The sequence below is a fragment of the Castanea sativa genome, chromosome 1, assembly GCF_040712315.1.
Source record: "Castanea sativa cultivar Marrone di Chiusa Pesio chromosome 1, ASM4071231v1".
Lineage (NCBI taxonomy): Eukaryota > Viridiplantae > Streptophyta > Magnoliopsida > Fagales > Fagaceae > Castanea > Castanea sativa.
Window position 1 is genome coordinate 80,269,877 of NC_134013.1, and position 71,322 is coordinate 80,341,198.

At 34.0% G+C, this 71,322-nt stretch overlaps 6 protein-coding genes and 1 non-coding gene across 14 annotated transcripts in view; 4 read left to right on the forward strand and 3 right to left on the reverse strand.

The window, feature by feature from the left end:
* The window catches only part of LOC142639999 (DNA replication licensing factor MCM5), a 5,655-nt gene extending 3,104 nt beyond the window's left edge, over window positions 1–2,551 (forward strand). Inside the window, exons 11-18 of the mRNA XM_075814116.1 lie at window positions 2–134; window positions 228–323; window positions 635–726; window positions 821–911; window positions 1,115–1,224; window positions 1,731–1,860; window positions 1,947–2,048; window positions 2,284–2,551. Of these exons, the coding sequence (XP_075670231.1) occupies window positions 2–134; window positions 228–323; window positions 635–726; window positions 821–911; window positions 1,115–1,224; window positions 1,731–1,860; window positions 1,947–2,048; window positions 2,284–2,367 (838 nt within the window). The 3' untranslated portion in view covers window positions 2,368–2,551. The remainder of the gene's footprint in view (window position 1; window positions 135–227; window positions 324–634; window positions 727–820; window positions 912–1,114; window positions 1,225–1,730; window positions 1,861–1,946; window positions 2,049–2,283) is intronic.
* A 974-nt stretch (window positions 2,552–3,525) lies between these two features.
* On the forward strand, window positions 3,526–9,139 carry LOC142643147 (uncharacterized). Of its 3 annotated transcripts, XM_075818042.1 has the most exons (9): window positions 3,527–3,847; window positions 3,927–3,984; window positions 4,089–4,197; window positions 4,854–4,962; window positions 5,390–5,441; window positions 5,537–5,683; window positions 5,771–5,882; window positions 7,275–7,401; window positions 8,652–9,138. In XM_075818042.1, the coding sequence occupies exons 1-9, from the start codon at window positions 3,594–3,596 to the stop codon at window positions 9,106–9,108; spliced, it is 1,425 nt and encodes a 474-aa protein (XP_075674157.1). In that variant the 5' UTR covers window positions 3,527–3,593; the 3' UTR covers window positions 9,109–9,138. The 3 variants fall into 3 exon arrangements, with proteins under 3 accessions (XP_075674792.1, XP_075675203.1, XP_075674157.1); XM_075818677.1 differs by lacking the exon at window positions 5,390–5,441 and having other exon boundaries at window positions 3,526–3,847; window positions 5,560–5,683; window positions 8,652–9,139; XM_075819088.1 differs by lacking the exon at window positions 5,390–5,441 and having other exon boundaries at window positions 3,526–3,847; window positions 5,566–5,683; window positions 8,652–9,139.
* A 350-nt stretch (window positions 9,140–9,489) lies between these two features.
* LOC142642346 (uncharacterized) lies at window positions 9,490–14,090 on the reverse strand. The gene is made up of 5 exons (XM_075817038.1): window positions 13,858–14,090; window positions 13,107–13,689; window positions 11,738–12,144; window positions 11,159–11,257; window positions 9,490–9,921 (listed from the first exon to the last, which is right to left on the reverse strand). The coding sequence occupies exons 1-5, from the start codon at window positions 13,995–13,997 to the stop codon at window positions 9,708–9,710; spliced, it is 1,443 nt and encodes a 480-aa protein (XP_075673153.1). The 5' UTR covers window positions 13,998–14,090; the 3' UTR covers window positions 9,490–9,707.
* An 11,911-nt stretch (window positions 14,091–26,001) lies between these two features.
* On the reverse strand, window positions 26,002–31,566 carry LOC142639504 (ATPase 8, plasma membrane-type). The gene is made up of 14 exons (XM_075813669.1): window positions 31,075–31,566; window positions 30,482–30,700; window positions 30,235–30,372; window positions 29,801–30,115; window positions 29,356–29,682; window positions 29,135–29,254; window positions 28,924–29,046; window positions 28,697–28,801; window positions 28,290–28,599; window positions 27,678–28,192; window positions 27,307–27,480; window positions 27,025–27,207; window positions 26,726–26,901; window positions 26,002–26,389 (listed from the first exon to the last, which is right to left on the reverse strand). The coding sequence occupies exons 1-14, from the start codon at window positions 31,126–31,128 to the stop codon at window positions 26,293–26,295; spliced, it is 2,856 nt and encodes a 951-aa protein (XP_075669784.1). The 5' UTR covers window positions 31,129–31,566; the 3' UTR covers window positions 26,002–26,292.
* A 7,696-nt stretch (window positions 31,567–39,262) lies between these two features.
* On the reverse strand, window positions 39,263–46,201 carry LOC142641746 (pentatricopeptide repeat-containing protein At3g05340). 4 transcript variants are annotated; one of them, XR_012845457.1, is made up of 4 exons: window positions 44,049–46,201; window positions 43,242–43,437; window positions 43,022–43,080; window positions 39,263–41,555 (listed from the first exon to the last, which is right to left on the reverse strand). XR_012845457.1 is itself a non-coding variant. In XM_075816247.1 (2 exons), the coding sequence occupies exons 1-2, from the start codon at window positions 45,977–45,979 to the stop codon at window positions 43,413–43,415; spliced, it is 1,956 nt and encodes a 651-aa protein (XP_075672362.1). In that variant the 5' UTR covers window positions 45,980–46,201; the 3' UTR covers window positions 42,025–43,412. The 4 variants fall into 4 exon arrangements, 2 of the variants coding, with proteins under 2 accessions (XP_075672362.1, XP_075672349.1); XR_012845455.1 differs by having other exon boundaries at window positions 43,022–43,437; XM_075816247.1 differs by lacking the exon at window positions 39,263–41,555 and having other exon boundaries at window positions 42,025–43,437.
* On the forward strand, window positions 46,113–46,194 carry TRNAS-GCU (transfer RNA serine (anticodon GCU)). Its single transcript has one exon. It is a non-coding gene; the product is annotated as a tRNA-Ser (tRNA).
* Window positions 46,202–66,402: 20,201 nt separating the features above from the next.
* LOC142633172 (uncharacterized) overlaps window positions 66,403–71,322 on the forward strand; it is a 7,226-nt gene continuing 2,306 nt past the window's right edge. Inside the window, exons 1-5 of one of the 3 annotated variants that reach the window (XM_075807455.1) lie at window positions 66,540–66,816; window positions 67,257–67,337; window positions 69,280–69,373; window positions 70,595–70,669; window positions 70,765–70,801. In XM_075807455.1, coding sequence (XP_075663570.1) covers window positions 66,735–66,816; window positions 67,257–67,337; window positions 69,280–69,373; window positions 70,595–70,669; window positions 70,765–70,801 — 369 coding nt within the window. In that variant the 5' untranslated portion in view covers window positions 66,540–66,734. Of the gene's footprint in view, window positions 66,817–67,256; window positions 67,338–69,279; window positions 69,374–70,594; window positions 70,670–70,764; window positions 70,802–71,322 lie in introns of all 3 variants that reach the window. The other 2 variants (XM_075807508.1, XM_075807566.1) reach the window with 2 other exon arrangements.

Below are 71,322 nucleotides of genomic sequence, written 5' to 3' on the forward strand. Positions count from 1 at the left end.
GGGTTGCTATTCATGAAGCCATGGAACAGCAAACCATATCCATTGCTAAAGCAGGAATAACAACGGTTCTTAATTCTAGAACCTCGGTGCTTGCAGCTGCTAACCCTCCATCAGGACGTTATGACGATCTTAAGGTCCAAACCCTGCTTTCCTCTTTCATGTTAGTTTTTCAAAGGCAAACATAATTTCTCATGGAGAAGCTAATAACAATGTTCATGTTCTTCCAGACTGCACAGGATAATATTGATTTGCAGACAACAATTCTTTCTAGATTTGATTTAATATTCATTGTGAAAGATGTCAGGATGTACAGTCAAGACAAGGTAATTTCCTATTATCTTGCTTAAATGAAGTGTTTCACTTTAAGATGCACTTTTGTCTCTGCAAAAAGATCAATTATCCCGGTCCTTCATTGCATTTTCAGTAGCAACCTGAAGTATGCAGAAAAAATTATAAATATTTGAAATGCTTGATCTGTTGAAATCCTTAGAATGATCCTTCTGTGTGTTGTATCAAAAGGCTCATTTGAAACACCATAAAACTTGATATAGAAAAAAAAAATGTATCTATTGATGTGGCTTCCAAATGCCCCAGTAGTCAAAGTAGTGGCCTGACACGAATTATTCCATGACAGATTATTGCTAGTCATATCATAAAACTTCATGCATCTGCTGGTTTGGCCTCAAGTGACAATAAAGTTTCTAAAGAAGAGAACTGGCTGAAGAGGTATACAGTGAAGCAACTAGCTCATGAATTTCATTGATGTTGCTTTGTCAAATATTGATGAGATGCTGAAGCATTTAGGTTGCAATATTTGCAGGTATTTACAATACTGTCGAACTGAATGCCACCCACGCTTATCAGAATCTGCATCCACATTGCTCCAGAATAATTATGTCAAAATCAGACAGGTATTCATGCAGTTCTAGCTCATCTTAGAAAGAGCATTCAGTTCATATTAGTTCCAAGTTGGTGTTAGAAGAAATATTTTATGCAAGAAGTTACTTGGGAATAGCCATTTGATTGCTCTGTTGCTGAATTCCTCTTTCAAAATGAGCTTCATTGAGTGGGCCCTGTATCCAAATTGACTTTATTATTGTGATATTTTCTGTAGGACATGAGGCAGCAGGCAAATGAAACCGGTGAGGCTGCTGCAATACCGATTACTGTAAGGCAGCTGGAAGCTATTGTAAGATTGAGCGAGGCTCTTGCAAAAATGAAATTGTAAGTGTTGGTGGTTAAACATGATAATTTTAATACTATATGTTATTTGCTCCTGAAGTTGATGATCATTGAGCTGTGACACGTTGCACTAAATTGGGCATCAGAACTGTAGTTGCATGAACTCTAATGTGTTAAATTTAAATGTTAGACATGGTTCAGACAACATTTGGGAAGTGTGCAATGTTTGAATGACTTCTAATGGTTACTAGGAAGGAATAATTTAGACCTTTTTTAAAAAGAAATTCCTTACTCAATTACAGCATGGCAGTTGCTTGCTAGACTCCAATGAATGATGAGCCAATTGCTAGGACTCTTAAATGACCATACCCTCCCAATAACAAGAGTCAAAACGTCACTCATGTTACTATGTTAAATTTGTCTTGCATGCCGCCCCCCCCCCCCCCCCCCCCCAAAAAAAGGCCCTTTTCTTACTCTTTTTAGTTCCCCATTTTTAGTAGCTTTGCATTTATGCATAACTAGTCTTTTTTCCTACGCTACAATATCAGGTCCTATGTTGCCACTGAGGAGAATGTGCAGGAAGCAATTAGACTTTTTACTGTTTCCACGATGGATGCAGCAAGGTCTGGTATAAGTCAACAAGTGAATCTTACGGCAGAGATGGCTAATGAGATAAAGGTCTGTCAGAGACTATGACCTTAATGCTCTCCATTGTCTTTTTCTATCTCGTTAAATTTGTAATTTTTTTTTTTTTGGGACAACAGCAAGCTGAAACCCAGATAAAGAGAAGAATAGGGATTGGAAACCACATATCAGAAAGAAGACTGATCGATGATCTTACCAGAATGGGGATGAATGATTCTATTGTAAGTGTTTAACTTATGCCATGCCAATTTATCCTTTTAAAAAAAGAATTGTCTTGTATGTTTCTACCTTTAACCTCAGTATTTCTCGAATAATTTAAGTTGAATAATAAATCTTGAAGCAACTATGCTAACTTTGGTCATCCTCTACTTTAGCGTGGATGAATCTCTTACATAAGTACTTTTCCAAATAATCTCTTAAAGCACTGCTTTTATTGATGTTTATTTTCATTTGCAGGTGAGAAGAGCTCTTATTATTATGCACCAGAGAGATGAAGTTGACTATAAGCGAGAGAGGCGTCTAATTTTTCGTAAAGCATAATCCATATTTCTATATTTCTAGCCATTTGTAAGCAAATTATTAGCACATATACATTGATTAGGAAACCTATCTATTCTTCTCTTTTGTATTTTTTTATTTGTATGACAATTGTGTTCCAGATGCCAAGCTCCATAACTTATATTAGATCTTACAAATCAAAGTGCATTTCAAATTCAACGTCAAATTTATGTACACACAAGTAGTTACCTTTAAAGGGCAAGAGATGCAATTTCGTAGATAAATTTATGAAAATAATTTTGAAGGTGCCATAAAAATTAAAATGCTGAGCAGGATGGGCAACGGGGATGCAAATAAAAATTGTGACTGCTTATTGAATTGTCATGTTATCTGATGTAATACGTAACTAAGGCTTAATTATCTTTTTCCTGTTTCATTATAATGAAGAGATAAAGGAAAATCATGGCCTGTCAATTTTTAAGAGACTAAGTGAGGGGCTTGAATGTTTCAGGCTGTGAGGGGAAGTCCATATTTCCTTGCAGTGAAAAATCAAATTGGGTATCATTCATTTGTTTTGTAACTAGGCCCTTTTATTTCCTTCTGTTTTTGGAGTTGCCTAGGACTTTCATTGTGGACGTTTAACTTTCCCGCTGCGTTTGTAACTGTTAATTCATTAGTCATTGGAGAAACTACAGAAAATGATTCAAAGAAAGTTTAGAATGGGTTGAAAAAAATAAAAAATAAATTTTGGATGTCAACTAATTTAGTTAAAAGTTTTAGGTCATTGTATTATAGACATGGAATCGATTTGTATACCCATAAGAGAAACCAGTGAAGGAATGAGTAGGGTTGCACTCACACCATTTGTATGGTCCTGTGTGTAATAAGGAATGTGAAACAAGATTAGCCCTTTTGTTAAGAGAGGATATTTATATTTGAGAACATGTACACACAATTCTAAATTAAAAATTATTATATATATTTAATTAGATTTTTGGGTAAAAACTAAAAATACAAAAACATGAGATTTGGGTTAATGTGAGGGTGAGGCACTACCCAAACAATTCAAAGATATCAAATTTACCCCATAAACAGAAATCGCAATTAGCTTTGATTGTGCTGCTTTTATGTCAAGCTAATTTGTGATTTAACTTTAAATTGACACAATACAATGACAGAGCCCAAAAAAGAAGAAAAAAGAAGAAGACACCTGGGAGGAGAGGGTAAAGTAAAAACACTAATAAACTAAACTCTCAAAACGGTGTCAAATGCGGTTTGTACTTAAGGCCAAACCTCGTGGTGGGTATTTTGTATTTGACTCTAGAAGGAGAGAGAGAGAGAGAGAGTTGGGTAAAGAACAGAACAGAGCACATATCATAAGAAGAAGATCAGACCAGAGAATGGCTATCTCCCATTGGAAGTCACCTCCGGTAGCTCACAATCTCTGCTGCTACCGTGCTCTACACACCACAACAACAAGAACCACTTCTTCAACACTCTCCCTTTCACAACGTCCTCTCAGGTACTCTCTCTCTCTCTCTCTCTCTCTGAAGAAGCAAAAGAAGAAAAAATGATAATAAAAAGTCGTTTGGTTGATGTAGATATGCAGTGGTGGGCGCTGGTTTTGCTGGGCTCTCCGTTGCTTGGCACTTATTAAACGTAACGTATTATCTATTCTGTTTTTTTACACTCTCCTTCTTTCTTTACAAAACAAAAACAGCAGCTTTTTATTGATTGATATTAACATTAACAATGGGGAGCAGAGTAGTGGTAAGGATTTGGGTTTACACATAGACATATATGATGAAGTAGGCATTGGCGGCGGAGCTTCCGGTGTCTCTGGCGGTCTTCTCCACCCTTATTCCCCTAAAGGTACCATACCATACCAACCTTCTTCGTTCCACTACACTCTCTGCTCTTTTTTCTTCACTTTTTTTTTTTATACTATATATTGTTCTTTTTGTTGTTCACTAGTTGCAACTTACAATTTGCTCCCTGATTTTCATAATTTCCATAACATTTTCAATTTTCAACTATGTTAATGTGATTTTCATAATTTCCACAACATTTTCAATTTTCAACTATGTTAATGTAGTCTTTTCCTCAACCAAATGCCTCGTCATCAACAATTTCAGCACAAAGCCTATATTCTTCCCAAAATTAAAAATTTTGAATGAAATTGGAACCCTTTAAACATATGAGAATAGAATGGGACCTTCAAATGCCACACCATCATCAATTTTCAACAATATAAAAAAAATGTAGTCTTTTTCTCCTTCAAAACTTCAAATGCCACACCATCATCAATTTCCACACAAAGCCTATAATCTTCCAAATTAAACTTTTTTATGAAAATTGAAACCCTTTTCAATTTTGGGAATGGAATTCTATATTTCATGAACCAAAAATTATAGTTGTTGAGCTTCTTCTTTCTTTTCGCTATTCATAATACCCTTGTGTGTTGTTTTGTTTTTGCCAATTTTTGTAAAAATTTTAACGGACCGATCAGTTTGAATTTTCTTTTGTAGGTAAACTACTCTGGCGGGGTGCTGAGTGTTGGAATGAGTGTTTAAAGCTTTTGAGCATTGCAGAAGCAGCAGCTCCTCAAAACTTTAATGGGTCCATAGTTCGGAGAAGGTTCTTTTCTCGTTGCATAACCCCCTTGTTTTATTTCTTTGTAGATTTGGTTACCCTTTCAAGCGTGCATATATATAATTCAGATCTTTTGGTCATTGTGTATGATATTTACAAATTAGTTGACTGAAAGTAGTAATTTAGAAATCTAGCATTTTTTGTAAGGTCCATTTTGATGTGTTCTTAATCCCTTTGGGTCAGTTCGTTCATGAACAGTTTTAAACAAGGAAATATCATAAATTTATGAAAGTAAACGGTCATGTTTTCTTAATAATATATTGCACTAAGTTAGAGTCCTTTTCGGTATTCATTGTGCCTTACTTTAATGCTCATGCATTGCTTTACTTTTTTCCCCTTTATGTTTTATGTCCCTTAACCTATATGTGGTGGGTTATCCTTTTTGATCGAACTTTTTCAAATTTCAATTTAGGGGCATCTTGAGACCAGCGATGAACTTGAAGAATTTGCTTATATTGAATGATGTAATTCAGTCTGACCTTCATCAATGCCTAAATAGCTTAGTAGTTGATATTTCATTTGTAATAATATTGGCATTTCTTGCTTTTTATTTTATTAGAATGCTCAGAATTGCCTTGCCAGTTGCAGAATAGAGACCATTGATCAGGTTGCTGCTCAAAATCTAGCATCCAACTTATGTCTTCCTTTCAACTCTGCCTTCTATATGCCTGAAGCTGTAAATATCCATCCTCAACACTATCTTCAGGTCTGAAGAAATTAAGCCTCTTCTTGGAGTAACTATTATTTTATATATATATTGTCCTCTTTCTAACTGTTATTTAATTTTTTTTAGGCACTCTTCTTAGCGTGTGAAAATTTAGTGAAAGAACTACCATATTCTGGTCTTGGAGTAAAAGAGTTACATTTGCATAAGAAATCTATTCACAAACTCCTAGATTTTGAAGGTTATCTTTCAGACGACTATTTTGATCTTTTTTAATTGCATTTGTGTGTTAAGGTGGTCATCACATATCTGCTATAGAAGGCTCATGTTGTAGAATTTTTAGGCTCTTTCTATATAGGTTGCATGCATGTAATCGCCCCTTCACATACTTGACCGTCACATTTAATTTCCTGTATAATTAATAAAAAATGAAATGTATTGTGCAAATTTTATGACCCTTGAGTTGTTGATTGGCTTATAATAGTTTCTGATACAGAGCAGTGACACAGCTGGAAATATACAACTGAGTAACATGGACAATTCTGTAGAGTATCCATGTCCATGATAAGCACAAAAAGGTCTCCAATATACAACATTCGTTTTGTTTTTTTACAATTTCAATATTTGGTGCATGTATCAATTGTCATGTCCTTGACCCACGTCATTGTTAATGCAACATAGTTGAATTAAGAATAAAATAAAAATTGAAGCACCACCTGAAGATTCAAATATTTATTGAGCCTTCACCTACACTTGGCCCCCAAGTATAAAATGTAATGTCACTTTTCTATAGATTAGAGAGATGTCTTGCTGAATTTTACAGCAAATGATGGCTGATTATGAAGGTAGGGTTTGGAATGGAAGGAGACCCTAACTGCTTCCATTTTTGGGAGTCAGCAATTCAGAAATGTTCTCATTCACACTTCTCACACGTAATCATGTGATAATAGAACCACTACCTGAAATTTTGAGCCACTTTCTTTTTTACTCAAAACTGTGTCCCCAACAAGTTAGCTAACTTGAGAAAGTTCCCTTGTACCTGATTATTCCCTATAACATTCAATCCTGAACATGAGAACTTTGGTAGACAATCTGTTGGCTATAATAAAAATATGATTTGGCTTTGCATTGGCAAAAGAAAATTGTCAGTGGGAATTTAGACCATCAAACCTATATGATGCATGGAGCAGATTTTGTTTCTAAATTTGAATTTAGTTGTTAATGTTTAGGGTTTTAAGGGATTTGACTAGGCATTTTCCAGATCGGTGCACTCCCTAAACCCTATTAAAATAGTGTTATTGTAATCGCGAGAGGAGAGTTGAATTTGAATTAGAATTATTATTATTAGTAGAGAATATGTCTCCTCCCTTGTTTCCCTTTGTTTGGTGGTGATGCCTAAGGTTTGCGGGCAGATTCTAAGTGGTGAAGCCTAGGATTTTTGCTGTTCATCCTTTTTGTTACTCTTTTATCTCTATTTTCCTACATGTTCTGCATCACTATATTAAGCTTCAAATTGCTGTTTTGACTTTTGAGTGGCTAAGCTTCTTTAAATTTCATAATTTACAAACATACTTCATTTAGAGCATTTATCTCTTCCTTAATTAGTTAATGTGATTGAATTTTTTGTTATTAGGGGAATATGATGCGGTGGTAGTATGTCTAGGTGCCAAAGCAGATTTGCTTCCAGAGCTCTCAGGAAGGCTTCCATTGAGGACTTGTAGGGGTGTCATTGCTCACCTGCAGCTGCCTGATGATATGGGGTAAAAGCTATCTTATGTCTTCCATACACTTTGTGCCAGTGTTTAAAATTAAATTTGAATCTCATGGTATATTTCATAGTTGTTAGTATCATACGACATGCGATACATATTGTATAGTAGCCAAAAAGTTATGTTTTGTAAGTGCATATTAGTAGTTCTCTTGAATCGTACGACACGTAAGTGTATATCATATGAATCGTATCATAAGAATAGTATGCATCAGACAATACATAAACATATGGGTTTTCTTACTAAATTTTGGGCTTTGGCTTTAGCCCAAAAGTTTTAAACAAATTATTGGGATATTTAGGTTTAATATAGCAAAGTGACTTTTAAAAAATTAGTTTAATATAACTGCATCAATAAAAATACATATTGTTATTTTAAAATTTATATTGTGCATGCTAAGGAGATTTTTGTTATTTGTGTGGTTTGCAATAAGCTTTCCTAATTTTTTCAGTACATAAAAAAAAATATTTGATTGATGTCTTCTAAAAAAAGGGTACATAAAAAAGGGTGATAAAGAGGAAAAGAATTAGGGAAAAAGATTCCACTTGGGATCATTGAATCCATATAACTGATGATAAGATAAGTAGGCTAAGACTTAAATGCGACTATTTGTCAAATGGATATTAGGGTGAAGTTATACGGATGAAAAACCACCAAGCACGGACTCATAAGTTTTTTTTTTTTTTTTTTGGACAAAAACTCGTAAGGATGTTTAACCATGTTTGAAAATGCCAGATGATAAAAATTATTTTGCCAGACTTTTGGAAAAAAGAAAAAGAAATGAGCAACTTGATGATGATTTAGATGTTGAATGTCTTCAAGAAGAATATTCACAGAATATTGATGCCATGACGGTGATAATTAAATTAGCTGTATATGTTCCAAGTTTATAATAAAGATTAGGTGTTTGTGTCTTATAATAGACAATACATAAAAATGAAAAAATAATCCACGATATAATTCATGTTTTGACAACTATAGTCCATAATATATAACTCAATTTTGGACAACAAAACAAATTTAAATGTTTCGTAACTTTTACAGGGTCATATAAAGGATTTCTTGATATTTTGATCCTCTACCCCTTGTGTATCTGTGTGCCGGTGTGCATATTGTATTTCCCTTATGATGTCATCATCATGTAAAGGCTATAAGAAACAAACGGTGAATCGTGTTGTTTCCATTTCGTGTGTCCAATTTTTACTTCTATTGCAATACTCATTTTTGAAATACTCTTGCAGAGAAGATTATCCAGAGCATGGCCCCTCAATATTGTCAGATGCGTGGCTTGCCTTCCAGGGCCCCCGCAGTTTATATATGGGCTCAACATGGGAATGGAAATCAAGTAACTCCTCACCAAACGTATCAGCAGATGAATCTTATAGTGCTCTTCAAGAGCTATTGCCGAAGGCAAATGTGATATACCCAGCTATTAAGAATTGGACTTTTACTGGAGCAAAGGCTGGCCTAAGAGCAATGCCGCCTCTTACTCCACATGGATCACTTCCACTTTTGGGTTGTATCAATGATGTTATTGGTGGAAATTATGCTTGTAATTACTGGTTATTTGGAGGGCTTGGTTCAAGGGGATTGTTGTACCATGGTTGGCTCGGGAAACTGATTGCACAGGCCATGCTGTGCTCTAATGAAGAAATAATTCCGACTGAACTAACATCTTGGAAGAAAATGAAGCAATGATTCATGAAATTCTTCAAGAAAACCATCTATTGAATTCTTAATTTATTTAGTTCTCTTAGAAAAAAGGCATGCTCAACTTTCCTCTTGCAAACAGAAAGGGGCCAATAGACTTGTTTTTTGGGAGGCTTGGGGGGATGGGGATTCTGTAACAACAAAGTAAACTAATCTATTACAATTCAAGGTTTAAGATTTAGGAAAATGTCAAAACTAATCTTTTTTTTTTTTTTTTTTGAATCCGTCAAAACTAATCTTCAATCTTCATAAAAAGCTGTTTTTTCCCCCTGGTATTCCTTGTCATCTAACTAATCTAGATAGATAGTGAACATCTTTTGAGGTTATCTTGGATGAGAATTTAATTTGAAAGAGTACAGATGGCTAATATTGGACAATATAGCTCCACAAGCAGTCATTAGTTGTAACGGTTCTTACCCAGACAAAACAAAATTCAAGAAATAATTCTAGCCAACATTTCTAGTAACTGGGGCTAACAAAAGCAGTTTCTTGTCATTTTGCAACACATTAAACTGCGTAAGTTCAATATACAATCAGTCATGTTCACACTAACTGGTAACATCTAGTGCAGGAAGAAACTGAGGTTCCTAGCCCAATGTCCACATATAAACCTGGCCCCCACTTGTGGCTCCTGCAAGCATGCCAACATTGAAAGGGTGTGCATCAAACCTGCATGGAATTGCTGACATGTGTGGACTTTCTAGAGTGAATATTGTTCTTTTTTGAGCTGGGGAGATAACATCAACTCCTCTTTTCATATTGCCAATGAAGACGTATGAATCATCCCAACCCCATATTGCTCTGCTCCCATAAAAAAAGATGTTAAACACAATCTTATTTCCACAATAATTGTTCATCAGTACAAGGACATCAAACCACAGTTACCATCCAAATTATCCTAATCACAATTTTACCTTTTTTTGTGTTTTTGAAAGAGGGTTTTTTTTTTTGGGTGGGTGGGGCGATACAGTCTGTTGGGCATGAAAAAGAAGCATTTCTTTGGCTGGACAAACGTCACCTTGATGGAGGTTTACTTCCAAAGTATGGTTACAGGATTGTATGATGCTGGGAGCAGCAATAATGCTAGCGTTTCTAGCGTTATCTCTAATGGCCATTGATGCTGATTCAAGTTAAATTGCTTCAGGAAAACTGGGAAGAGAGGGATTTCGTAGAATGGACTGGACTATTGCTATATCTGGTATCTTCAATTGTGCAAAACCTGGGAAGCTATCAGATCAAAGCAGCCACTTGTTGATTGGTGGAGGATGGTCTGACATTCTCTACTATCCCAAGGCATGCATTCATCTGTTGCTTGGCTCTTAGAAATAGATTGACTACCCAAAGGCTCTTAAATTGGGGTATCAAGGTGATATTTTGTATGTATTTTAAAGACAGTATATAGGAAGCAGGGATCACTTGAATTTCGAGTGCTCATTTCCCATGAGAGTTTGGCATCAGATTGAGATGTTATGTCTGATTAGATTCAGGATGCAGTGCTGGTCTAAAATCCTACAATGGGGTGTCAAAGCTTTGAAGGGGAAGGGTCTCAAATATGTGATATGTAAGGTTTCTTGGGCATAATATATCACTGCAGAGATATGCTAAAGTATTTAATGGTGTCATCTAGCCTGAGGAGTGAGAGCATAATTCAAGCAGTCAAGTGGTATGTGAAATCTACAGTTGATTGTTGCAGGAAGTTTAAAAGACTCTGAAGGACAAAACCCACATCAGTCTCTTGGGCATCTCTTGCTCAGTGTTGATTGGTGGAAAGAACTAATTTTTCAGGGGGTCTGGGTTCTTGGTTACATCACTGTAATTTGTTTTGTTTGTTTTTTTAGTTGTCTTGCAGTCTTAGCTGCTGGTTTGGTTTGATTTTTTAGTGCTCAAGGAAATTTTAGAGACCAGCAAAAGGTTGTTATTAAGGAACAGTCACAAACTTTAATAGAGAATGATATTCAGATTTGCCATAGAACATCAAGCAGATAGTTCAACAAAAGAAAGACACATCAGCATTTGATAATCTGGTAAAATTTTGTACCTGAAAGAAGAAATCCATCTGCCTGTCTGATTGTTATGCTTAATCATTGAAGCGTGGTCAAAATCAACTCCAGTCACTATACCAACTGTGTCATCCGTGCTACATGAAGACGATTGAAAATTAATTAGTAGAAGTAAGATCACATACGATTCTGTTCAAACTACCCACACGTTATATACAATACTTTTGACTCTAAACAAGAAAAACTAATATTAGCAACATGTTGCATTTAGGGGAAAAAGACAAAAAATAAAATAATTTGCTTGTTTGCATACCTAAAAAGAGGAAGTTGATTAGTAGCTAAGAAATCCCTAATATCTCACAACTACAACTATAAAATAAAGGGATCAACCTGAAATTTAGCTTCTTCAGCAAGTTGTTTATAAGGTAATTCACTCAATCAGTATTTAACTAGTATTGGAAAATAGTATACACATTAAAAAAGAGCCAATTTTGTTTGCAAAGTTTAGTACTAATTATAAAATTACACCAACAAGTATAGATTATGATCACTGAAGGGAACTCAAATAGTTTGAAGCAAACTACCATCTAAGAGGTTGTAAGATATTCAATGCATACCTTGTTGTTGCGAGGGAGCTTCCAGAGGGTGAGAAGTAAGCAGACTGCACAGCCCTATTGTGCCTAACTTCCCTCAGAGGTTTAGGTTGATCTACATTAACACTTCTCAGATCCCATATGCAGGCAGTTCCATCTGAGGAACTAGTAGCCATGATGTTAGGGTTTTCTGAGTTAAAATCAATGGAATTAATTCTATCTTCATGCAAATTCCATTGCGTTGAGCATTTCCCAACCCTTTCATCCCAGATATTAAAACCTCCACGACCCTCGCTAAAATATAAGCACTTGATATTGTCTGGTTGTTGAGAAAGAGAATATATAGAATCATCACTAGAATATACCAGATCAAATACCTCCTTCTCAGCATCCATCAATCGGATAAATCCAAAATAACAACTGGTAAAGATCTGCACTTTAAATTCAACAATTATGAATCAGCTGACACCATATGAATTTATAAAACTCAACATGCGTCCAATATTTCTAGAGTGTAAGAGTGTGTAACCACGAAGTAACGGCTAAAGTCGAATGAGTAATTATTTTATAAGAGCCAGCCCAAGAAATTATATTGAACTATTCAAAGCAGATAACTCAATATGAAAATAGTCATACAAACGAAGCAAAGCCATCTGCATTCATTATTCAATCCAATAGCATCAAGGTATCCTAAAACATTTACAACCTCATTAATTCTTCTCAAGTATACAGAATCTTCATCAGAATTGTTAACTGAAGGCTATTATGTTCAAGAAAAAGAAATGCCAATGCATGGCAATTAAGGGAAGGGGTTTGGGGAAGCATATATCAGCTTCAAAAGTGTTGGTTATTAACTTATATAAGTGATATTCATTCTAATATTTACAGTGTCTACTGCTCAAAACAATGTGGTTTGGTCTATGAGGAAAAAACATATACATAGCAAGTAAAGCAACAACTTCAAAAATAACTTAGGTTCACATTAAAAAGATATACAATTCTGTACATATCATATAAAGAGATGATTCTGCAGCTCCAATTCACTTCCAACCAAAGTAATAGGTAACTGTACAGTGAAAAACACCACTGCTGTCTAGTAAATAAGAAGTTGCCTTCACATTTCAAAATTTCGTTACAGAAATTATTATGCTAGTGCTACTACTAAAAATTAAGCATCTTCCTCAGAATACTATGTGACAGTAAGTAAGATTGTGGAATGTCAAAGTAGTAATAAGATAATACAATCTCGAAATGTACATGTGGTGCACTATTTCTAAAACTATTTAACACACCAACACTAAATGCAGAGTACTTATTAACATTTCTAGGCAATCAATTACACACTATTGTAAACATTAAGTACAATACAAGCAATCTTTTCAAACCAAATTACCTTTGATAAGCGTTGTTGCTGGATGGAAATCCCGGAAATGGGACCAGGATGTGGATGATACAAATAAATCCCATCTTCTTCATCCATACTAGAATCGACATCCCAAAACCCAACATCCCCAAACTTGTTCCCAACCACAATCATTCTCGAATTGCTACAAGGCAAAAACCGCACATTCATTATCCTCCCCGGCACGACTCGCGCAATATTCTCTGGATTCAGACTCAAAGAACCCAATTCCAAACGATCACACACACCCTTTATCGAATCTCCGCCATTTTCATCACCAAATTCCTCATGGGGTTTCTTTGAAACGCCCAAAATCCTATCCATTAGTAGTTTATCGGAGCCGGTTCCACGATAAGCATCTCTGCTACTAAGAGGCCCCAAATCACGCGGCGAAGGGTTGGATTGGGTTGAAGATTTTGCAGCCATAGGAGTTGCTTCGACAGTATCTTCTAGAGCTTTGAAGTCGGAGTATTCTGGTGGCATTCCACGAGTGCGCAAAGACCTTCGGATTACGATTGGGGATTGGGTTTTGGGCTTCTTCTCCGGACTCACTTTGTACGATTTGGTTACAACTCTGCCAAGAGAAAACAAAAAACAAACAAAAAATAAGAAAAAATTTAAAGTTTTGAGAAATGGGTTTTCCATTTTGGATAAAAATATTGATGGGTTTTGGATTTGGAATGTGCTGTTACAAAGATGGGTTTTCATTGAAAGTGAAATTTAGAGAGAGAGAGAGAGAGACCTTTGGCGCTTAGCAGAGGAAGAGGCGGAGAGCTCAGTGGCTTTGGAGTGGATTTTAAGAGCAGCCATCATTTCGTCGTTTCGACGAATGTTCTCGAGGCGCTTCCGCTCGTATTCTGTGAGTTTCTGAGACGACGCCATGGGAGAGTCAAAAGACACAGCTTGAGAGGAGAGAGAGCGGTTCTTTTTTTTTTTTGAGAAGGAGAGAGCGGTTCTATTTGGAAATGGGAAATGTCAAATGTAGAAAACATACATACGGGGTGTTGTTGTGTAATTGTGTTGTGTACTGTAGATGTGAGTGTGGGTGTGGCGGGAAATGGCTTTGGCGGGAATTAAAAAATCATAATAGTGTAGGACAGGAGAGAGAGGCAGGGCATTTTGAACAAAATTGTCTTTTTCAATTGTCATTTGGATTTGGACAATGTGATTGGATTGGAACCGAATGATATTGGCACTGAACTTCTGATATCATATATCATATATTACGTTTTTGAAATTCACTATTTATACATAGGCAAAGCAAAAATGTAGAGTGCACCTTTTTATATTTGACCAAAATTTATTTTAGACTTTTATCTTTGTTTTTGTTCAATCGAGTCATTTATTCAATTAAGGCACCTTTGTTCCAATCCCCAAAAAAGAATTAAGGTATTTTTGTCAATTTCTATTAAAAGATTTCTTAATTTAAAATCTTTGAAAAATAAAATTTTGGACACTTAAATAACAACATTTAACAAAGATTGACGGATAGATCTTAGCAGTCCGTTTGGATTAAAGGGAAGATCAGAGAAGTGAAAGGGAGTTTAGTACAATTGAATAAACTTGAAACTTAGTGGTCTTAATTGAAAGGAAAGTAAAGTTGAAATGAATTTTAGTCAAACTTAGATAATGCACTTTGCATTTTTTTCTCATATTAATTTGTAATTTTTTATGAAGAGTTTAAAAATAATATTAATAGTAATCAAAGTGCATCCACCTCAACAGTTGCAGTAAAACAAGGAGGAATTTCCTCTGACCAAGAAGGAGGAATTTCCTCCTTATTTAGCTGAAATTGAAACCTCCTTATTTAGAGGAATTTCCTCTAACCAAGATTTGGAAATAACTTATTTAACTGAAATTGAAACATTTTTGCTAAAAGTATTGTAAATAAATCGAAAAAATAGCTGAAATAGTACAATGAAGACCCATGAATAATACTAAAAAAAACTGAGTTTTTAAGCCAAAGCTAAATGCAACCGACATATTCACTGCAAGAATTTCCTCCAAAAGCATCCATATGTTGCCATATCTAATTTGAGCGCTTTTACCAAATATGAACCAATTCTTGGTCATCCCATTCAACAACAAAATCAAAATTACCAATTTCCAAGCAAAACATGATAACAATGGATGGAATTAGAACTTGGAGTTAGAGGACAAAAGTATAAACAAAAAAAAAAAAGTCATTATGAACCTCCAAATAAGTATTCATTTAGTATTAAGTATTAACAGACCGTTAACAAAGATAAAGAACAAAAAAAAATCATTGTTTTTTAATAAGTTAATACATTACAATCCAATTATGTATGAAAATGGAACTAGTTGTGTTTTTAAATCTTTAAAATCATCTATGATTGAATCCGTACTAGTTGTCACAATGATGTCCCTTTCAATGAATAATATCCCTTTCAATGAATAATATCATAATATCTGTCAAAAACTCATATTCCATTTTGTTGCAAAAGTCAATTTTGATGACATTCTTAGCTGAAGATTCTCACTCTATAGTTGCAATAAAAATTAGAAGAATAAACAAAAGCATGACCACTCTACAAACAAGCGAGTAGTATTACGGTTTTTTTAGTTCTCACCATCCATTGACACAATTATTTAGTTTAAAATTATGTTGAATTATCCAAAGGTCTTGTAGCTGAATTGACGCCTCCTTATGTGCTAAGTACTTGGTGATCTAAGAGGAGAAGGGTTTGAGGCTTTGAGCTGCGGGCTTAGTAGTATATTGTAATTACCTTGAAAAAATTGTGTCGAATAAGGGAAAAACTATTTTGTTTAAATTTGTTTAAAGAGCCAAGTTGTTTGTTTTGAGTAAAATTAGTTCATTCTACTTAAATTTTTTTAGCTTTATTATTGGAAAATTTTGTTGTTGGCCTAATTTTTTGAGCTTGTTAATTTTGTTTTAAATTCTAGATCTATACAATTTTTTAATAACTTATAAATTGTCAATGTATTTTTGAGGATGGTTAAATGTCATTTTATTAAATCAAATTGCAAAAATTAATACTTAGTATTTAACCAAAAAAAAATTGGGGGAGGGGGGGGGGCATCCATTCTGATCACTTCTAGAGCAGCAAATGCATGAGAGACTAACCATGGATAGAGAGATGACAACATTGTATTTGTATTCCTTGTCCAAATTACATTAATTTATGAATGAATTCAGTTAACAAGTATTCTTAGGGCATTTGTTTTTTTATTGAGAAGGACTTTGCTTCAAGCAGTGCAGTTAGGGATCGGGACTTAATGGTACCTCAATGAATGTAAAAATAATCTTTTGGAATGTTAGGGGGTTGAATGATGGAGACAAAAGACTCCGAGTCTGATATTATTTGCCTTTAGGAAACAAAAATGGAGTTCATATCCAGAAGAGAGATACAAAGTTTGTGGGGCTGCTAGCATATAGACTGGCTTTATTTAGGCTCTATTGGTGCTTCTAGGGGAGTCTTGGTGATGTGGGATAGAAGGACTGTGGAAAAAATCGATGAAGCAGTGGGTTGATTTTATGTTTCATGTAAATTCAAAATTGTAGAGGATCAATTTGAATGGGCTTCTATTGGTATTTATGGTCCAAACTCTACCCATGATCGGCGATTGCTTTGGGAGGAGCTAGCTAGAATTTCTAGTTGGTGGAGTATGCCTTGGTGCTTGGGTGGTGATTTTAATGTAGTGCGGTTTCCATCAAAGCGTTTTGGTTCAGGTCTCTTCACATCTGCTATGATTGATTTTTTAGATTTTGTTTCAGAACAAGGTCTTATAGATTTGCCTTTGGAATGGGGTACATTTACTTGGTCTAATTCTAGAGAGGTGGCTTCACACTCTAGGCTTGATAGATTTCTACTTTCTTCGGATTGGGAAGAACATTTTCCAAGTATTCATCAAATACAACTCCAAAGGTTGCTCTTGGATGACTTCCCAATCCTTGTAGAAGGGGGGAATTTTCAGAGGGATAGTAGGCCATTCCGATTTGAGAACATGTGATTAAAGGCAGATGGTTTTGTGGACAAAGTGAGATTCTGGTAAGAATCCTACATATTTCGAAGTTCTCCAAGCTTTCGGATTGCAAGCAAACTAAAAGCTTTGAAGCTGGATTTAAAGAAATGGAATGAGGAGGAATTTGGGAATGTGGAAAGTAGGATGTGCAAGTTGTGGAAAGATCTAAACGATTTAGATTTAATTGCAGATTGCCGTCCTCTAACAAATGAGGAGATATTGTAGCAGGATTGGCTTCGCATTGAGCTTGAAAAGGTAACCCTTATGGAAGAAATATGTTGGAGACAGAAATCTAAGGTGCTCTGGATTCAAGAAGGAGATAGAAACTCTAAGTTCTTCCATAGAACTGCAAATTCTCATAGAAGATTTAACACCATCAACAATCTAGTGGTGGAGGGCGAATTGACATCGAATCCAAGTTCCATAGTTGCTTGCATTTCCCTCTTTTACGAACAGTTATATTTTGAGAATGAAGGGCAAAGACTACTCCTTGATGAAGTGGAATTTTCTAGGATTTCATGAGAGAATGCAACCTGGTTTGATAGACCCTTTGAAGAAAAGGAAGTCTATGGTGTTATCAAAGATTGCAATGGTGACAAATCTTTGAGGCTAGATGGTTTCTCAATGGCTTTCTTTCAGTCTTGTTGGGATTTCTTAAGGCAGGAAATTATGGAGCTCTTTGGCAACTTCCACTCCCCGGCTATTTTTGAGAAAAGCCTTAATGCCACCTTCCTTGCTCTTGTTCCAAAGAAGGTCAATGCTGTTAGCGTGAGAGACTTTAGACCTATTAGCCTTATGGGTGGCATTTATAAGATCCTATCCAAGGTGCTAGCTAATAGGCTAAAAAGGGTTATTTCTGAAACCCAAAATGCCTTTATGCCGGATAGGCAAATCTTGGACTCGGTTTTAATTGCTAATGAATGCTTGGATAGTAGACTGAAGGCAAGAGTTCCAGGTGTTTTATGTAAACTGGATGTGGAGAAAGCATTTGATCATGTAAGTTGGGACTTTCTCATGTATATGCTATAGCGGTGTGGGTTCTCTGAGCAGTGGATTTTGTTTTGCATTTCCACAGTGAAATTTTCCATTATGATCAATGGTAATTCAAAAGATTTCTTTGGGAGTTCTAGGAGACTACGTCAAGGTGATCCACTATATCTGCTATTATTTGTTATTGTGATGGAAGCTTTAAGTCAACTATTAGATGGGGCTGTTCTGGCTGGTCATATCTCCGGATTCACTGTGGGTCCCAAATCTCATACCCCTTTAATGGTGACTCATCTTCTTTTTGAAGACGATACCCTAATTTTTTGTGATGCTTTACCTACTCAGATTGGAGAGACATTTTAGCGTCATTTGAGGTTGTGTCAGGGTCGCATATTAATCTGGCTAAATCTGAATTGGTTCCAGTTGGTGATGTGTTAAATATGGGAGAGCTAGTGGCCATTTTAGGGTGTAGGCAGTCCTCACTACCAATGACTAATCTAGGACTTCCGTTGGGAGCTAAATTTAAGGATAGGGCAATTTCGAACCCTATTCTTGAAAAAATGGAGAGAAGATTAGCAAGCTGGAAGCATTTGTATCTATCAAAAGGTGGTAAGGTTACTCTACTTAAAAGCACTCTCTCAACTTTGCCTACTTATTACCTATCTCTCTTCCCTATTCCAGTGGATGTTGCAAATCGCATTGAGAAACTCCAGTGAGATTTTTTATGAGGTGGTATTGATGAGTCCCACAAATTCAATCTGGTTAATTGGGCCCAAGTGTGTAGCCCCTTGAAGTTTGGTGGATTAGGTGTGCGGAATTTGAGAAAATTTAACCAAGCTCTGCTTGGTAAATGGTTGTGGAGGTATGGCATAGAGACAAACCACCTTTGGAGGCGGGTTATCGAGATCAAGTATGAGAATATTTGGGGTGGGTGGTATACAAAAGAAGTAACAGCTGCTTATGGTGTTAGTCTGTGGAAAGCTATAAGACAAGGCTGGCTAGCTTTCTCTAAATCCATCATCTTCAAAGTTGGCAATGGTAGTAGAATTAAACTTCGGCATCACTTGTGGTGTGGGGGTTGTACTCTTCGGGAGGTATTTCCAGAACTTTATAGCTTTAACTATAACAAGGATTCCTATCTTGCGGATGTCATGTATTTTCCTAATCAATGACTACTTTGGGATCTTCGATTCTATAGAGAGCCCCAATATTGGGAGATGGAACAATTTGATATTTTTTGGACTTTTATACACTCTATGACCTTTACTGGAGAGGGGCAAGACAAACTTTGTTGGAAGTCGACAAAGAATAATGGCTTTAAGGTTAGTGAGTTCTATTTATCCCTCTTCTCGACCCCTGATAACCTCTTCCCGTGGAACCCTGTGTGGCGCTCAAACATCCCTCCTAGAGTTGCTTTCTTTTCTTGGACTACCCCCTTAGGCAAGATTTTGACCCTTGATAGATTGCTGAATAAGGGTGTATTTGTCATGGATTGGTGTATATGTGTAAAAGAAGTGGGGAGTCTGTAAACCATCTTCTTCTTCATTGTCCCATTGCTTTCAAGCTATGGTCTATGGTTTGGAGCCTTTTTGGGGTGATTTGGGTGATGCCTCAAAGTGTTGTAGATTTATTTGCTTCTTGGCATGGTCCATTTGGTAGACAACGCAATATAGACCTATGGCGGGTTGTCCCACATTGTGTGTTATGGTGTCTTTGGTGGGAAAGGAACAGTAGATGCTTTGAGGGGATGGAACGATCGATTCATGATATTAAATCTCTCCTCCTCCACTCTTTATTTGCTTGGTGTTCTGTTTTCAATTCTTTTTCTTGCTCTAATTTTTTTGTTATGCTTAATTATTGTAATTTCCGTTATTGATGTAATGCTTTCCATGTACACTACGAGTGTACTTGGAGCTTTTGATTTATGAAATATTGTTATTTATCAAAAAAAAAAATCTTAATTCATTTTTTTTAGGGGGAATAATTCATTTGTTAATTGATCATTTTATAAAAGTTTTTATACCACTTTCATGATAAATATAAAAAACTGTTAGAAAATCAATTACTTTTTTCATTCCTTATAATTTTTTTTTAAAAAAATATTGCATAAATCAATGCCCTTAGGGCATCCATATTAACATTTTCATTTGTAAATTTATGTAGTAAAATTTGTAATAGTCTTAGCATTTTTCATAAAGGAGTTACTTAGGAAATAGAAATCTTATGTCTAACTTTTTATGTTTCACTTTATACTTCACCAACTATGGTATGTCAAGTGTCTAATTTTTTTTTTTTAATTTACACTGTTGTTATTTTATAAAGAAAGTAAAACAAAATATATGACAAGTTATAATTAGTAGAATATAAAGTGGAATTCAAAGCTGTGAGTGAAGATTTGTATTTCATTACTTGGGTATATTACCTAGTTATATTGACCAATAATGGCAATAAACTATCTGGTTCAATTTAATAGTCAAAGATTATTGGTGTTGCACTGAAGTACTTGAAAGAATTGTAAAGTTTTGCCTTTATATTTATTTCCCAAAACCAAATACTTGTATTACTAGAAGACGGATTGATATTAAGCAACCATTACTTGAGAAAACACAACCACTAATAAGATTTTTGGGGGGGGGGGGGGGGTGGTGATTTGGATGATCTGACCAAAGTTTAACAAGTTGCAATCCCTATTTCTTGTAACATGAATCTAACTTTTGTTTCATATGGAATAAATAAATAAAACCATTTTTTTTTATCAATCCATTGGTTGGCAACATATATAAAGCAAAGGGGTTTGGGAAAAAAACAAAAAGAAAAACAAAAAAAATTAAAATATTTTTTTTGAGAAATGGGTTTTCCATTTTGGGTAAAAATAATGATGAGTTTTGGTTTTCGGAAGTGTTATACAAAGATGGGTTTTCACTTTTCATTGAAAGTGAAATATAGAGAGAGAGAGACCTTTGGCACTTGGCAGCGGAAGAGGTAGAGAGCTCAGTGGATTTTGGAGTTGATTTTAAGAGCAGCCATCATTTCGTCGTTTGTGCGAATGCGTGTCAAAAAAGAGAGAGCGACGGGTCTATTTGGAATGTGTGTGTGTGTGCGCATGTGTGTGTGAGAGAGAGAGAAAGAGAGTGTGATTGTGTTGTGTGGGTGTGGCGGGAAATCGCTTTGGCGGGAATGAAAAATATCATAATTAGTGTAGGACAGGAAGGAGAGAGAGGCAAGACCATTTTGAACACAAAGTTGTCTTTCTCAATTGTCATTTGGATTTAGGACAATGTGATTGGATTGGAACCGAATGAGAACTTCTGATATCATATATTATGTTTTTGAAATTCACTATTTATATTAACATATACTAAACTCAGCAATTTACTTCATTTCAAATTCTATATTTTAGTTTCTTAAAAATCACTTCTTGTGTAACTTTACTAATAGTAGATAAATTCAAATTAAAAAATTACATTAAACTCAAAAAAAAAATCTCATCTCACGTGCGGAATGCATGTGATGAGGCTAGTAATTTATAAATGCTTAGCATGATATTTACGGATAAAGTTTTAACTACAATCTCTAAAACCTTTTGCAATCATCTTTGCATCTTCACTTATGTGCCCAAAGACATCACATACAAACCAAAATTAATGAACTCCAATCTCTCTAACTTGTTGCAACCATCTTTGCATCTTCACTACTATGCCTCAAAGATATTATACAGAGCAATGAATGAACTACTAAATTAAATTTTTTTTTTTTCAATTCCCCGTCCAACTTTGTTAAAGGTGAATTCTGATTGTTGGTGGTGCATGCATAGTTTTAAAAACCGGACCGGCTGGTCTGATCGATTCAACGGGAATCAAGAGCCAATCCGGTCCGGTTAAAACCTCCAAAATCGGTCAAAAACCGAGCAAAAACCGGGGTTGAATCGAATTTTTTTTTTTAAAAACGGTTCGATGCCTAGTTCGGTTTTTAAAACCATGGGTGCATGAACTCATCCTCGCACTATTTGTGAAGTTATTTAGCCAAATGTTTGCTCGCACTCCAAAGGAAACTAATTAAAAGATATATTAACGAAGCAATATAAGCAGAATTGATTAGAGGATTATCTCTCATGTATTTATTGGAGAGTAATTTTTAGGTATTCCTAGAGTACAGAAAATGATATTGTACGTTTTTAGACCCCTTAAAACATAACAAGATTAGCCTAGTTATTTAGCGAAGTAATTAACTTAGGTAAATTATGCAGATCTAGGTTAACATATATAAATCATATTATTGTAAAGTACGAAAATAAATAACACAAGGATATGATAAGCTAGGAAAACTAAACCGGTAAAAAACCTGGAGGGGATTTAACTTAGTTATCCTCAACGTAAAACAAATTCACTATGAAAGAATTGAAGTTTACACAATAGCGACTTAGACCACTAACATCCTATTGCTACCTCGAGTAGGAAACTTACTACCACGACCATGTGACAGCTTCGAGTCCACGGACTACTTCTTTCTTGAATTCCCAGCAAGCACAAGCACAAGCACTCCTGCTTGTATATCTTTAAGTTCTTGAATCTGCAACTGAATTGATCACCAAGCTCTTGACATTAATCTAGATCTTGATAACTCTAAGTGTATGTGAAGGCAAACACTTCTAAATCTCACAAAAGATTCACACACACAGCATAAAGAGCAACCATAACAACCTTAAAAACGTGGCTAGGGTTTTCCCTTTTATATTTAAGACAAAACATAAAACCCCTACATGTCAAACCGGGCTTGCGCTGAGTTGAAAAAATTTGATAAAAAACAATTTGCACGAGCTTCGATCAATCAAGTCTAATTTTCGATTGATCAAGCCAGGCAGATTTACACAGTAAATCCTGCAGTATACTCGATTCCAACCTTACAACTTAAACATACTTTGAGCAATTCTAAAACAAGACTAAACGTTTTGATCATGGTTTGCCAACATTACAAATTGAAGTTCTAATACATTTAAACCTAAAGTCTTAGAACCCAATAGATACTCTCTCCTCTCACATTCATGCTGGGGTCCACTCATTAAATTTATGGAAGAGTCCACTATAAATGTGAAAGAAGGGAGCACAACACTATTTATCTGTGTTCCGGAAGTACTTAAAAATTTTCCTTTACCGAAAAGGAAATAGAGAGCTAGATCAAAAAACTTTCCTTTCTATTTCCTCAAAAAAGATAAACTTAATATACTAATTTTTAATACCGAGTATGAAATGAATACAATTCATAAATGATTTTTTTATGTAGTTAATTATATATTGATGATGGGGTTGGCTTTAAAAAAATCAACTTAAAAAAATGATGACACTGCAATCCATTTATTTTGGAGATAAGATTTTATTTACTCTTAATAATAAAAGGATTAGATGAAAATTTTAGATTATAATCAAATTAAGATTTTTATCAACTTATAAATTATAGGAGAAGAAGATTGTAATCAAATTAAGATTTTTATCAACTTATAAATTATAGGAGAAGAAGATAAGAAAAAAAAACTTTATATCTATTTTTTTATATAAAAATGTACGAAAATTTCTGCAATTTGGTGCCGCCACATAGCACAACCATGACTTCTAAACTCAACTTTTATTATACTTATATATTAATGATGGGGTTGGCTTAAAAAAAAATCAACTAAAAAAAATGATGATGCTGCAATCCATTTATTTTGGAGATAAGATTTTATTTACTCTTAATAATAAAAGGATTAGATGAAAATTTTTAGATTGTAACCAAATTAAAAATTTTATCAGCTTCGAAATTATAGGAGAAGAAGATTGTAATCAAATTAAGATTTTTATCAACTTATAAATTATAGGAAAAGAATATTGTAATCAAATTAAGATTTTGATCAACTTAAAAATTATAGGAGAAGAAGATAAGAACATAAAATTTTATATCTATTTTTTTTATATAAAAAATGTACAAAAATTTCTACAATTTGGTGCCGTCACATGGCACAACCACAACTTCTAAACTCAACTTTTATTATATAGTATATGATTTAGGCAAAAATGTAAAATGCACTATTTAAATTTGACGAAAATTTATTTTCAACCTCTAACTTTGTTTCATTTAATTGAGTTATTTAAATTTTATATTTATTCAATTAAGGTCTTTTTTTCCGATAAAAAAAGAAATTTTTATTAACTTCGGTTAAAATATTTTTTATTTAAAAATTTTGAAATATAAAAATATAAATTTGGACACTTAATGGCAACATTTAACATAAATTAACAGTTTTACCTTAATGGTTTGTTTGGATTGAGGTGGAAAAGAGAAAAGTAGAATAGAGCTGAATAAATTTAAAATTTAGAGGACTTAATTGGAAAGTAAAGTAAAAAGGCTGAAATAAATTTTGATCAAACTTAAAAATGGTCAAACTTTTTTTTCTTTGAGGATAAACGGCAAAAAAAAAAAATGGCCAAACTTAAAAAGTGTACTTTCCATTTATTTCCTTATATTTATTATCCTATTAATTTGTAATTTTTTTATTATAAAGAGTTTTAAATTTTTAATAATAGTAAATAAAAGAAAGTACATCCGCCTCAACAGTTGCAGTAAAACAAGGACGATTTTCCCCTAACTAAGATACGTATTAACCACAAGAATTTCCGCCAATAAAGCATCCATATTAGCCGTATCTAATCTGAGCCCTTTTGCCACTTAAAACATGAACCGATTCTTGGTCATCCCAATCAACAACAAAATCAAAAATACCAATTTTCAAGCAAAACCTGATCATCACGTATGGAATTAGGAACTAGAGTTAGGGGGACAAAAGTATATATATAATAAAGAAAAAGTTATTATAAAACTTTAAATAAGTATCCATTTAGTATTAACAAACTATTAACAAAGATAAATATATAAAATCATAGCTTCTTAATAAGTTAATACATTACAATACAATCATTTATAAAAAAAGAATTCAGAGTGTCTTCTTAAAAATCATCTATAATTGAATCTATACTAATTGTTGTAGCAATATCCCTTTTAATGAATAGTATCAGAATGCCGTCAAAACTCATATTCCATTTTGTTGCAAAAGTCAATTTTTGATGAAATTCATAGCTAAAAATTTTATTTAATTGAGAAACATAAGTAGTTAGAGATTGTAACTAAGTTTTGCCTTTATATTTATTTATGAAAACCAAATACAAAAATACTTGTGTTACTAGAAAATGAACTGAAATTAAGCAACCTTTACTTAAGAAAACACAACTACTAATTAGCTACATTATATTATATTTTATTATATATATATATATATATATGTGTGTGTGTGTTTTTTTTTGGGTTGTGATTTGGATAATCTGACCAAATTTTAACAAGTTGCTATTTCTTGGCCATCTTTTATTTATTTATTTTTCATTTTTAATCCCTTGGCCGAATGATCTAGTGGTTGCCTTTAAATTCATTCATGACATCCATTTAGGGGAAATACATAGAAATTGATGTTTCACAATCATCTGAAATTCCAATAAACAATCTCCTGACTTAGAGAAATCATATAGTCATCTGTGTAGGGCAGTGTGTGTCTATTTTCCTTGCTTTATAGAAATTATGGGAGGCAACATATCTTGCTGCTTATTTCAGGTAGTGATTTGGTTCCTGCATGATATTGATATGCCAATAAAACGTAGAGGCAATGAACTTTGATCTAAGATAAAGGGTACTATAATACTAAAGAAAACGGAAGAGAAACACTATATTTCTATAATGACACACTAAATTTCTATAAAAACTAGTACAAAGGAGTATTTTTGATCCTGAAAACCTAAAACCAAAAATCTAATGAGGATAGAAATGGAGAAAAGGGTAACAATGTCTGGGAAGAAAGACAAAAGGACTTCTGTCATACTAAAACATGACACAATATTTCTATAATAATATATAATAGCTCCTTTAATCTTCGTTCCGTCCCTTTGAGTTCATTTTTCCATTCTCCAAATCAACTACAACAAGTCTCAAAGCATCTGGTTATTCCAGCAATTCTAAATCCTCACGGAAAGAAACACAGAAAATCAAATGAAGAAAGAAACATCACAAAGAGCTTCTCCTTTAAACCTTGTCCTCTCATCTTCCTTAATTGTCTACATACACTTGATTATCGAATCAGCCGCATTCCATATATGTTTCACGAGGTCTTTTAAACTGTGTAGTGCTGTTGGATGGTTTCAATGTCCAGACCCTTCAACTTCACCACTGATTCAACATGTCCCTTGAGGGTGTGCAACTCCCTGAGCCTGAAAAAATAAGAAGAGTTTATATTCAATGTGGTTTTTGAAATAAGAATGATTTTTCTAAATGAACTCGATATTTGAATGCTTAACTAGACTATCATACAAACTTTGTTAGCTAGTCCAATTTAATGCATAGGTGCAATCTTTTATAAAGCCTCCTGCTCCAGTAGGGCCTCATTGAAGTTTATTTAAGGAACCATGAAACAACATGTTGAAGTCAAAGTTTCCCAGAATTATATAAGTTTGTAATCACTTATGTTCCTGCTGGATTTATTGAGAATTTTTAAGTTCAAATATCTTCAGGGGTGAATTTTAGATGGGGCTGGTTCTTTAATCTACCTGGCAACTTCAGCACGCCTCTTCGCCTGCTCTGCAATCTCAGAAAGATCCCGGTAGCTGCTCTTTTCTGTATATAATGCTTCCGGAGGCTGGAGACCATGGAGAGTACGTTGAGCCAAGGCCCATTGTGCTTCCCTCTCGCCCTTCCCATAATCCTTCTTTGTAGTGAAAGCGGTCTTCATTAGGTACATACACAAAGAGAAAGCAATGGTAAGAGAAAACAAAAACAAAAATTAAATTGAATAACATTGACTGACGGAGCTTAAAGATTATACTGTGTAATGAGAATTATTAGTCACCTTGTTTTGAAGCATGTTGTTCCAGGCCTTGCCGGACAATCCAAATCGGATGATGAACTTGAGGACATCGAGAGGGATGTAGCTAATGATGCTGTAAATCCAGATCACTCCTGCCCATCCCCACCCAATGCCATGGATCCTGGCAAAGCCCCAGTGTGCATACACAGCAATGAGAGTGGCAACCTAATTTGAACAGGTAGCTCAATTAGGACAATATATGGTAATCATGCACACAAAAGCAGTGAGAACAAGTTCAACACAATAACAAATAAAAATACAAACCAATTGTGCAGCAATGAAGGCAAAGCAAAGCAATAAACCAGGGCGTTCAACAAAGGACCAGCTCCTTGATCGGGTCACAAAGATGAGTGCTTGGCTAATAATGCTCACTTGAAGGTAAAGGGCTGAGTTAAGCTCTGCATCATTATTAGCAATTGCCCTCACTCCAAAAACTTTCTGCAACAGTTATATTATTAGTATCCAAATTCTATACACAATAATATTTCTATTATTTCTTATTTGACTTGCCTTTTTTTATTTTTAAATAATCTAAAAAGCAGTATTCTAAAGCATCACTTGTTTCAAGGTACAACCATACTTTTGTACAATTAATCAAAATAAGATTTATCCAAACACACGTGTGATTCACTCACTTTGAAGAAGTTGGTGTCATTTGCAAGATAAAAGAACACCACAGACATGATGGCCAGGTAGGCCCCAAGGATGATCCCAGTGGCAAAGATTTCCTTGAGCTTCCATGAGTCAGGAACAGGAGATGGCTTCACCCTGTCCTTGGAGATGGTCATGATGGTTCCGTCATTCAAGATGGCAATGATCAGGACCATGAAAGGTGAGAAGTCAAACTTCCAGATGAGAGCAATAAGCAGGAACCCCATCACAATACGTATTGTTATGGAAACAGCATAGATTGTGTAGTTCTTCATCCTCTGAAAGATAGCCCTGCTTGTCAACACAGCACTCACTATCACACTCAAACCTGGCTCTGTCAAGACAATGTCTGATGCACTCCTAGCTGCATCAGTAGCATCAGCTACTGCAATACCAATGTCTGCCTTCTTGAGTGCTGGGGCATCATTTACACCATCTCCAGTCATTCCACAAATGTGCTTCCTCTCCTGCAGCCTCTTAACAATCTCATACTTGTGCTCTGTCAAGCCCCAAATTAGAATTGCTAATAATACTATGCAATGCAATAATCAATATCGACATCATTTTTGGTAGAGCTAAGATGAAAATTTTATTACCAGGGAAGACACCAGCAAATCCGTCAGCCTTTTCAATGAGCTCATCAACAGGAATGGAAGAAATGGACTCATCCTTGCTCTGGCCAAGGAGAGTGGCAGAGGGATACATGTTGGTGCCCATGCCAAGCCTACGACCAGTCTCTTTTCCAATGGCAAGCTGATCACCAGTGATCATCTTAACATTGACACCAAGGTCAAGAGCCCGACGGATGGTCTCTGCACTATCATGCCTTGGAGGATCAAAGAGGGGTAAGAGACCAACGAACTCCCAAGGCCCTCCAGCGCTCTCTTTGGTCTTCTCTGGAACAGTCTGCATTGGGAGGGCATAGAGCCCGATTCAATACAGCTTTCACATTTCATTTACTGATAATCAAGAAGCTGTTATTATTAATTAACAACTAGTCTACCTGTCTAGCAACTCCCAAGGAACGAAGACCACGTTCGGCAAAATTGTCAATGATGCTGTGTGCCTTCTTCTTCACATCCGCCTTTGGATCACAAAGTTCAATGATCTGGTAAACAAGTATAATAGTTAGTTCTATCATATTTCAATGAAGCAAATTTTGTTGATAGGATGTTTTATTGAACGTCTGATATCGAAATGCTATAATGGTTCAAGAGGGGATTTTCGTACTTGCTCAGGAGCTCCTTTGCTGCATCGGTGCCAGTTGCCATCTTCGTCAATATAGGTGATTGCTGTGCGCTTATCTACAGGATTGAAGGGCAAGAAATGCACCTCAGTGATTCCTGCTCTTGCCTGCAAAGCCAGCAGTTACAACTTGTCAATGAATAGAAAGTAGACTAACATGAAATGCATTGGCCAAAAAGTAGTTAGAATTTCATACCTCCTTGGGATCACCCAACATTCCAACAATACAAGCATCAATGGCATCTTGGTTTTCAATCCTGGAAGCCCTGGCAGCAAGCAAGACTACAGTATCCTTATCAATGTTTTTTGGAAACACCTGTAGTAAAAAATACACCCATGATAAGTACCAATACTTAAAAATGGTTACAAGTGCATTTCCTTTGGCAAATTACATTACTTGGCTTTTAAGCCACCAACCTCAATCAGGTTCTTGTCAACAGTGAGTTTGTTGAGGGTGAGCGTCCCAGTCTTGTCACTGCATAGGACATCCATTCCTGCCATCTCCTCAATGGCTGTCATCCTCTTTGTGATAGCACCTTGTTCCGACAGGCGGTGAGACCCAATAGCCATGGTCACAGACAAGACCGTTGGCATAGCAATTGGGATACCTCCAATAAGAAGCACCAGCATGTTGTCAATACCCTCTCTGTATTTCCTGTGTTGGATTGGGTACATCACTACAATCTCAATTAGCATGCCCACCGCAATAGAGCAGATACAGAAGTTACCAATGGCTGTCAACACCTGATCAAATTATCAACAACCATCAAAACATCAATCCAACCAAAAAAAAAAAAATCCCCGAAGAAATATATGTGGATTGTTAAAATTTAGCATGCAATTTATTAGCTGGCTAGTATACCTTTTGGAAGTGACCAACTTGGTTTGTGCTGTCCACAAGGTGAGCAGCCTTGCCAAAGAAGGTATGAACACCAGTGGCAATAACAACAGCCTCAATCTCTCCTTGTTTGCAGGTGGAACCAGAGAAGATCTCTTGGCCCGGGTGCTTGGTAACTGGAAGGGATTCACCGGTGAGAGCAGACTGGTCGATTTTAAGAGGATCACCCTCCAAGAGACGGGCATCGGCTGGGATGATGTCTCCCAACTTGATGCTGATCACATCTCCTGGTACCAAGATTGCCGCATCTTGCTCACTCCATTTCCCATCCCTCAACACCTACAAACACATGAATCCATTAAGTTAAATTCTTCATAAAATTGAATGCAGCGACGAGTGTAATTAATTATTGAGTATTGGGCATGTGTATACGTGGATCATGAACATGTGATGTGTACCTTGGTTTTGGGGGCAAGACCTGCCATGAGAGCAGCCGCAGCATTGCCTGCGTTGTTTTCTTCAATGAAGCTGATAGTTGAGTTGATGATGAGCAACACAACAATACCAACGAAATCTTGCCAGTCCGGTGGCTTTCCCTGAATTGTTCATCGTTAAAGATATCAAGGTCTCATACACTTTATAATGGTGTCAACGTTATGTCACATCTTGTGTGTGTGTGTGTGTGAGAGAGAGAGAGAGAGTTACCCCTCCATTGGCCAAAACAATGGCCATGATAGCAGCACACTCCATGACCCATGATAGGGGATTCCACATGAAACCCAAGAACTTGAGGATTTTACTCTCCTTTTTCTCCTCAAGCTTGTTTGGACCAAAGATTTGGAGCCTCTTCTCACCTTCATCTCCTGTCAAACCATTTCTTGTACATTTCAGCTGCTCAAAAACTTCATCAATAGGAATTCGCTCCTGCACAGACACAATCACAATTCATGAAAATCAACAACTTATTATAACCATTAGCTCCAACATAGTTCTAAGTTCATGCAATCCAAGTTCATGTCATCCAAAAACTTTTCCACGAAAAAAAAAAAGAATAGCAAAAGAAAAAAATAACCAAACCAAGAAATGAATAAATTTAGCGGATGAAAATTCCCAGCTGACAAAACATATAAAACAAAGAAAACCCGTTTGACATATTTGTGTAACATTGAGTTTTTCATTGTTTATCAAAAAAAAATCCAACAAAAACCCAGAAAACATATTCAAATGAAACACAAGAATGGCAAAAGAAAACATTATATATATATATGTATGTATGTATGTATGTGTTGTTTGCTTACAAGATCAACAGCTTCGTTCTTGACATCTTCTAAAGAAATGAATGTGGAACCCATGATGAACAACAAGTGCAAGTTCAAGGTAGACAATTAAAGATCCCTCTCTTTTCTGGGGCTTTATTATTATTTTTTTTTAATTTTTTTTTTTTAAAGATTTTTTTTGTCAAAAAGGGAAACTCCCTTTCTTTCTCAATTTTTTTCAACGAGAGAGACCTATCCTAGGCCTTCTCGCCCTCCATCCAAAAGACACAGAATGAGAGGGAAAGAGAAAGAGAGAGAGACAAAGCTCTGTGGAAAGCCAAAGCAAAGATGGAATTAAGACTTGTTGCACTAAGATGAGACAACAAAGTAAGGTTTCATAAGGAGGCTTTTATTATATAAATGAACGTTGGAGAGGGAAGGGAGGGAATGAAAGGTTACGGGCAACTCATGATTACCCGTTGATTGCTATTACAGTTCACCGGTTACGTACGTGCCGGTTCGGTTTCCTCGGAAGTGTTGTTTTTGTACGTGTTTCATTACCATTCCTAAATTCTGTGGCTCACCAAAGTCCACGGTCTTTCTTGGTACATGTTTTTATCTTTGGGAGGTTCAATTTTTTTATTTTTATGTATGTTGCCTACTTCATTTGCCTTTCTTCTAGTGGTTATTAAAATTTCTATGACATCTAAGAATGACAAGATTTTATAACCAACCATTAATCTGTTTTTTTTTGGATAGATTTTGGATCACAAATTTTCTCACAATTTGTTTTTTGTTTTTTTTGGGTACCGTGTGCATATTGTGATTGGTGTTGTCGATGGTGGTGATAATATATGATAATAATGTTACTTCAATCACATATCATCAAATGACAGATATTAAAAAGCTAGTTAAATATGTTGTGCTCTCAAAATTACTCTTGTTTTGGTTTTTTTCTAGGCAATCATTATTGGTTATTAGTTATTACCTAATTCTTAACCACATTCTATGTATTCTACCTTTATGCAAGGGGGGGGGGGGGGGGGAATAAACAAGAAACCAAATTGAAACCACTTGATCCATTAGAGTTAACTAGATAATTTTGCAAATTAATTTGAAACAATTTTTATGTTTATTAAGACCTATTTATAATACTCATTTTGCTATATAGTATTTATGTTTTACCAAAATATTGCTAAATGCTTTGAATCTCAATTTTCTTAATTCATATTTTGTATAAAAAAATTTAATAGAATGGGTTTCCGACTATTGAGTAGAATTGATTTGCTAATCTAAAATTTTGAGGTTGGAATAGTCAAGTTTTTTGACATTTGTAGAAGACGAACATATTATATTATTTTTAGACTTTATATTTTTAAATCGATTAAATGATTTAGAAATTTAAATTCAAAGCATAAAATTCTTCCATATCCTAAAATTACAAAAAAAAAATCAAGGAAGCTCCCAAATACTTCCTCAACTACTGCATTTTCACAATCAAATACTGAGCCCCATATCTCAAAAACTCATTTCATTATCTCAACAAAAGAAAATCATTTGTAAGTACAAGCATATAGAGAATGTGATAAAAATAAAGAAAAACGGTTTAAAACATTTTTATTTATCATGATTTAACTATCTTTAGCAAGGCTTCCACATTAAAAAATAAAAATAAAGCACGAAAAACACCTTAAAAGCATCATTGGCTTTTACTTTTATTGTCATGGTTCATATTGATATTGTACTAAATAACGGTAAAAAACTACAAAAGAACCTATAAATTATAAGTTCTAAAACATAATAAAAAAGTAATTAATCTCATTGATCATCAATTAGAAAGTTTATTTTTATTTCTCTTTAGTTCTAAAACAAAATACTTTTATGACTTTCCCACACCAAACACCCAAAGCCCCAAAGCAATTACATACTTTACAAAACCCACAACATCTGATCTCAACATCAAAACCATAATTTGTCATTACTCAATGAAAAAAAGCAAGTCATCTTTCCTTTGTTATAGCCAACTCATATGTGTTAAGATTAGATGGTACGACAGAGTTGGAGCTAGGTAGGTGTCATTGAAATGTTAAAAATAAGTGATATTATTTTTGGCCTGAATGTATTTGAGATGAGATGACATGAAGGGTTGTGGGCTATATATAAAGGAGTAGAAGTGTAAGAGGTTTACCTTGAAATATTGAACCAAAGAAAACAAAGAGTCATACAAAGAATTTTTATTCTTTAATAGAAAAAGTCTTTAAACATTGAACCAGAGAAAAAAAAATTCTATATTTTTTTGTTCTTATGATCGCATCTCATGCTCTCCCACGTGAGATCTTTTCTTTTTTAATATGTATATATATATATATATATATATATAGAGAGAGAGAGAGAGAGAGAGAGAGAGAGAGAGAGAGAGAGAGAGAGAGAGAGAGAGAGAGAGAGAGAGAGAGAGGGGTTCAAGTTACACCTAGAGTTACACATTTTTTAAGCCATAGATTTCTAAAAGATCAAACGGTTAAAAAAAACACTATTATTTATCATTATATCATTAAATACTTACCAAATTAATAGCATCCTAATTATCTCTTTCCTTATTAATTGCTAATTGTGTTTTTTTTTTCCCCTCTCTCTTTAGTCTTTATTAAGTCCTTTCATTGTAATCTTTTTTTTTTCCTTCTCCTGCAATTCATCAAACGTTTCTACCCTCATCTTTCTAACCTTTCCTTACTTCAGTCAATTTTTTACTCCCTTAAATAAAACCTCTATCACTTTCCTCATCTTTTTAACAAAATGTTTAAGACCACGAATTCTTAAAAATAACTTCTAATTATTTTTAGTTTAGTTTCCTTGTATCTTGTGTTCCAATTTTATTTACTTGATTCTTTAAAATCTTTTTTAAATGTTTGTTGATTTGCAAACAACCTCGTCACCTAAGATACAATCTGATTATTTTATCACTAAGGATAGACTCTATAAACTTAGGACTTGTATATGGTGTGGTTGCTGGATATATATTATCACTAAGGATCGATAGATTTCTAAACCAAACTAATGTACCTCTAAAATTGGCACAACCACGTTAGAGTGAGGGTTCAGTGGGTAATACTAATCCACAAGAAGCTTCCTAATCCTAATTTCCTATCACTCAAGTGCCACAATGTACCACTTAATTACGTTGATGGCAAATCAACCATATTATTACTACAAATCCATGAAACTCTAGTGCATCCAACTAATTTTGTAGAAGAATATCAATGAGTTTGATAAAACCATCTGACTTTCTCACACATTTTTGAAACTTTGCTCCAAAGAGGTCTAAACTCCATTCATTGTTGCACAAGATCACAAGACATGAATCACAGTTTGATTTTGCAGGAAGAAATTTTCGGAGTCTATGGTTGGATATCGAATTAATAAAGGCTTCTATTTTTATGATTTAATCATTTTTTTATGTTTTATTGTAATTCTAGTAGTTAGGGTAGAAAGATGAGGGTAGAAACGTTTGATGAATTGCAGGAGAAGCAAAAAAAAAAGAACAGTGAAAGGAATTAATAAAGACTAAAGAGAGAGGAAAAAAAAACACAATTAGCAATTAATAAGGAAAGAGATAATGAGGATGTTATTAATTTGGTTAGTATTTAATGATGAACAATAGTGTTTTAACCGTTTGATCTTTTAAAAATCTACAGCTTAAAAAATGTGTAACTCTTATGGAGTTATACCTAGTGTAACTTGAACCTATCTCTCACACACACACACACACACACACACACACACACACACATATATATATATATATCAGGGGTAGAATTATAATGAAAAACTTGGCACCGTTATATGGAGGTTAGAAACGGCAGTAATACTTGAAAGTGATATCAATTATGAGAATCTTAGTGGGTTATTTTCACATTGAAAAATGAGTGTGAGTTAAAAAGGTTTAAAACTTATACTGTGTATCCAAAAGTTAGGCTTTTTTTGGGTATACATTACTGTTAGTTTCTTTAAAACATTTTTCCCTCTCCCCATGTGTGTGTGTATTAAAATTACTAAGTATTTGAAAAAAAATATAAAAATCTTAAATAATAATAATAATAATATGGTGGTGGTGGCCTAATTCGAAAAGGTTAAAGGCTTAATCAGAGCAACAGGGGTAACACTAGTGTTGTTGCAAAGCTTTGGGAAGTTAGGGACGGGTTGTTGTTGTTGTTTTTTTTTTTTTTTTTTAATTTATTGAGAAAGAAGGGATATGGGTTGTTGTTGTGCATTGTTTTGAATCTTTTGGCAGTAGAACTTGAAATTGATGCAAGAGTATTGCTTGGTTGGGTTACAGAAGAGTATAACTGTTATAATTTACATCATGCTTCTTTTATTATGGATTGCATAACTCTCATTAATTTAATTCCTCAGGCAAAGATGAGTTACTATTTTTATGAAGCTAACAAGTGTGCAAATGCTTTGGCTAAAAGAGACTCTGGTTCTGACCAGGATTTTATTCTTTTTGATAGTCCTCCTATAGACTTATGCATGCTTATGATAACTTGAGACTGTACTACGAGAGGCTTTGTCCACTTAATCATGATGTTATTGTTCTCATTAATTTACGAAGGTTCGGTTTTTACCAAATAATAATAATACTAATAATAACTTAAGTAAGTGTTGTAAAAAGTCTCATGTATCAGTTTTAAACTACATTCATAAGTCAAGATGGCAACCACCGCACACCTTTGATGCAATGGTCACTTGACAAGTATAAGTTCTTGTGGAGTATGGGGGGTAAAGGCCAGAGTTCAAGTTTCCAGGAGGGAGCTTTACACACATATACACTTAGATTAGGCTAGAGTAGAATTTCTATCTTGTATAAAGAAAACAAAAAAAAGTCAAGATGGCATTGGCAACAGTATAATTCAGTTAGATTATAATTATTAACTTGAAATATATTAATCCATTCCTTAAATTTAGTTGAAGGTTTGATTTTCATTCATCAAATTTAAAAATTTTACAATTTCTCCTCAAAATATTTAAAAATCTCAAACTCCTTACATTATCTAACTTATTTATGACTCTCATAGTCTTACATACAATAAAATCCGGTTAGATTATAATTTTTGGATTGAAATATATTTTTGGTTCCTAAAATTTAGTTCAAGTTTGATTAGTTAAGAACTTTACAGTTCAATTGTACTACCTCGGGTGTCCAACAAAGATGTCTATGGTTTAACTCCCTTATTCTCCAACTATGAAACAAAAATATGTATGAAATAATTTTCAAGTCACATTAGTTTTCTAATAAATCACGAAAACACTAGCTACCATATTTATGTTTTTTTTTAAATAAAAAATTTCAATAGTTACAACTGAGGGAAGGGAATGCTTAATAATAATAATAATAATAATAAATTTCTATAATTAATATAAATATCATATTTTATATTTAGAAAAATAGTAAAAGATAAAAATATAAGTTGTGGAAGGCTCACAATTTCAGACATCATCATTCTTATATATTTGTATGAGATTAAATTTAATAAGGACAGGGTGTAAACCGTTTGGTTTACACCAGCTAATAAAGACATGCCACATCAAACTTTTACTTAAACTCATTGTAAAATCAATACATCCTAACATGCCTAATAACATCTCAAAAAAAAAAAAAAACCCTAGTTCACATTTTCCCTAAAATCTCACTCCCTCCTCAGCTCTTGCGTCTCCAGCCACAATCCTCGCTAGACCTCCGTTTGTCACTGCACTACCCCACCAAACCTCCGCTTGCCGTTGAACTACTTCACCGAACCTGCTCAGTCCATCACCACACTACCTCATCAGACCAGGTGATTTGTTTCTTGTTCTCAATATTGATGGGTTTTGCTATATTTTGATTGATTTGGCCGTTGCTATATTTTGATATCTTCACAGTTTGGGTATTGCTATTTTGAATAAGGACGTATATGGGTTTTGCACAGTAAGGACGAATTTTATTTTAATTTTTTGCTGTTTTGGTTCATGCTATTTTGGTTTTTCAACTTCATTATTTGAGTTCTATTATGTATTTAAACTATACATTATAATCTTACCACGTCATATTTCTTTTAAATTTTAGAATATATAGTTCTAATACATTAAAAATTGAAATACATATCTTTCAATAATTATCATAATTAGCAAATTTTATAATTCTTATTAATAATTATCATCATTATTAAATTTCATAATTTTTGTTAATAATTACCATAATTATCAATTTCATATTTAGACCAAAAAAAAGTAAGAATTATATTTTATTAATTTTTGCCATGCATTACATGAATAACTGATTAGTTAAAATTTATATGTAAAGTAAATAAAATATCATAATAAAAAATTATAATTAAAAAAAATACCTAAAGTTATATGATAGATGTCTATCATGTAAGGTTTTTTTTTTTTTTTTTTTTTTTAAAAAATTTTTTTTAACTATAAATTATGGTAGATCTCCATCTCCTCTATCTTTCCTTGGGATCTATGAGCAAAATGGACTCACTTCCCTTTTTTCATAATTTCTTTGTTCCTTTTTGGTTTTGCTAATGAAGAGTATTATCCAGGGGGGAAAATGATAGATAGACTGAACTGCTTTTTTAAAAACGGAATGTTCTCCAGCTGAAGTTAACCTAGGCCCAATTTGCAGAGGAGGCTCACATCTTTGATGGTTTTTTTTTTTTCTTATTTTTCCTCTTACTTTGTTTTATTTGGGCTAAGCCTAAGCACATTTTTGAGAAGGTTCTACAACCTAAAATAAAAGCCTTGAAATAGTTCATAATGCACCTTATCTGGGCATTATTAGCCAGCAAGCATTACAGTCAAGCCCATACCAATCAATGGTATATAATTGCCCAATTCCCTTATTACTTGCCGCTAACTTGTGTACAACTGAACTGTGCAAGGCTGGCAAATCCATAGACTCACTACTTACTAAAATGGCACTGGCAATCTAAAGAAACTGCAAAACTTGATAAAATAAAAATAAAATAGGAGAGTGAGTATCCATCAAAAAGAAAAAGAAAAAAAAGAATAGGAGAGTGAGTAGAGACAGATCACATAAAAAGACTCAAAATATATACCTTATTTCAGATTGGATCCCAAGTTTTAATTGTGTTAAATAAAATCCCAAACATATAAGATCAATCAATCATTCCAATTTGAATTCGAAGCTTTCGTCCATTTCGATTACTTTCAACCATAACATAATGGAGCAAGGAAAAATTTGCAAATCGAATCAGTTTCATAAGTTTGAGAATTTGATTGAAAAGAACAGAACTTCGGGACTTAAATTGAAAGATTAACCTTTGGGCATTTTTATGTAAGAGAGAGTGAAATTGGGTTGCGAATGTAACTTGGGTGTTTCCAAGAGAGTAAATAGTTTTTCCTGAATTCCCCTTTTATATATGCAGGAGGATGAAATTAATTTTGAGCTTAAATGTCAATCAGAGATCATATAAAACCATACCTGATGGGATGGCATAAAACTTTATCCATATCTCTGGACTGTAAACATGGGTATGTGTAAAATTGATTGGAATGGATTAACAAAGCTTCCAACACATATAAATAGGATAATATAACTCGGATAGACAAGAACTAATTGATCCATTAGCTTAAGATTATAATCTTATTTTCCATATGCAAACCAACCATGCAGTTCAATCCCCTATTGCAAATCATGTTACTTCTCATCAATCTTTTAACTACGTAAACCTAATATATCATATATCACATACTCAGTTAAAAATTATATATGTGAATGTCTTAATGCTTCTCTATCATTCCAATTCTTCCTAATTGCAAGTTTCTAACACCTTGGCAAACCTTGCAGAATACTGTTTGCATATGAGCAAACATTACACTTATGATTTGTCACTGTCCCATTCAACTCAAAAAGGAGAGGGAAAAAACAACCATTTTATCTTACAAGTTTGATGTAGGCAGACTCATCACCATATAATACGAAAGTTACTTTTGGTAAGCTCATATGTTTCCATTTCACTGTTTTTACTCTCAAGTGAGAGATTTACACTTGTTGCAGACAACATATTCTTAAATCCAACTCCTATGCAAATTAGTTAGGACCAACAAAGACAATATAAAAAAACAAAACACACCCATCTGCATAATCATATCAATATGAAGCACAAAAACAACCTAGTAATCAACCAACCACCCAATTGAAACCAAACAGCAGAAACACAATAAAAAGTGTGGAAAAAAAATCCATAGCAAAACTCATGATTGAACCAAAAATAGTTCTAACCCATTACTTGAAATTCCAAATAAACTACAAAATCAAACACCAATCTCATCAAAACCATCAACTACATAACTTTCTCTTCCCAGAGTCCAAACCCAAACAAATTTCCAAGTCTTTCAAGAAAAAACAAAAAAAGAAGCTTAATTAAAAATCTAAAACCAGATTCATCCAGCTTAGAACCATGTAAAGCTATGTTCCCTGTGTGGATATATATATATATATATATATATATATATATATATATTGGTACTTCTATTTTAATATATATATATATATGTACTTCTATTTTGTATACACCCTTCGTAATTGATCACTCTCACAACACACACACACAGGGGGAGAGAAAGAGAGTGTACCAGAAGTCCATAAATATCACAATAATGATAAAATTTTGGCTTCTCAGCCAATCCATCACCCCAACAGCGAATCATATTAAAATTCATATCAGCATGAAACTTTATGTCTGTTTCATAGACGAAGTAACCCATCTGCCAAAATCCAATCACAACCATGGATAAAAATAGGCTGTCCGTTGACCTTGAACAACCTGTAATTCTGTAAGGCAACAATTTATAGACTACATATCATAATATCAAAATAAAAACCTATGTAAAAGCTTCAATTCTAGAAGGCATATAAAGCAATACCCTCCACCTGTGGAACTATCAATATGGCTCTCAATTTTTCAGAAGCCAAATAGATGGCTCCAAGCATTAGACTCTCCATATCCTTTCACATCAACAGTAATATGAACTTTGTACAAGGATAGTTTTCCCATACAGTTCAGCCACCATAATTCAGGCTTCTAGAAGAAAAGCTGCGAATTAATACCATTATAACCTACAACAGAAGTGTTGAGAGCCTAAAACTAGATTAAAATGCAACATAGTCAAATCCCTAATAATCGGATGCTCCAAATGCTCAGTAATAAAAAACTACACATTTCTAGATACCATTTTGGATAATCCAAAGCTCAGATAAGTGATGGAGGCTATATTCCTTCTGTTCTTCGGGTGCAGTATGCAGTTTTTTTACTTGGGGGAGGAGGGGTTCATTTATGCTTTCACCTCTCTTTAATGGTAATGTACAATATCAGTCAATCAATCAAGAAGGAAGTTCATTACCTAAATGTACAATATCATGCTATTATTTTGTAAGATATTGACAAGGAAGAAAAAAAGTGAAAAATATAAGTTCATTTTACCGAATCATAAGCAGAAGATATAAGCATCAAAGACAGACAATCGGAATAACAAGGAAAACTGAAGAGGCCAAGAATAGTTAAGCTTTAGGACATGTGCTCTAGCAAAAACCTGGCGGTTGATATATATATAGTAAAACAAGGTGAACATATCACTATAGTAAATTCTATACCTCAAATAGATAAGACTTAAGAGCATATTCAATAAGTAGAAACAAAAGCAATCCTTTAGCTGACAAAAGAAAAACAGGAACTAGAGTAAAAAAGAGAGGGTATACAGAGTGTCAGAAGTATGAGGAGGAATGGTATTAACACCAAAAGAGCCAGGGTTATTAATAAACAGACTTCTATGGCAAGTATTACAGGTTGCATAAGATGCTAGAATAAGTCAACAAGTCCTCTTCACCGAAATTGGGACGAAGAATGTAGATAGCTCGCATAACCTAGTTCCTTAACGTTAACTCCAAGCTGGTCTAATCCTTTTTCTTTTTTTTTCTCATGTGGGAGCAATCCAATGGAGCATAAAGTTAAAACTGTACTAAAGATACTACAAATAAAAGAAGTTTGCTCTTAATGGTTAATAACTTCTTGGCGAAACAAGAGTATCTTAAGTTTTGATGGCTTGACAAAGAGGCAAGCTGAAAAGAGACTATTCCTCACAAATTAACATAAGAATGAATGCTATCACTAGATAGCATAACATAGTGATAGCATTCATTGTTACTTAGGTTGATTGGGCAAATGCTACGGGTGTTTTTACTTTTATTTCTTTACCTATTATGCTTGATTTTTGTACTTTCATTGTTACTTAGGTTTTTTCCCCTGTTGCTTCGAGCACATGGCCTGTGCGCTATTTTTCCCTCTGTATTTTCTCTTCTTCTTTTTTCAATGAAGTTATTACTTATCAATAATAATAATAATAATAATAATGAATGCTATCACTGACCTCTGGAAACGAATATTGTATTTGTGATCCAGCAGACACATGTTGAGTCGGAATATGCCCTTCTAAACAAATGTTTCCCTCAACTCCTGTTGTCACTTGGATATTCAAAGAACACTCAGCAACCTAGGCACTTCTATTTTCTAACTCTGTTGTATCATGCAAATATACACTCTTGTAATAATAAAAAATAGATGAAACCAAGTGGGGATCAATTATTTTCATTGGCTGAATCAAATATTAAAGCATTAGTATCTTAATTATCTGATTCAATAAGTATAGAACAATTCCCCTAAAGGAACAGAAACACCATTAAATATTGATATTATAATTCAGAAAGGATTGCACGACCACGAATAAACGTTAATTAGTAACTACATGGAAGAAGAAGAAATGTACACTACATGTTTCATAACCATGCATATCTACAACTTATGAGAATACTACTAATGTTTGCACTAGTGCATTCTTTTAAAAGTTCCAAATATCATTAACATGATAGTTTATCACATATTTATTGTTCAGGAAGGAAATTATGCAATACAACTCACCCCAGTTATTAATACAGACACCTCATCCCATATGCCAGTGTTCTTATCCCTGTAATAGTACAGCGGTCAAGTACTTAGAAACAGAATCATTTTGCTTTGATATATTCTATGAATCATTTTGCTTTGATTTATTCAACTGGCAGGAGACCATATGGATAGGTTAAAAGAGAAATGCTATGTCCACATCATTTTTACAACAAATCATAGGTGGTAAGTTGTTATTGGTTGTTATGGGTGGGCAAAAAAATAATTTAAGTTGTAAATTCAAATTAGAACCAATAACAACTTACAACCTATAATTTGTTGTGAAAATCTTGTCAAAATATTGTGGACATAGCACTCTTCTAGGTTAAAATAGAACGAGAACACATTCTTAAATGCAAAAGACACAATAAGAAGTGAATGCCCATGGAATTTCTTTTTTCTTTTTATTATAATTAAATATTCATTAAATAGCAAAGGTGCAACCCATGCAAGAAATACACCAACAATTTTTAATGATAATTACAACGATCAAGCATCTCAAGTAAATTAGAAATTGTCTGCCGTTTATCCTCAAAAAGTAAATTAGAAATGGAAAACTATCCTGAAGCTAATATCCACTCATATAAGGATCTAAGAAATGGACCAGTGCATTGGTCCATTTTGGTTATCAAGACACCCTTACAGTTGTTCTCATAATTCCTCTTTTTCTCTCAAAATCAGAACTTCCACGAATGAGCTGCATAAACTACATAAGAATTATACTTATACCTTTGACCCATTTTCAACCAAATAATTCTCCACTGTATAACTGATCTCTTGATGAATTATCACCCTGACACTATCATCTAAAAATATGTTACAAACATCCATAGACAGTAAACTGTCTCATTTTGATTCCGACATGAAATTTATAATCATTTCTTACAAATAGGCATTTACCATCTCTTATTTTCCAACAACAAACTAGAAGAAACAATATCATTATGGAAAAAAAATTAACCACAATCAAAGGTAATAAATATAGTCACCTTATAGGAGCCATCCAATCCCAACCCTGAACGTATTGCATGGCAACATTGTTTCCAGTCTACCATGAAAACAAATTATTATTACATTGCATGTCTTCCAAGCATATCAAAATTTAGGTTTTTACCCCACCATTCCACTCGCATGGGATCCAAAATCATGTATGTAATTCTAAAATAAAATAATATATAAATTGAATAGGTTTTGGATTTAGCTATAAACCTCATGGTCAACACCTTACCCCCCTTAGGAGGAATTTTCCCACAATGATCTGGTGAGTGAACAAGAATATCAGTGACATTGCGAGAATGCTTCTGAAACATCCCCTTTTTGGCATGACCTTTTTGTGCCCATTTAAACATACTTCTGCAGAATAATTGATTCCATGAAAATTCAGATCCATGTGCTGATTTCCTGACTGCAAAAGGATAAGCAATTTGATACTGAGAAGTAGAAAGGCTTAGGAACTGCCAGCTTCAAGACAAGTTTGATAAATTCCAACTCAATTTGAAATGTCAAAACTTAGATAACAATTTCCAGAATTTGTTATTTTTTAATTTCTATTACCAATTTTTTTTCTTGGTAAGTTACTCACGCACCCAAGGGGAATTGTACCCCCATCCTCACCAACCAACCATACTTATATGGGTGTTGGAGGTGCCATTTGGCCCAAAGACCATTGGCAATTTCCAGAAAAATCAAAATTATCAAACCATATTTTGGTTAAAATCTGACCCTGACTGATTTAAAAAATACAACTTTCATTTTCTTCTTCTGCCCCAAAAGTCCCCAAACAGCTAACATAACCATGAGTATATACAGATACAACACCTGCCAAAACTTTGTTTCTATGAAAGATAGTGAATGTTAGAAGCTCAACTAACTTTTAAATCACCAACCAACTAATAATCCAACCATCCAATTACATAGACAGATTATTAGACTGAACACAGAATATTAGAATTATTTGAGTGGTATCAAACCAATGGCTCTCCCTTCCCATCTTGATCCAAGTAATAGAGAATGAACCTCTTATCTGGAGCATATCCTTCAGCTGTCATGTGTCTAAACAACTCAGCCAAAACCCCATATATGTTTCCAGATTGTGCATGCATTTTGTCACCAACAACAAAGCTTTGGATTTTCTTTTCAATCTCAATCCAACTCATACCTATTTCCTTTGACACCCCCATCTCCCTCATTCTCTTAATAGTCCTTGCTCTCTCTTTCCATCTCCCTTCTGAAGAATATATATTGGATAATAAAACATATGGTGCTGGGCTTTCAGGTGCTGCCGAAATCAACTGATCTGCAGCATACTTTCCCATCTCTGAATCACCATGAATGCTACAAGCACCAAGCAATGCTTGCCAAACCTCTATACCAGGATTCTCAGGTAATCTGGCAATAAACTGTTTTGCTTCAGTAAGAAGTCCAGCCCGACCCAACAAGTCGATAACACAAGCATAGTGTTCTGATCTTGGACTCAACCCATGATCTTTAGCCATGGATTCCAGCAACTCCATTCCCCTTTCAACTAACCCAACATGGCTGCAAGCATGGAGCAAAGACAGAAATGTAACATCCGTAGGCTGTATGCCTTCCAACCTCATCTCATCATACATTTCTAGTGCCTTGGAGCCATCCCCATGACGAGCAAAAGCTGCAATTAAAGAGTTCCATGAGACTGAGTTCCTTTGAGACATTAGATGGAAGACTTTGATTGAATCCTCCAAATCCCCGCACTTGGAGTACATGTTTATAAGTCCATTGATGACAAAAGTATTATCACTGAAGTTCTTCTTGATAACTAAAGCGTGAATTTGTGTACCAAGACCCAAAGAAGCATCAACTCCAAATGCCCCAAGGACAGCAGAAACCATGTCTGGGTCAACCTCAATACCTGACTTAATAATTTTAACAAATATCTGAATAGCTTCTTCCTCAAATCCATTCTGTGCAAAACCCACAAGGATAACAGTCATGGAAACCTCGTCAAGTTCTTCCGCAGACTCGAAGATTTTCCATGCATCTCCTACGCTTCCACACTTTGAATACATGTCCATTAGTGCACTCTCAATGCACAAATCTGATTGAATTCCCAATTTCCAAAGGAGCCCATGAATTTGACGCCCTTCACTTGATGCCTGCAAACCTGAACATGCCATGAGCGAGCTCAAATATGTCAATAAATTCGGATCCACTGATCCACACTGCATCTTTACAAAAAGTTTCAAACTTTCCTCGTAACACTCATTCTGTGCAAGGCCCGAGATCACAGCCGTCCAAGTAATAACATTCCTTTCAAGCATTTCATCAAAAACCTGCATTCCTGAACAAATACACCCACATTTAAAGTATGATGTTATCAAAGCATTTCCCACCGTAAGTTCCTGCTCATTCCCATTTAAAATTACTAAAGTATGTATCATTTTACTCACATAACAAAACTCTGGTCCCTCACAAGCTGATAAAATTGTAGTCAAAGTAGCTTTATCAAATTGATATAAACCGGAATCACGCATTCGTTTAAATAACCCAAAACCCATATCAAACTCCCCATTCCTTAAAAAGCCAGACATAACCGTATTCCACGAAACAGTATCTTTGACAGGCATATGATCAAACAGCTTAACTGCACTTGACAGTTCACCGCATTTTGAGTACATGAACAGAAGAGAATTCCAAACAACAAGTGCACTTCGAGTACTAAGCCGGTTCTCAAGGTCTAAAAGTTCGGATTTTTTTACGATGGAGGCATGGATGGAAGAACCCAAATGGAGAAGACATTCTTTTCCACAAATGGATAAGAGGAGGCTTAAGTCTGCATGGTTGAGGACAAATTTGGAGGGTTCTGAAAGTGGGTTTTGGTGGGTTTGAGCCTTGAAGGGAGAGAGGAGATTGGAAACCCAAGAGGGAAGTTGGGAGCTGAGATTGTGGAAGATCCATCTGGATTTCATCCATGAAAATGGGACAGTAACACACCAACTGTTTTTGTGTAATGGGGCCAACGGTCATGAACGTTTGGCTTAAAGCTAAAATTAGTGCCCGCCTCGCCTGAAAGAAAACCTATCATAGAATCTGTCATCAACCGTCGCTTTGGCCGAGTGGTTAAGGCGTGTGCCTGCTAAGTACATGGGGTTTCCCCGCGAGAGTTCGAATCTCTCAGGCGACGAAATAGATTTTTGCCAAGGAAGCAAAAAAAGAAAAAGAAAAGAATCCGTGAAAAAGGGTCATATTTGGGCTTCACAAGAATGGGTTCTGGTCCCATTTTTTTTTTTTTTTTACTTATTATATTTTTGGGTACACTACTTCGTTATTCTATATATCATATTTTAATTATGTCAATTTTATCCTTAACTTTTCAGTATTGTGTCAATTTAGTCTCTACCATTATTTTTTGAATATTAATGACATATCTAATGACCAAAAAAAAAAAAAAAGCTTTCGTTAATGTGACAATAAACTAAAAATTTATTTTGGCCATTTGTCATGTCATCAATTTTCATTTAAGATATAATGACAGAGATTAAATTGATATGACACTGAAAAGTTAATAACCAAATTGACGCAATTGAAAAGTTAGGGATCAAATTGAAATATAGTGTAAATGATAGGGATCAAATATGTAGTTTACCCTATATTTTTTCATTTTTTTAGTTGGCCTCTTTTTCAAAACCTAAGACCCCCCTCCTCTCTAATTTTCTAGCCAAAGCTTTCGTTAATGTGACAATAAACTAAAAATTTATTTTGGCCATTTGTCATGTCATCAATTTTCATTTAAGATATAATAACAGAGATTAAATTGATATGACATTGAAAGGTTAATAACCAAATTGACACAATTGAAAAGTTAGGGATCAAATTGAAATATGGTGTAAATGATAGGGATCAAATATGTAGTTTACCCTATATTTTTTCATTTTTTTAGTTGGCCTCTTTTTCAAAACCTAAGACCCCCCTCCTCTCTAATTTTCTAGCCAGTCTAGCCCAACTAGCAACTATCCAGCCCAAAAACTTAACAAAATTAATAAAAGCCTTCACAATAATGATTGTATTTTAGCAAAAAAGTTATTTTACTACCAAAAAACTATGTGTCATTTGAGAAGTTAAAACTAAATTTCTTGCAACTACAGTAAACTGGTATAAACACCAGTTGATTATAGCAAGTTGTTAAAAATAAAATACAATATTTTATTAAGATTATCTTTCTTCCTTCAATTGAAAAATAGATAAAATAGAATTTTGGTGTTTGGTGTATTGTAACATAAGATGGCAAAATAAATAAAATAGTTTTTTAAGGTGCTAAAAACTAAATTTTTTTAACACCACTACTGTGAATGCTCTAATTTCAACCAAAAAAAAAAAATTTTAATCAGCCTAGTATTAAAAAACAACATTATTATTATTATTATTATTTTATCTTTGTTGATAGATGATTGCATCTTAATGTATTAAGCAATGATTTTGTGTATTTATAATTTGTTAATACTATATGAATGCCTCTTTGAAGTATTTTTTATTTTTATTTTTTTGCTTATACTCCGGCCCTCTCTAACTTGAAATCTTGGATCCGTCCTTGCTAACATGGGCCAAGTTATCCATGAACCTACTTTGAGAATGTTCATTTTTTTTTTTTAGAGAATGATGTTAATAATGCTTTTCTGACACTTCAATTTTAAACAGGTGTGAGTCTTTTAGTGGAATGATGGACAAGTGACGTGGTCCACCATAAGAACTGTATAATTTCTTAGCTCTTTTATTAAAGTATTACACAAAAGATCAGCACACTTGTTCGCCTTGCCATAAATGTACTTACTTGTTTCCTGCCATGATCTTCCCTGCATGTAACAGTCCTAATCTTGTACATTGTAAAAAGATTGTTACAATCCAATACAAGTTTGCTTCAATTTGGTTTTAGGGCCATTTTTTTAGAACATTTATGTCCCTCGACTCATCTTCTTCTTCACCCTTTTTTTTTTTTTTTGCTATCAACCCAATCGCATCTCTCTTACGCACTTATTCTCTTCCTTGTCAAATGTCCATCATACTTACCACAACAAATAACTTTCCAGGAAACCTCGAATGCTTCTCTATTATAAAGGTTAAGATCTTCTTAGTTTCAAACGCAAGCCCAATGGCTCTATTGATTGGTACAAAGTTAGGCTTTAGTAAAGGGATTTCATCAACAACCTTGCCTCGATTATTCTAACACATTCAATCTTGTGGTTCAACCCACAATTGTTCACATTGTACTATCCATTTTCTATCTCAAATAGTTGGGTCATCAAACAACTTGACGTTAATAATGATTTTTTTCTGAATAGACATTTGATGAAATCAGTTTACATGACTCAAACTCCTGGCTTCATTGATACTAACACTAATACACTATATAATCTTGAGCAAGCCTAAGAGCGCAGTTTAATTGCATATAGCTTCCTACTCCATCATGAGTTATGTGCTTCCAAATATGAGGCCGACCTCTTTGTTTCTATATGATCGAGATAGTGTTCACATTTTTATATTAGTGTATGCTGATGACATTATTGTGACCAACAGAAATTCCTATCTTTTTTCACCCACTATCTCTACATTGCAATCGAAGTTTGCCCTCAAGGATATTGGTGCACTACACTACCTTTTGGGTGTTGAGGTCACTTGTTATTTTGTGGCAGGGACAACCCAGGATTCGAACTTGGAGGGCCAAAGCTTAAAACAATTTTTTTTTTTTTTTATGAAAATAAAAACTAACATCTATTCCATATTCAACAAAATACTACATATAAAATAAGTGTTTCTTAAACATTTGATATTATAAAAATGTCAACAAAGTATAATATATAAAATAAGTGTTTCTTAAACATTTCAACACAATTATCAAAATGGAACTCGACGCTATTTCAAAGGAGATCCAAAAAAAAAAAATATATATATATATATATATTTAAGGGCAAATCTTAATTTTTCAAATTAAATATGTATACCAGTTTTTTTTTTAAAATTGGGGGCTATTAAGACCAAAATTTAAAATTTCAACACACACACACACATATATATATACATATATATATATATATATATTTTTTTTTTTTTTTGGGGTGGGGGGCATTCACTTGTAACAATGGCAATATGTCTATGACATTATTGAGTGTATTGGCATGACAAATTGTAAGCTTGTATTTTGTTCTTTGTTGCTAGCAAGCACTTATAGCACATCAGGTATATATATCTATATATATATATATATATATATATATATATATATATATATATATATATATATATATATATATTTTTTTTTTTTTTTTTTTTTTTTTTTTTTGGGGTGGGGGGGCATTCACTTGTAATATATATATATATTACAAGTGAATAAAGCTTTAACTTTGAATATATTGACATCTGGATATGATATGGATGATGGTAGTAGACCCTTTACTCTTATTTACCGAATTTTTTATAGATTGCTTGATTCCCAGCTAACTCCTCGGTCTAGAGGACGTGATCCTGCTGGAAAAACTATGTTGATTCAATGTTCCACACCTGATGCTAAGATCCAAGTCCCTAAAATGATTCAATGGCAAGATATTACTCTTCCCAAAGAATGGACTTTGGAACAAGTCGCACCACCTGTTAAACCTGTTTTTGATGAACTTGATCTTACTAAAATTGCACAATATTCTGATGGAACTGTTAAAATATTTTTTGATGATACCAAATGTTTTCCTACTCACAAACCTTTGAGAATCAATGAAGGAAGAAAGTCCTTTGTTGGATCTGAAAGTATTGTTAAAAGAAATGCTGATGTTGACGAATTTTTGAAAAAGAATTTTGAACCACTTGATTTAAAGCTAAAAGGAGTTGCTAGCAACAATTCCCAAGTTAGCAATACTTATTATTCAACTAAACCCGAATTTCTTCCAAAAGATAATCACGAAGAAGAAGAAGATGCAAAATCTGAAGCTCCTTCTGGATCTGATTTTCCACCTATTGAAACTCCTCCTCCTTTTAAACATTTGCGTGTGATAAACTTGATGGATATCGGTGTTGAAACCCCTGCTTTTCAAATTGATATGGTTGCTTTAAGTAATGAATTCTTTTCTAAAGCAAACCGTGATAAAAGAAAGTATTACCAAAGTACTTTTGCTCAGTCTGAGAAAGACAGAATCAAAAGGAAATGGAGAGAAAAAATGAATTTGTTAAAACAACATATTTTGTTTTTTGATTATCTTGAGAATTATTATGTTTCAAGAAATGAGGTTCATACCAATTACTTGAACGTAATAAAAAAGTCTGCTTTTGTTAAACATGATAAAACTGTTGTTAAATCTAGTCATCCACCCCTTGAAACTGTTTTGATTACTTGCAAAAGTGATAAAGAAAGCACTGAGGTGAAAGCCTCTCCTTTCAAAATTGCTGATGATAAAACTCCTGTTTCTGCCATTATTGAACAAAACAATTTTACTAATGAATCTTTGCATATTATTGGTCAACAGCTTGACCGTATTGAAGAAAAAATTGATGAAAAACCTTCTATTTCAAAACCTGAGAAACCTTTGATTGATTTACCCAGTCAAAGAAAAAATATTGATTTTAAAACTTCTCAGAGTAAGACTTTTGATTTAGTTAATTCCCAAGGATCAACTGTTGAAAAGATTGAAAAAATGCTTGCTGATTTAAAAGTTAAAACCGAGCAAACTTCTACTTCTAGAAGTGCTGCTTGTGCTATTTCAAGAAATGAGAAAGAAATTGTTTCTGATGATGAAACAAATTCTGACTCATTATCTTCAAAATCTTCTAAAAATGCTTTTGATGATGGCATAAGTTTACCAGAAATTAAAAGATTTGTTGGAAAACCCAATCCCACGTCTTTTACAAAAAATTGGTATACTAAACCTACTCCTCCTGATGTACAGTTTGAAGAAAGATCTTCTCAAACTCAATTTTCTGTTTCTGCTGATAAACTTTATGAATGGAATATTGATGGCTTGTCTGAACAAGAAATTATTAACAAAATGGCTCACATGTCTATGGTTGGTATTGCATACATAAATAACCATGACAGTCTTGATCATCCTGATATTGTTGATTTGCTTGCATCTGGTTTTACTGGTTGTCTTCGCGGATGGTGGGATTCACATCTCACAGAAGAATCCAGAGAATCTATTAAACATGCTGTTAAAAGAGATACTGATGGTATGCCTATTTTTGATCAAAATATTAACCGTGGCGTTCCTGATGGTGTTAACACTTTGGTTTACACTATTCTTAAACACTTTGTTGGTACTCCTTCCAATATTTCGTCTCGAATTTCTGATTATTTGAATAATTTGAGATGTCCTACTATGTCTGATTACAGATGGTATCAAGATGTATTTACCTCCAGAGTCATGCTCAGAAAAGACTCTACGAAGCCTTATTGGAAAGAGAAGTTTATTGACGGTCTGCCTCCTATTTTTGCTCATAAGGTAAAAAATGAATTAATTGGTAAAAATGATTCTATTGACTTTGATAATTTAACCTATGGTGATATTTTCAGCACTATTAAGAAAATTGGAATTAATATGTGCAATGATGAAAAATGGTTAAAACAACAGTTAAAAGACAAAAAGAAAGCTAAATATGAAATGGGTAATTTCTGTGAACAATATGGTTTACCTCCTATTGCCCCTTCCAGGGAAAAAGGAAAAAGTAAACATGATAAGGTTTACAAAAGTTATTCCCATAAAAAGTATAAAAGACACTTTGTTAAACACAATGATTTTTATGCTAAAAACAAAACTGCTTTTCGAAAACATGATAAACAGAGATCAGGTAAAGGTAAGTGCTTTAACTGTGGCAAATTTGGTCATTTCAGTAAAGACTGTACCCAAAAGCCTGGTAAGTTGAAAAGTAAGCTGAACTTGTTAAACATCAATAATAATGATCAAAATGAATTATTTCAGATTCTTGAATCTGCTGCTTCAACTGATTCCTTTGAAGAGGATTTTTCCTCCTCATCTGATTCTGATTATCATTCCCGTAGTGATATTTCTAAATCTCCTAATATTAAACTTGGCTGTAGAGATTCTTGTTGTAATGTGATTAAATCTGTTAAAATGTTAACCAAAAGTAAAGAGAATGATGATTTACTATTAACTATGATAAGTAAGATTGATGATCCTAATTTGCAGAAAGATTATCTTGACAAGTTTTTGAAAAACTTAACAAAAGAAGATAAGGTTAAAAGACCTAATTCTACGATAAGTTTTGAAGAAACTCTGAAAAGATTTAATAAAAATAAATCAAAAGAAATAACTGTTAATGATCTTCAACATGAGATAAAAACTGTTAAACAAGAAATAATCCAATTAAAAAATGATGTTAAAACTATTAAACATGATAATGATCATCTTAAACAAGAATTATTAATTCTAAAAATTGATAAAACTATGGATAAGCACCAATCTGATGATGATGAGCAAAAAGACGGAGAAGAATCCGATCAACAAGTTTCTCCTTCTGGTAATGTTTCTGATCGTACTTTGATTAATTTGATTGATAATCAATTGTCTCTTGTTAAACATATGCTACCCAAATGGTACACTAAAGTCAAAATTGTTGTTGCTCATGATTATGCTTTTGATGTTGTTGCAATGATTGATTCTGGTGCTGATGTTAATTGTATACAAGAAGGACTGATTCCTTCTAAATATTTTGAAAAATCTACTGAAAGATTAGTTTCTGCTAATGGAACTAAAATGAGAATAAAATATGAATTAAATAATGCTCATGTTTGCCATGATAATGTTTGCTTTAAGATCCCTTCTGTACTTGTTAAGAACATGACTGATAAAGTAATTCTTGGTTTGCCTTTTATTAACTCTTTGTATCCTTTTCTTACTGAGAATGATGGAATTACTACTGATCCTTTTGGTCAAAAAGTAAAATTCAAATTTTGTGATAAGCATGAAAACCCTGATACTGTTAATTTGATCCATGCTAAAATCAACCACCTCAACTTCCTCCAACAAGAAGTTAGGTACAAGAAAATTGTTGAACAACTTTCTGATAGACTGCTTCAATCCAAAATTATTAACTTTCAAAAAATATTAATAAGTGATGTTTGTTCTGAAATTCCTAATGCTTTTTGGCACAGAAAGAAACACATTGTTAACTTGCCTTATGCTAAAGATTTTAATGAGAAGAATATTCCTACTAAAGCTCGTCCTATTCAAATGAATGCTGAAACTGTTGAATTTTGTAAAAAAGAGATCAATGATTTGCTCAAGAAAAAACTTATTAGAAACAGCAAGTCTCCTTGGTCTTGTGCGGCTTTTTATGTCCAGAAAAATGCTGAACTAGAGAGAGGTACCCCTCGTCTTGTGATTAACTACAAACCTTTGAACAAAGTCTTAGAGTGGATCAGGTACCCTATCCCCAATAAAAATGATCTTGTTCATCGGTTGAGTGATGCTGTCATATTTTCTAAGTTTGATATGAAGTCTGGATTTTGGCAAGTTCAGGTTAGTGAGAATGATAGGTATAAAACTGCTTTTACCACACCCTTTGGTCACTATGAGTGGAATGTTATGCCCTTTGGTCTAAAAAATGCTCCTAGTGAATTCCAAAATATTATGAATGATATTTTCAATTCTTTCAGCCATTTCACTATTGTTTATATTGATGATGTTTTGATCTTCTCCAACTCCATTAGTGAACACTGGAAACATTTGTACTCGTTTCTAGACACTATTAAAAGAAATGGTCTTGTTGTCTCTGCCAAAAAGGTCAAACTGTTTCAAACCAAAGTCAGATTTCTTGGATATGATATTTTCGAAGGACAGATCCGTCCTATTGATCGAGCCATTCAATTTGCTGATAAATTTCCTGATGAAATTATTGACAAAACCCAACTTCAAAGGTTTCTTGGATCCTTAAATTATGTTGCTGATTTTTACAAGAATCTGAGAAAACAATGCAAACCACTTTTTGATCGGTTACAAAGTAATCCTCCTCCTTGGTCTGATATTCATACTTCTCTTGTTAAACAAATCAAATCCCATGTTAAAACTTTGCCTTGTCTTGGTATCCCAACTGTTAACGCCTTCAAGATTATTGAAACTGACGCCTCAGACATTGGTTATGGGGGCATTCTAAAACAAAAAGTTTCACCTGATTCTTCTGAGCAAATTGTTCGCTTCTACTCTGGTGTCTGGAATGCGGCACAATTGAACTATAGCACTATAAAGAAAGAAATTTTATCTATAGTACTATGCATTTCAAAATTCCAAAGTGATTTGTTAAACCAAAAATTTTTATTAAGAATTGATTGCAAAAGTGCTAAGTACGTTATTGAAAAAGATGTTGAGAATATTGCTTCCAAACATATTTTTGCAAGATGGCAAGCTATTTTAAGTGTTTTTGATTTTGATATTGAATATATTAAAGGATCTCAAAATTCTATTCCTGATTTTCTTACCCGTGAATTCCTGCAGTGCCACAATGGCAAGTAGAGGATCCAAGGATAAAGGTCCTGCAACCTCACACGACCAAATTGTTAAACGAGAACCCGTCTCCCCAGGAGATATTGCTAACCGCCTCACCACTTTAGGATCAATCCCCAAGCCTAATTATTCCTCTGTTTTGGTTTCTGCCTATGACCCTTATGCTTTAACCCCTGTTAACCAGCCTGTCCGAACTGTTTACCCGAGAAAATCCAATGCTTCACAATATGTTAAAAAACAATACTTCCAAAACCTATTTTTTGTTGAACCAAACCGAGCAGCAATTATGAACCCTCTCCAGATTGCAAAAAGCTATTTCCCTCCTTTGTGTCACTGGGTTCCGGAACATGGTGCTAAAAAGTTAGAATTTTATTCTGACATTTTACGCCAAGAAGATGCTACTGTTATTAAAACCATCTTTGATTTGGATGATAAAACCAAAATTATTTACCACAGTGTTTACTTAAAAAATATTGTTACTGAAGCTAGTTGGGGACATTCTCCTACCTCTACAAAAAGTCTCCCTAAACACTCTGTTCCATATTCATACCATGATTATATTGACGCTTGGTTCAAATTTATGCTTCACCAAAATGAGACAATGACTCATTCATGGTTTATTAACTTTGATAAAGAATTTGACAACAATGCTGATCTGCCTCTTTGGTTCATCCGTTGGTGGAATCAATTTGGTTCTGACATTGAAATATTCCCCAAACCTCTTGTTGACTGTTTCAATTTCTGGAAGCAAAGTTTTAAGGTAAATGCTCATAATGCCAAATTTCCTGCCCTTCTCCACTTTGTTAAACGATTTAGAGTCCCCTGGATTCTAAAGTGGCAATATGAGAAAGAAGGTGACATTCTTACTAGACATTGGTATATCAAATGGTGGGACAAATTTGGATATGTTCCTCAAATATTGGATAATGTTTACCGAAGACCACCTCCCAAACAACTGATCTCTAGTGCCCAGTCTACTTCCAGAATCCCCTCTACTTCTACTTCATCAGATATTGACAAATTAAGTAAGGATGATTTATATGCCCTCCTCAAGAAAAAAATTGAAGAGGAGAAGGAAGCTGAGAGCAGAAATTCTGAAGAAGAAGGATCTGTTGCTGAAAGCCCTTGCTATCCTTATCCTCAACCTTATCCAAAAGATTGGTTCGCTCATGATGAAGAATATGATGAAAATACTCCTGATCTAGGAACCTGATTTGTTTGGCCTGCATAAAGGCTACTAATGCTACAATATTCACTCAAGAGTAAAAGTGTTTACTGAAGCTACCATGATTACAATGTTGACCACTTTTGGCACTACCAGCCAACCTACTTTCGGTCTCAAAAGCCGATTTGATTCCTTCCGGATATTGCGCTCCTTTTGCCCCTCATGGGTCCTGATGTGAATAGTAAAATGTCATTATTTACTTTGTACTGTTTACTACTTTATTCACTTATATAAGGGGGGTTGTCCCTTATTGTAAAACTCAGAATCTTTTTCTAGGATTTCCCTTAGAACTCTCTCTAGGACCTCCTTAGATCAAGATATCTCACTACAAAGCTTGTAACTAGGAACCAGGACTAGCTTTCAAGCCTTGTACTATTTACCCAACCTGTTGATTACCCAACCTGTTGATCACTGTAATCTTGTTGCTACTACTACTGTAAGTACTTTGATGTATATTCAATAAACAACTGCCGTTTTCAATACTTTGAATTATTTTGATATACAACTGCTTGGCTGGTTCTACCGCCTTACTTTCAATTATTATTTACTTTGAATTAATCCATATATCTGCTATCTGTTGTGCTTCCGCCTTCTGCGCTGTTGTCCTTCCCCCTTTATATATATATATATATATATATATATATATATATATATATTTTTTTTTTTTTTGGGGTGGGGGGGCATTCACTTGTAACAATGGCAATATGTCTATGACATTATTGAGTGTATTGGCATGACAAATTGTAAGCTTGTATTTTGTTCTTTGTTGCTAGCAAGCACTTATAGCACATCAGGTCAACTTTTTTCATTATCCCACTCTTTATTATCAAATTGTGGGCTCCCTCCAATATCTTTCAATGACTTGACCTGACATTGCCTTTGTCATAAATAAGGCCGGTTAGTTCATGGATACAACCACATATAATCACTGGACTACTGTCAAGCAAATTCTCATACATCTCAAACTAGTGGCGGAACGAGGACTTTACCTTTGGGGGGCCAAATAAAGAATAAATTGTATCTTCTTATTTTTATATATTATATTCATTTTATGTACATAATTAGTGTAAACTATTACTAGAAACACAATTTAATATACAACACAAGTTAAATAGTTTTTAATTTGCTCATAGATTTAGATTTTCAAATTAAATTATAACTTATTAGGTATAATAATTATGATAAAAAATTACTAATAGGTTAAAGATTATTTAAAAATTAGACAAACAGTCAAACATTAGATTATTTAATTTATGTGATAGATTATATGGTTTTACAAAATTAATAATAGTCTATTATATTTATATGTCATGTAAAACTAGTGTGTAGTCCCGTGCATATGCACAAGTATAATTAAAAATAATCACAATTATATAGTTCAAATTATACATTTTTTTAGAAGATGTTCAAATTATACACGGTATTAGCTTACACTTTTTTTAAATCATACATTTCTAAAATATATAATGGTTTCTCATATTATATATATATATATATATATAATATTTAGAATTTAATTGGTTTTGAACTCTTCCATTTTTGCATTCAATAATTCACTTGCCACAAAAATTAAAATCTTAGATGGAGACATGATGGAAAATTTGACTCCAATTGAAATCCAATTTTGAATCTAATTGAATTTGGACTCTTCGATTTTTATATTCAATAATTCACTTGGCACAAAATTAAAAATTAAATGGGACACATGGCACAAAATTGAGAATCCAATTAAAATCTAATTGAATTTTCTCTAAATTTTGTGAACTCTTCGATTTTTACACTCAATAATTTATTTGACACAAAATTAAAAATTAAATGGGATATGTGGTGCAAAATTGAGAATCCAATTAAAATCTAATTGGATTTTCTCTGTGCTTTGGCTATTAATATATACTAGCTTGTAACTTCATGCATATACATGGATACACTTAAAGATATACAATAAGATGCATAATATAATTCTTATATGTATAATTTAAATACTATTGATAGTCATTTTTATATTTTATTAACTCTTTAAAAAAATATATAGGGGAAGGGGGATGAGATAAGGGAATACACTCACACGCCAATACCAAACCTGCATGCGGTAGTTAGTGTCGCGAAACAAGTGATAAACCCCTTCTCAATATCACATTTTACCAATGTGGGATGACTCGATAACACTGAGTATCTTTTTTTATTTGATAAACACACACACACACACACACACACACACACACACACACACACACACACACACACACATAGGGGAAGGGGGATGAGATAAGGGAATACACTCACATGCTAACACCAAAACTGCATGCGGCAATTAGTGTTGCGGAGCAAGTGATAAACCCCTTCTCAATATCACACATTACCAATGTGGGATGACTCGACAACACTGAGTATCTTTTTTTATTTGATAAACACACACACACACATATAGGGGAAAGGGGATGAGATAAGGGAATAAACTCACATACTAACATCAAAACTGCATGCGTGTATGTGTTTATCAAAAAAAAAAACTCTTTAAAAAAATTTGTAAAGATATTATTAGGTATAAAATGTAAATTGTCCATGTTTTTATTAAAAAAAAAAATTATTTTGAAGCACTTTTTTTTTTTTTTTACAATTTATTTATTCTAGACTCTTTGATTTTTGTACTTAATAACTCACTTGGATAAATATTTATGATGTGGTCCCACATTTGATTCTAAAATTAAGAAATAAAACTCTTTAAGAATAGATAATTTAGGACACATGGCGCAAAATTGGAACTCTAATTTGGAACTCTAATTTGAGTTTCTCTCAGCTTCACCTATTAATATATATATACACACACACACACACACTATCATGTAACCCATGCAAATGCATTGATGCATTTAAAATTAAACACAATTTTTACTATAAAAATATAAATAATAACTCAAATTATTAAAAAAATAGCATGTAATAATGTATGGATACATTTAAAATTAAACGCAATTTTTTATCATTAAAACATAAAATTATTAGTCAAATTATTTTTTTAAGTAAACGTAATTAGTCACATATTAAAATTCTTACCTAAATTTAATACTACTTATGATCATTTTTTTTCTAATATTTAATTAGATAAAACATGTGGTGATCTTTGTTGTGTGATGATTTTTATTGAGTATATGTGATTGGGTTTTTTTTTTTTTTTTTTTTTAAAGTATAGTTCATTAATATTATATTCTTAGTATTTTGCACTCATTAACTACAAAAATTAAAAACTTAAGTGGACACATGACACAAACTTAAGTAAATAATTATGGTGTGGTCCCCACATAAATTTAGACATATGGCGCAAAATTGGATTCTAATTTCAAATTCTAATTGAATTTTCTCTAATTTTTACCTATTATAATATATATATATATATATATATATATATATATTATGCATGAATACAATTAAAGATATACAATAAGATGCATATTATTATTTCTATATATATAATTTAAATAATATTGATAATCATTCCTATATTTTGTTAATTCTTTAAAAAGTCTTATAATAATATTATTAAGTATAAAATGTAACCTATCCATGTCTATTTTTATTTATTTTTTAATTTTTTTATTACTTCTTAATTTTTGTTATTATGAAGTACTTTTTTTTTACGATTAATTTATTCTATTCCTTTTAGTTTTTGTACTCAATAACTTATTGGATGAATATTTATGATGTGATTCCACATTTGATTCTAAAATTAGAAAGTAAGACTCTTTTTAAAAATAAATAATTTAGGACGCATAACGCCAAATTATATTCTAATTGGACTTCTCTATGTTTTTCCTATTAATATATATATATATATATATATATATATATATATATATTAAATTAAGGAATATAAGAAGAAGAGTTCTTGGGAGTAGAGAAAAAAAGTAGGAGTAATGCTATTATAGGGATAAAGAGCCCAAATATGGGTATTGGGTCGTGTGTCATGTCCGAGGACATCAAGTAGTTTGAGGACAGGTAATAGTGACGGAGACCTATAAGATAGTGGTTCATGGAAGGAGTTCAGTCATGAGGAATTAGAAATGTTGTCTGAGGAGAAGTACCTCCTTGTCTAAACAGAGTAGAGGTCATAAGTCTGACCTTTCGTTATGAATAAGGTACCAGACGATCATACTGGCAAAGATAAACATCAGGTGGGGATAAGACAAAAGAGAGTTGAGAAATATCTGAGAAGAAAGCTGCTACCACCACATTGAATGCTCTGCAGCTAACTCCCTGGCCGCATTAATGTGGAGGTAATACTTAAACAATAACATTAAGCCTTACGACTACCCATAAAGATTTCAGAAATGTGCTGATGGGACAAGTATCAAAACTAGCAATCTAATATACACGTGGAGGGCTAAGATGAAGTAAGGAAGGGGAATATAAAGAAGGAAAATCTCATTACAAGAGGATCATCAGATAAACTATAGAAAAGTACTGTATACTGAAGAATTGTAATTTTAGTTAAGTTTAAGAGAAATATATAAGAACAACCTTCCTCGGACTTTGCCGAGGAGGATTTTCCTTACTCAAAACTGTTTGTTTCATGCTTTCCAATAACGACTAACTTACTGTGATCATTATACACCTAATTGTTTGAAAGTTTAGTTTCAAGACCACTCTCTACAAATTCATTGATTTGGGTTCTTTGGGCCATGACCTTTCTTTTGGGCCTTGGGAGTAAAACGTGCCTTTACAGCTATGTATACAAACTATTTTACAACATTTTTTATAAACTGCTGATGTGGTTTTAGCATTTTCTAATAATTATTTGTAAAATAAAAATGTGATGTTAGTGGTGGATTTAGAAATGTTGTAAAATACTTTTCGTCTATAGCATTACTCAAAAAGTAGTGGTTAATAACTTAGTGTTCATTTAGAAATAGCTTATTTAGCTAAAACTGAAATTTTTTTGCTAAAAGTACTGTAGATAAAGTTAAAAACTAGCTGAAATAGTACAAAGAGACCCATGAATAGTACCAAAAATTGCAGTAGAACTTATAAATAGTAACAAAAATAAACTAAATAGTAGCAAAAATAAGCTAAATAGTAAAAAAATCTGCATTTTTCAGCTAATGTCAAACACAACCTTAATATTAATGAACGTTGCAAAGAGTAAGGCTTTTAGCCATACACGTGTTCTTCTTGGAATTGATGCAAGGAGTAAAATAATTTTGGACTTGCAATAGGAATTTTGTAAAGCACTAACCTTTAAAGATAACCGAAGTAAAGAAGAAAAATAGAAAAGCGCCCAACATTCGAGAGAACCATGGAGCCTGAGTTCCACCATGAAGACCAACAATCAAGTGAGGAAGAAGCTGAACTTGCTCGGAGTGTAAAAAAATTCAAAGATAGCAATGGGGCTAAGCCCTTTGGTCAACCTCGTAGCGAGGTGAGTTATAGAGACAATCTTATTAGAGATATTCCTAGAGCTTATGCCCAAGCTTTCAAGCTTGACATATATGAGGATATTGATGTTGAATTAGACTCTGATTTAAAAGACCTAACCAAGGGTATGGCTGAAGTGAAACTTTCAAAAGAGACTTAAGTCTCGTATTAGAGCCCCCTAGTCTAAGGCATTAATAGTGAAAGTGTTCAGTAGGACTGTGGGTTACAACTATCTCACTTTCAAAATCAATGCTTTGTGGAAACTGGTGGCTAGGATGGATTGTGTTGACTTAAGTAAGGATTTTTTCTTGATCAAGTTCAGTGATGATGCTGATTATGACAAAGTGCTATGTGGAGGTCCTTGGTTCATCGGGGAACATTTCCTCGCTATACAACCATGAGAGCCTATTTTAAGGCCTTAGAGGCCAGCTTCAACGCTGTAGTTGTGTGGGTTAGGTTCCCATAACTCCCCATTGTGTTTTATGACAACTCTGTGTTATTGGAGATTGGCAAGGCCATCAGACCGATCTTGAGAATAGATTCATATACGGCAACAGGTTCAAGAGGCAGTTATGCTCGTCTATGTATACAAATTGATCTAACGAAGTCATTGATAAACACCATTAAAGTAGGTCGTCTACGCTAAAAGGTCATGTATGAAGGAATATCCTTATTGTGTTTCAGTTATGGCTGACTTGGACACAAACAAGAATCTTGCTGCTACCGCATTTGCCCACAATAAAATAGTAGAGAGGAAACAATGCCACCTGTGTCACCGAAGAAGCAAGCTATGCAAAAGCCAGACCCTAATTATGGGAAATGGATGCTGGTAACTAGAAGAAAGCACTTATGCTATGTTTGGACGTTGGGAAAAGGAGGGGGAGTAGAGTAGATGGAGGGAGAGTAATTAAATTACCTTATTTGAATGTTTTTTAAGAAATGAGGGGGAAGGATTTGGAGGGATTTGAACTACTTCTAATCCCTCATTTTTAATTCCCCCAAATTGGAGAGATTTGGAGGGAGAGTGGAGGATAAAAATGCTTGACCAAATGAATTACCAAATTTGCCCTTACTATATTAACAAAATTACAAATGAAAAGACTAATTATTTCATTCTCTCTTACTTAATTTTAAAAACATCCAAATAAGGTGGAGGATAACCATTCCTCTCTACTCTCTTTTCCACTGCTCTCATTTTTCTCAAAACTTCCAAACATAGCATTAGTTAGGAACGGACGAGGCTAGGGAATCAGACAAGTTAATCAACAAGTAGGGCCAACTAGTAAGGGAACTAAAGGTAGCCCTGGTACTCAAAATACCCACCTGACACTCTCAACCTTGGATAAGACCTTCCTTTTCGAGGCTGGTACATCCCATGAAGTGTAGGAGAGGGTACGTGCCATTCCCATGCCATTGTTTGGAGACAAGGAAGACACCTTAATATGGAAACTGTCAAGGGATGGTGACTTCACTACTACCTCGGCATATGCTATCATTACTACTGAAGAAAGCCCTTAAACTTTCAAGGGAAATTGGATATGGAAGCTAGATGTCTGGCCTAAGATCATTTCATTCCTATGGCTTTGCCATCATGGTAGCGTACTAGTGAGACATGTCATTGCCAATAGAGGCATTAACTGCGACCCCATATGCCCAATCTGCAGAAGATAGCATGAAACAATCAACCACATGCTAAGAGAATGCCCCGTTTGCCATTACCTTTTGGAGAAGCATGGGCACCCCCCCGGCTTTGTCTAATTCAAACCACCTGGACCTTCTGGAGTGGCTGAAGGTTAACTGCTTATGTGACCATCAAATCTAGGTGAATGGAATCCCATGGAGTACACTTTTTCCCTTTGCAATTTGGGAAATTTGGAAGCACAGGAATATAGTTATTTTTGAAAATACTCCTTTAAACCCACATCTCCACTCCACTTGCACTTGTTTAGCCACATAATATTTTTACTGTACTGGCAGAACCCAAACACTCAAACACTATACTGCCACCCCTGTGTGTTGAAGCAAGCTAATGGAGGGTTGGTACAAATTGAACTCGGACGGGGCATCCCTAAGGAATCCAGCGAAGGCAGAAGGGGGTGGCTTGATCTGTGACTCTTAGGGAAGTTGGGTGAAAGGATACATAAGGAATAGTGGAGTGGCTACTAGCGCCACAGTTGAATTTTGGGCCTTAAGAGATGGCCTGCTCCTGGCATCCCAGATGGGTATAGCACAACTAGTTGTGGAAATGGGTGCTAAAGTAGTTGTTGACCTTGTTGTTTCTAATAACTCCTCTAAGAAATATTACTCTCCTCTCCTTAATGACTGCAGATACCTCCTTATACGTTTCTAACAAATCAGGGTTAAGCATGTGTATTAGGAAGGGAACAGGTGTGCAGACAAGCTCGCCAAGGAAGGATGCTCCTTAGAAGTGGATTTTGTTGTTATAGATAGTCCTCCCTCTTCTGAACTTTGTAATATTTTGATTTCAGATGCTGTTGGCATGTACTCACTAAGGCGCCTAGCTAATACTCTGCCCACGTTGGCTTTTTAATTTAATTTTAGTCTATCCCTTTAACCCAAAAAAAAAGAAGAAAAATAGAAAAGCAAATCAAATAGAGAAAATTTGAGAGAGAGAGAGAGAGAGAGAGAGAGATGCTAAGAAAAGAGTCAATGACTCATTCATGGGCACCGTGTGGATTATCTATAAGTTTAGTCTGAAATCTGAATTGTTCAAATGTAGATTTATTGGTGTGTAACTCGTTGAGGATGAAGAAGAACAGAAATAAAACTTCTCCATCATCAATGGCAAAGTAAGTAAGAGAAGGTTTTTTTTTTAATAAAAAAAATTAAGGAGGAAAGAGCAAAATTTTGAAATGTTTTCTAAGATTTTTTTTTTCAAAATAAAATTTTGAAGTAATTGTTAAAATAATTATGTGATTGTCATAAGTTGATGAATATCCAATTAATCTTGGTTGTTTTGACTCCAAGACATCAACACTACAACTCCAAGTTGTCTCAGATGTGGATTGGGTTGGTTGTGTGGATGACCATTGCTTAACTACTGGTTATTAAATTTTCTTAGGTTATAATTTCATTTCATAGTTCTCCAAGAAACAATGCAACATTGCTCACTCTTCAAATTTTTTTTTTTTTTTTTGGTGTGGATACAAGATATAATTTATACTCTATCATAATCTAAGTGTATATCTGTGTGAAACTCCATTCAATTGAATTAATATATAAAGCCTTATTTGAAACTAATGTTGAAATTACTTAACTTCGATAATTGCTACACAAACTTGGTGTCACTCTTCTTTCTACTCTTAGTATTTGGTGTGATACTGTTGGCACCACCCATCTTGTTGCAAACCCAATGTTTCATGGGATTTGTTTGCAAGTTAACACCAAAATACTTACAATTTCGTTAGTTAGCATCGTTTCTAAACTATTTAGGAAACTAACATTTGGAGTCTCTTAGACTCGAGCTGACTGTAATAACTCGAGTCTTAAAGACTCGAGTTCCATGTGTTGGCAGAGTCGAGGTGGATTAAAATCCGTGTGGAACTCGAGTATTAGACATTCGAGTTCTTGTGTTGCACATAAAAAAAGAGAAAAATAATTAGAGTAAAACGAAAAATTGCCTAAGGAAGAGGAAGAAGAAAACCTTTGCACAAATTTGATTCATGCAATACAAAGAAGAAGAAGAAAATGAAGGAATTAGAGGAAAATGAAACCTTGGTCTGGAGCCTTCACCTTTGCAACCGCCACCCTTGCCTGGGTTCAGTTCGAGCCAAAGGGTTTGGGTTAGGGAGGTCAGAGCCGAGGGTTTTTGGTTATTCTGGGTTTGTGGGGTTGTTGTCTTCTTCTTTGTTGTTGATCTCTCTACCTTTCTTCTTCTTTGATGTTGATCTCTCTTCGTCGTTTCTTTTGGGGTTGATCTATCCGCCTTTCTTCTTCTTCGTTGTTGCTCTTTGTTATTTCTTTAGGGAACTTGAGTTTCATGTGGAAAAATTTTCCACCTCAGCACTGCCAGTACATAAAACTCGAGTATCTGAGACCTAAGTTGCTATAGTAAAATCGAGTCTAAGAAACTCAAGATGTTAGTTTTTTAAATAGTTTGGAAACAATGTTAACTAACAAAATTGTTAGCATTTTGGTGTTAAATTGCCAAAAACCCATGTTTCTTGCCCACGCTAAACATTTGGGAATTGGCTTTCATGTTGTTCACCAAAAGGGTCACAAATTGTGCACTAGATGTTAAATTTATTTCAACCAAAGACCAATGATCTAACATCATGATCAAAATTATTATCTTCTACGCGGTTCATTTTTCTTCGCGACAAGTTAAAATTCGATTCAACCTTAAAGATCTTGCTCTTCACCTAATATTTATTGAAAAAAAAATTATTTATTTACAATCCTCCTCAAAATTCGTTTTAATTAGCTGAATAATTATAACTAATTTAATTCGCAATATCTTCCATTAAATTTTTTTTTTTTGTAGTTTACAAATTTAGATTTTTTTTTATTCTAAAAAATCTAAATTTGTAAACTACAAAAAAAAACATTTATTACGTGAATATTGTTAGTAATGGTACACACATGGTCGCTCCAGAAGCTTATAAACCATGTGTGGGAGGGAACTCTAACCGATGTGGGACTTGGTGTCAAGCCTGCGAGTCCAAGGTCTAGCCCTTGCTCCTGGTGAAAATCCTGCCTGCACTCGGGGACGAGCCGATAAACCCTTTTAATGTGAGGATACTTCCCCAATTAATCGGATTTATCCGCTTTGGGGAGCCAGTCCCTCACGGTTTATCGGCTCGTCCCCGAGTGCGGCAGATTTTCACCGCAAGGGCTAGACCTTGGACTCGCAGGCTTGACACCAAGTCCCACATCGGTTAGAGTTCCCTCCCACACATGGTTTATAAGCTTCTGGAGCGACCATGTGTGTACCATTACTAGCACTCCCTTGCTCCTGGTGAAAATCCTGCCTGCACTCGGGGACGAGCCGATAAACCGTGAGGGACTGGCTCCCCAAAGCGGATAAATCCGATTAATTGGGGAAGTATCCTCACAAATATATATATATATATATATATATTTTTTTTTTTTTTTCTCAATCAAATAGGGTAGATTTTTTCCGATTATGTTTTGAGTTATATTAATCCAATTTGGATTAGGAGAATTCTAACTAAAATTGTAAGAACTAGTTGGAGTTGGGAGAGGAGTAAAGACTGAAGAGTGATGAAATAGAAGTAGTAGTAGGTTTTGCACGTGCCAAAACGCGAATGTCGGTGCGAAGCAAATACGAGTCCGACCCTTCTTCCTTCTCTTTCTTTTTCTTCTTCTGTAGCAAAATCCAAATACTATAAATTAAACCCATCCAAAGTCCAAAAACCCCTCACTCACTCTCTCTCTCTCTCTCTCTCTCTCTAGCACTCACTCTCTTCCTTTTTATTAAAAAAGAAAAAAGAAAAATTGTTTCTGTCAATTAGGGTTTGACCAAATTGTGGTGGATTCGAGTTTTGGTCATCGAAACCAACGGTTGTGATTTTGTGTTCTTTGATTCGAAGAAGAAGAAGAAAGAAGAGAAAGATGCCTCGTACATCAAAACGAAAAGCGGTCCCACCAAGTTCAGCATCCGTCAAATCTCCTGACTCCCTTTCTGTTCGTCCCGGTACTGAATCCCAACCTCCCCCAAAATTTTTCTCTCTGTTTGTTTCCCGAGAAAAAAAAAAACGCTGGAAAAGAAAACCATATAAAAATTTCAACTTTAACTAATTTACTTATTATAAAAAAGAAAAAGAAAAAGAAAAAGCTTAATTCAAGATGATTTCTTTAAATCCGTTAAATTTAACGTTGCTGGGTGTGAGCTGGTTTTGCTGTTTGGTTTTTTCTTGTTTAGTTGAAAGTTGATTTATTGAAAGTAAATTATAGTCAATGGTATTGTTGTAATGTAAATATGATCGATTTTATTTGTTTTCCTTTTTAAAGTTTGTGTAAAAGAAAATTGATGGATTTGGTTGAAAAGTGTGGTTGAATTTATGATATATTGTTGATAGATTCTGGGTTTGACAAAATTGTGGCTGATTGATTTTGGTGTGTTGAATTGAGAAGTAGAGAAGAAGCCTCGCACATCAAAACGAAAAGCGGTCCCACCAAGCTCAGAATCCGTCAAATCTTCTTCTGTTCGTTCCGGTACTCAATCCAATCTCCCCCAAAATTCTCTCCTTTATTTTCCTTCCTCCTGTTTGTTTCCCTAGAAAACGCAGGAAAATAATACCCAAAAAAAAAAGAAAAAAAAGACTTTAATGTGTATTTGGGGGGGGGGGGGGGGGGGGGCGGGGGGCTAACTTATATACTATGAAAAGAAAAGAAAAAGTATTGACTAATTTTAGATGTTGGAGAATTCCTTGGCTGAGTTAAACTTACCCAATTTGGTAAGAGGTTTATGGGGAGTATAATGTAAATGGATCAACTCCCATTGTTTTCCTTTTAAAATTTATGTCTTTTTTTTGGTTCCCATGAGATTATAATGTTGCCCTCTTGTTCTTGATATATATATATATATATATATATATATATCTGTGTGTGTGTAAACTAAAAAAAAGAACTGATATTAATCAAAATAAGTCAAAAGGGGACCAAATCCAAGCTCCTTTTGCTGAATCAAATTGAAGGCACTGGCACTCGTGTCATGAGTGCACTGTACTACTGTCCTCACCTCCTGTAAATTACCCAACCTATCACTTTATGCACAATTGTTGCTCTAGGCCAATCAAAGTTTGCCACATGTACTCGCTGGTCCTACTTGTTTTCCACACATGCATGAAAGAATTTACTTGTAGGATACTATTATGATTTTTTCCCTTTTTAAAGTTTTTATTAAGTGGATGAAATTACTGTCTTACCCTTCATCTGTATTTGCCAAAGGGAGTTGGCTTGATACTCTAGTGGAGATAATTTGGGGCTCTACACTTAGAGTATTCACATTGTCTTGTGTTAAAATTTCTATCTATTTTAGCATAAGAACCTATTTTTTATATTTTTCCTAACCACTTTTTAAAACACCCACATCAAATTATCTATTCTAAGTTCTTTTTCATTAAAATATCAATTTTCTTGATTTTTTTTGATTGTTTTGCTCTCTTTACACATCATAACCACCATCCATTCTCTTTCTTCATCCTCGGGAAAATAGGAAACACAAAGAAAGAATAAAAGACTAAAATGCACAACAACAATGCTTGTGTATATTTGCATAAGTACTGCAGTAAAAATGCATTTTGCACAATAGATGCATAGCCTGTTGTGGGTGTTTTTTTGGGTTGATTGGGCAAAATTTGGCCTTTATGCTATTTTACAATGTCTGATGCAAGTGCTCTTAGAATGTCTAATGGAATTCATCAAAGTGTCATTATGGAACACATCAACTTATCAAAAAATAGGGGTCATGGAGCATTTGGTTTTTTGTTGATCATGTTGGGGTAGAATGGGGGGCCAAACACTCACATTTTGAGGTGTATATATATATATATATATATATATATATATATATATATATATATATATATTTTTTTTTTTCAATAATTTGATAATTAACCTTGTGATTATTATATATTGACATCATCACTGTCATTAATTAATTAAAGGACTAACCTATGCTTATAGATGATACTTGAATTATGAGTAGTGTTCATATTGATTACTGTCCTTGCATTATTTACGTAAATGTAAATAATACACCCTTGAATTGAGTCATAGGTGAGGGGGAGTATTAGAATAATGGTTAAATGATAAAACACACATTTCTTATCAGCTATGTTTTTGGGAATAGTAGTACTTTATGAATGTGCATCTCTCTTTTAATCAAAATATAGTGCAAAAGCCTATGTTCTCAGATGCTTTATCATTTCTTGGTATAAGCTTTGACTAATGAATATTTATTAAGCAAAGTCTGCGTATCATCAAGAAAAATGAAGCAAATAATTTTGTTAAATGTTTTCTAGTGGTTACTTGATAGATATTTGATTGTGAAGTGTATGGTTTTGCTATCATTTGATTGAGCTCTTCATGTTTTATCTACATTATTAAGTATACTGTTCTTACTATCATTCTGTATAATGTTATTAATCCTCAGGTAAAGCTGGAGCAGTTAAAGGTGTAACAAAGGAGGTGGATCGGATAGATCAACTATTTGATTCATATGCAAATAAGGATTTAGGCTTGATTGAGTAAGTGATGTATACAAATTTGTGTTTGTTGTCAGGCTACTATATCTTCAGAGCTGATAATTTTAATGTAGTGATTTTATATTGGTATCCAACATGTTTGAACAGTAATGTGATTTTCCCATTGCTTGGTTGTTAGTTGTTCAGCTTGTGGCTTGCACTGCATCCTGATAGCATAACTGATCTTGTTTCATTTGTGGCCTTTATTGTGGGATCATGTCATCTAACTTCTGCTTATGCAACAATGTCAGCTCCCAGAAGGGTTTCTCTTACTATTTAAGTACCTGTAGTCTGTAGACTGCAGGATGCTTGCTCTCATTATGAAATTTGAACTGCACACTTTAGATACTACATGATTGTAACTGGTAATGAGCTCCAATCAACTAATTGGAGTGACCAAAACTGGATATGGATTATGGATTCAACTTACCATTTACATAATTGAGTGAAGGAGTTTCTTGACATTCCCAAGGCAACTTTCTGTGTATCAAAAATTTCCTTCGTCCAGACTTTAATCTAATAGTCCATCATTGTTCATGAATTTTAACCACTAGGCTATGGATGCTTGACTTATTACTATGTCTACTTTTAAGAATTATTTGTTTATATTGTATATCTACAATTAAGTGTGATATTGCTTTACATATAAAGAAATTATACATTTACATTAACACCATGGGCATGTGCTCTATTTGTGGATATTTTTGGAATGGGTGAGCTCTAGTCCATTAGGTTTGTCAACCCAGGTCAAAGATATCCTTACTGACCTCCCAAAACATCTTTTTTCATTCTTTTTTATCATTTTATGGTTCCAAGCCCATCTGTGCCATGATTTTCTAAAGGAAATTGATTGCATTAAGGAAAACTCTGCTAATTTTAACCCAATTTCCTTTGTACTCAAGCATAATTATGTACTGAAGCAAATGATTTAGAGGTCTATTTTTGAGTGGATGACTATTTTGGCCAGTATCCAATCACCTTTTGTTATAAAAAAAAATTCCTAGACCCTCTGAATTTGAGATTGTATTTTTTTGAGAAGTAGGCCAATGCACATATTGCGTATCTGACATATCTCTTCTTTTATATAGAATTATTTGACTTATAAAAAAATTCCTTGAGTAAATGGCCAGCATGAATTGCTAAAGTTGATATGACTGTAATTGATCAAATGTGCATCATTAAATGATTACTGATTTCCTTGTGCTGTTATATATGCTTGAACAGTCCAGAAGGAGTTGAAACACTTTGTTCTGACATGGGAGTGCAGCATACTGATGTTAGGATATTGATGCTTGCTTGGTATGTTGTCTTTCGTGTACTTGTTATTATGTCCATACTTCATTCTGATTTATATCTTATGTTTATTATAAATTTGTCTTGTTTTCAATTAACAGGAAAATGAAAGCTAAAAAGCAGGGTTATTTTTCTAAGGTAAGCCTGAGAATTGCTGCCACTATTAACTACTAGAACATATTGCCATTGGGCTTACCTGTCTTCTTATATCCTGGTTGTCAGCTTTTTAATGTGCATACTTCATATAAGGAATGTATAACTTTTCTGATGGATAATGAAAGAATCCACACGCGCACTTTTGTACCCGCATATGTATAATGTATGAGACATCCCAAGACTTTCTAGCAAAGGAGATAGATAATGAAAACCGACCACCAAAGTTATGAAAAAAGCCTTTTAACTGAAAAGAACACACCCCCCAATCTTCATACATCACTCGTTCACAAACATCTCCTCCCTATGAAAACTTAAATCTTTATAAAATTGATGAGTTCTAGATTTTTGCAACAAATCAAGCATGCTTAAATCTTGAGATGCCCTAGTGAAAGGAGTGAATATTCAAAACTGTCGTACCAATGTATATGGTAAAAACCTATATGCCAACTTTGAGGAAGATCACCTGGTGACATTGGGATCACCCATGACAGTCCAATCTGAGG

Excerpts from the sequence above, each read along its gene's own strand:
- LOC142642346 (XM_075817038.1), bottom strand. The coding sequence starts at position 13,997 with ATGGCGTCGTCTCAGAAACTCACAGAATACGAGCGGAAGCGCCTCGAG. Across the intron at positions 12,145-13,106 it reads AGCAACAACGCTTATCAAAG|ATCTTTACCAGTTGTTATTT; the intron begins GTAATTTGGTTT and ends TTTAAAGTGCAG. Across the intron at positions 9,922-11,158 it reads AGATGGATTTCTTCTTTCAG|AGCAATATGGGGTTGGGATG; the intron begins GTACAAAATTTT and ends TTATGGGAGCAG.
- LOC142643147 (XM_075818042.1), top strand. The coding sequence starts at position 3,594 with ATGCGGTTTGTACTTAAGGCCAAACCTCGTGGTGGGTATTTTGTATTT. Across the intron at positions 3,848-3,926 it reads CTTTCACAACGTCCTCTCAG|ATATGCAGTGGTGGGCGCTG; the intron begins GTACTCTCTCTC and ends TGGTTGATGTAG. Across the intron at positions 5,442-5,536 it reads ATTTGCTTATATTGAATGAT|AATGCTCAGAATTGCCTTGC; the intron begins GTAATTCAGTCT and ends TTATTTTATTAG.
- LOC142639504 (XM_075813669.1), bottom strand. The coding sequence starts at position 31,128 with ATGGGTTCCACATTCATTTCTTTAGAAGATGTCAAGAACGAAGCTGTT. Across the intron at positions 29,255-29,355 it reads TTGACAAGAACCTGATTGAG|GTGTTTCCAAAAAACATTGA; the intron begins GTTGGTGGCTTA and ends TTTTTACTACAG. Across the intron at positions 28,802-28,923 it reads GCAAAGGAGCTCCTGAGCAA|ATCATTGAACTTTGTGATCC; the intron begins GTACGAAAATCC and ends CTTGTTTACCAG.
- LOC142641746 (XM_075816234.1), bottom strand. The coding sequence starts at position 45,979 with ATGAAATCCAGATGGATCTTCCACAATCTCAGCTCCCAACTTCCCTCT.